General features: G+C 45.4%; 1 protein-coding gene and 1 pseudogene across 1 annotated transcript; both read right to left on the bottom strand.

The window, feature by feature from the left end:
• Positions 1–13,728: 13,728 nt before the first annotated feature.
• LOC121833122 (juvenile hormone acid O-methyltransferase-like) lies at positions 13,729–53,476 on the bottom strand. Its single transcript, XM_042286224.1, has 3 exons — positions 53,360–53,476; positions 17,074–17,661; positions 13,729–13,929 (listed from the first exon to the last, which is right to left on the bottom strand). Exons 1-3 carry the CDS (start codon positions 53,474–53,476, stop codon positions 13,729–13,731), a joined length of 906 nt encoding a protein of 301 aa, XP_042142158.1.
• Positions 53,477–53,809: 333 nt separating this feature from the next.
• Positions 53,810–55,412, bottom strand: LOC115308517 (annotated as a pseudogene).
• Between the last annotated feature and the right edge of the window lie 16,677 nt (positions 55,413–72,089).

Below are 72,089 nucleotides of genomic sequence, written 5' to 3'. Positions count from 1 at the left end.
ACAAATAGGGGCACTTACTGAAAATCAAAAGCGTACTGACCAGTTAGTTTGCGACCTGAACGCACGAGTGAGCGCTATTGAAGAACATTTGCCAATTCCCCTGAGTGACCAGTATACCGCCCAAAAAAACTGAGAACGAGCTGCAAGCAGCCCAAACAGAGCAAGCTCGCGCTTTTAACGGCGCGCTGTGTCGACAACGAGAACCGGTCACGCAGGTCCAACTTAGTCTTTTTTTGGATCTCAAGACAAAGCGAAGGAAACATGGTCTGAATCGGAGTCACACGTGGTCAACCTGTGCGCGAGTAAACTAAACATAGCAATCAACCCTGATAACATAGAAAGAGCACACCGTATCGGTCCTTTTAAAACTGGAAAAAAACAGACCAATCATTGCAAAAATTCTGCTTCTTTAGACAAAAAGATGCAATATTAACTGCAGGTATAAAACTTAAAGATACTGGATTTGTAGTCAGCGAGGATTTTCCTCGACCTGTGCAGTTGGCCCGTCATATGCTATTGGAATTTGCTAGAACACAAAACACTCGTTATGAACTGCGCGTAGACAAATTGTTCATTATTCAAAGGTGCTTTAGTTTTGATGATGTGTCAGACAGTGTTGTTGAAATAACGAGATAGCAACCCGGGAGCACCGCTGTCCGGTCACGACGTGCACGTCAAATTGAATCCAGTGCACATCCTTATCGCAAACATTCTATTGTCAAGCCTTCCAACAGACCCCTGTCCTTTCTTTATACCAATATAAGAAGTGTTATGTCAAAGCCAGATGAGATATGCAGCCTCATAGCATCTACTGATTCTGATATCATAGTTCTTACTGAAACATGGCTATCATCATCTATCACTGATGCCGACATTTTCCCCGACGTATCTGGTTATAATTTATCTCGACGGGATAGGACATGTGGCCGAGGGGGTGGGGTCCTGATCGCAATAAAAGATAGTTTTGTGTGCAAACTTGTGGATATTTCCTCGCCACTCGAAATGCTGTGGCTCTTGGGTGACACCCATACACATCAAAATGATGCAAAAGAAAGCCCGCCTATACAAATCGTTTCTCACATCGAGAGGTAACAACAAGCCTCTAACTTTTAAAAAATTTCGGAACGTCCTAACGTCTGAACTCCGGAAAGCGAAGACGTTGTACTATAAGCGCAAGTTCGAGGATGATACTAAAAAACGCCCTGATATTGTATGGAAAATGATTAACGAAGTCCTGAATCGTAGTAAGATTCCTCCTCGCATAGGCGAATTAAAAATTGATGGCCAATTGTTTGGTGTGCCTTTGGCGGAATATCTTAACACGGGTTTTCTAAATCTGCAACCCAAACCTTATAATGACGATGCCCTTTTAAAGCTCACGCGTAGTAGCCATACCTTTTTTCTAGCCCCAACTGACGACCAAGAGATATTTAACATTTTTCTAGGACTTAAGAACAGTAAAAGCACAGATGTTGATGAACTACACTTGAAACCTGTCAAATTCGTGATGGATATCATCGTACCCTGTTTAACACACATATATAATCTGTCCTTATCGTCAGGTAAATTTCCCACTAATATGAAATTGGCTAAAGTTTCAGTAATACATAAAGGTGGTGACTCAAACGTTGTCACCAACTACAGCCCTATATCGGTGCTACCTGTGTTTTCTAAGGCACTTGAGAAAATTATCTTTATGCGCCTCAATGACTTTTTTCTTAAACAGTCTGTATTAACAGAATTTCAATTTGGATTTAGGAAAGGTAAATCCACCGAGACAGCTTTACTTCTGCAAAAAGAAATTATAATACAAGGTATAGAAAAAAGGTTGCTTACATTAGGCGTGTTCATCGACTTTTCTAAAGCTATCGACGTGTTAAATCATAAAACATTAGTGGAAAAACTAGACTACTATGGTGTCCGTGGCGTACCCCATAAGCTAATTGAGTCATACTTAAAAGATCGTAAACAGTCTGTTGTCATTAATAATCATGCTTCCTCTTTTCAAGACGTTCCTTGTGGGGTACCTCAAGGAAGTATACTTGGGCCCTTTCAGTTTAATGTTTACATCAACGATATTGTAAACGTTGATAACCAAGCACAGTTCATCATTTATGCCGATGATACAAGCCTTTTCTTTCTGCAGATAGTGCCGACGAATTAATATGTTGCGCAAATTCTGTTCTTCAGAACTTCTTTTTGTGGTCAGAGGCTAACGCGCTCAGGATTAATGCGAAGAAATGCAAAGCAATCATTTTTAGATCCGTAAATAAGTCTATCCTTACTCATAGCCCAATTCTACTTGGCAATTCGGAAATAGAAATCGTTAACCAGCACAAAATATTAGGTGTATACTTTTCCGAAAATATGACCTGGGACGCTCATGTAAACTTTTTGATTTCGAAACTGTCTCGTATTGTCGGTGTATTTGCTCGTTGTCGTGGTATTTTGCCACTTCATGTTAAGTTAAAAATATCTGACGGATTTTTTCAGTCCCATTTGAATTACTGTCATCTCATCTGGGCTACTACAACTAAAACAAATATAAATAAATTATTTTTGCTCCAGAAAAAGGTCTTACGACACATTGCGGAAGTACATTATCTTGATCACACTGAACCTCTGTTTACTAAGCATAATATCCTTCCCATTAAGCATTTGTATGAATACCGCCTGATGTGTTCAATTCGTTTCGCACCGGCATCAGTTATTGAATTCTTATATTGTATTTCGCAATTAACTGAAAGCCTCAGCATCGTCAGCACACGTCGTACAGAGTTTTGGGCTATCCCTCGGTCACGTACTAACTATAACCTGCAATCCCTGCGGCATATTCTTCCATCTTTGTTAAATACATGTCTCACCAAGAACATAGATATATATTCGGCTAGCAAGAAAGACATCTTGTCGTATTTTCTTTAGTTGGTTTTTATTGTATTTTCATTTTTTGAATGAATTGTAGCATTTATTTTCATGTATCTATATGTGTGCGTGCTGTGTATTCATTCTTTGTTTTCTCTATTGAATGCTGCTGCCTGTAAACGGGGGAGCCTGAGCCCAGTCAAGCTGTTCTTGAACAGCTTTTTGCCTAGGCTCCCCTCCAGAATTTCTGGAGAATAAAAAGATTTGATTGATTCATTGATTGATTTATCTTTGCATGCTACATTTGTAATTGCTGTATGCTACCGACCACCTCACAAGGATCCAACTTTTCTTATTCATCTGAATGATGCACTCGGTGGCTTCTGCCTCAGACATCCCCTGTCCAGCATTCTGCTTTTTCGGTGATTTCAACTGCCGCTCAATAAACTGGTGGGCCCTAGCTGTTTCAACTCCCCTTGATGGCAGTAAAGCAACGGAATTAATTAATTTCTGCTTTAATTTTAATCTTTCGCAAGTTATAACTGAACCCACGCGATCAACGTCCCATTCTTCTAATATTCTGGACCTCATTTTTCGTTGAATGCCAGAAACTTTGAAATCAATCAACTACTTACGCAAAATAAGTGACCATAAAGTAATTCACTGTACTTTTTCTTTGCATGTTCAGTCTAAATCCAAGCGACTTAAAACCGTATCACTGTACGACAAAGGGGATTGCGAAAGTATGAATGCTGAACTAGAAAAATTTTTATTTTCCTTTCTGGTTGACTTTGATGTTCGCTCTCTTTCTGATAATTGGTTTCTTTTCAAACAAAAAATGCAAGAACTTGCTTCCATGTTCATTCCAACTGTGACTTTTTGTGAAACCTCGTCTGCTCCTTGGTTTAACTGTTCTATAAAACAATTAAATTAAAAAAAGAAGAGACTGTTTCGAACGGCTAAGTCCACTGGGTGCAGCTTAAGCTGGGACAAATTTTATTCCGTCGATAGGCAGTACAGAGTTGAAATTAAGAAGCAAAAACAATCATTTTATAACATCGACCTTGCGTGTATGCTCCCAAATGATCCTAAAAAGTTCTGGAAAGTTATTAATCCTAAATCTGATATTGCAATCGCACTTAAAATAACGGTGAAACAATGGTTCAGGATAACGAATGTGACGAATTACTGAATGATGCTTTTTTTTCCATATTTACGCAAGAAAATAGCGAAGCCTTTTTTTTTTTCTCCTCTTCCCGCTATTCCTACACCCATGTTTGGAGTTGTGTTTGAACCCGCAGGCATCGCTAAACTCATTGACAACCTTAAAATCTCTTCATCAGCAGGCATGAATAACGTAAATGCAAAAATTCTAAAAAACACGAAAGACTTAATGAGCGGGATATTAGCTAAACTATTTTCGCATCCTCTTTCAAGTAGTCTTCTGCCTCATGACTGGAAAGTGGCAAAGATTGTCCCGATTTTCGAAGACGGTTACAAATACTCCCCATTTAACTATCGACCCATCTCCCTAACAAGCGTGTCATGCAAACTAATGGAACATATCATCTACACTAACGTCATTCAATTTCTGTCAGACAACTGTTTCATCAACCCATCCCAGCACGGCTTTCGAAAAGATTTTTCATGTGAAACTCAACTTGCATTGTTTACTCATGACATACATGTTAACCTTAATTGATTCAAACATTCAGAATGACGCTATCTTGCTGGACTTTGCCAAAGCATTTGATAAGGTTCCTCATAGACGACTCATATACAAGCTTTCTAAACTCAACTTCCTCGATTCTGAACTGGATCATTAACTTTTTAACTAACAGACAGCAACTTGTTACCGCTAACCATTCATCATCTTCTTTTGCTCCAGTCATTTCCGGTGTTCCTCAAGGATCGGTCCTCGGACCCCTTCTATTTTTAATTTACATTAATGGCTTTGCCTATATCAATAACATCGCATGTTCGTCTTTTCGCTGGCGACTGTGTTATCTATCGCCAAGTGACTAACCCATCAGATCACCTACTCATCCAAGATGACCTCAACCGCATCCAAACATGGTGCAATACATGGCAGATGTGTCTCAACGTCCATAAGTGCAAGCTTGTGTCTTTTACACGTCGCTCTAAACCCTCTATCTTTTCCTACTCCCTTAACAGCGTTCCTTTGGAAAAAAACTCTTTCCTACAAGTATCTAGGAGTTCATCTTACATACGATTTTTCCTGGGCTACTCATATCAGTCACACCATATCCTCTGCTAATCGCTCTCTAGGTTTTCTAAGGCGCAACTTGAAACTGGCCCCTCCTCACATAAAACAACTTGCCTACTCATCCCTTATCCGCCCTAAACTGGAATACGCATCTGCTGTCTGGGATCCGCACCAAGTCTACCTCATAAATAACATCGAATCAGTTGAGCGTCGAGCATTACGTTTTATTTACTCCGATTATTCTTCTTTTACTAGCGTCACATCTCTTCGAACCCGTGCCAAACTCCCCCTCCTCTATGAACGCCGCCGTTTAGCTATGTTATCTCTTATTCACAAATTTTTTTACAGCCCGTGCCGCCGATTATTATACATCGTTCTTTCTGTACGCCCCAACCGTTGCACGGGTCACAATCTCGATATACAGCGACCAAAGGCAAGAACTACCACATTTCAGAACTCATTTTCTTTTACGTACAGCCTCTGATTGGAACGGGCTCTCCCAGAACATTGTAACTACTCATGACTCATTAGAATTTAAAGAATTTATACGTGCAATCGCGTTCTAAGTATTTTTGGTGTTTTTTTTGTTTTTTTTTGTTTGTTTGCATACTAATTTTCTTGGCGATTTTTGTTTTATTTTATATGCATAATTTGCTTTTGTAACATTTGTACCTTTTTGTTGATGTTTATTGTATGCCACCTCTTATGTAATACCCCCTACGGGGGTCCTTAAGGTATATAAATAGATAAATAAATAGACTAGCTTAGTTTCAGCGAATGCCAACAGTCCAGCGCTCCCCGGAGAAAGCCGCACTCTCGCGCGTTAAAGACAAGTGTGATTAGCACTGTACATTGTACGTACTTAAAGTACTACTCCAAGTAGGTTCAGGAAACGTGCAACTTAGTGTAAGCACATTCTCTGAGTATGTACTTGTACTTTACTTAAAGTATTTTTTCTGGTACTTTCTGAGGAAGGTACAATCCCGACCTAAAAGTACAGTCCCTAAGTACAGTGTTTTGTTAAATTTGTATCTCGAAATGGTGCTCTGTCAACTCCGAAGAAAAAACTGGGAGAGATATTCTACTCTTGCCAGAAACGTGAGCAGACGACGCGTCGCACCATTTGTTCTGGTAGCGGCTCTCCCGTAGCTTTTCGAACTCTCCCTACCTCTCGTTCGGTCAGCGCAAGCGAGGAGTTTTAAAATATTAAGAGAGCAAAATTAATCATAATGTAGCTCCTGAGACTGCGATGCGGAACAATTAAATTTTCAAGTCGAAGTAAAAAACAGCAGAAGAGAGCGTCACAATGTTTTGAGACATTTTCTTTTGTCTTTTTCTTCTATTTCAAAGTTCCTTGATTTTTTCGCACCAATTTCAGGTATCACATTATGATTAATTATCACCAGGCTCGCTTGCACACTTACTGTTTTTTTGCATCAAGGAGAGGACACTCCTTTATGAGAGGATTGCTTGCTGAAGCTACGGGGCTGACGTCATGCTCTGGCCTAGTACATTTAGCCCCATTGAGTGCAACAATCCAGTGCAAGGGGCGCTAAATTCCGAAAAGGGACTTCTGAATTCGGCTCCATTCCTGAAAATAACTACTGTGGCCACTTGACTTTATCAAATATTCACCGCTGCTCTTTAAAACAGGCTATGCACCCCTGATTACCCCTAGGCCCTGGGCGATGTATAGACGCTTTCAGCGAGTCAGTTACTCGAGCTGCCACCAGTCGGCGCGCCCTTCGCGCGCTTTCCGGGCCGCCATAGCCGACCTTCAGTTTCTCGCCGTTGCTCCGCGTTGTGTGCAGCACAGGCCACTACCGGAGCTTCGTTTTCGTGTTCTTTTACGTTGCGCGTTGAAATCGTTTATTTTCTTTAAGTCGTTTCGATATTTAGGACTTTCATTTAATCATTTGAAATTTATATTTCGACATAGCTCTTGTATTTTCTTAGTTATATAATGCAATCGGACAGCGAATGGGTCGACGAATCAAGATTATGAGGCTTCAATGACCATGTAAGTCCATCTATTCTTACGTTTTTCTCGCTAATAAAGGGCAGTCAACACTATTCCGGCATATGTAAATTGCAACTGACGCAGTAAGGCTATCACAGTCGTGCTTCTCGCTGCATGTGCGCGCTCGTTTCCGTAAAGCCGACCCGCATGTAAGCGATTTAGCGTGCGACGAGACGAGCGACGGAGATTTCTCATCGTCGCACGTCGCATCGCTCGGTTTTGGGATTTCTAGAAAACGTCCCTCACCGTCTTGGTCGCTTGCTCCGTCGCTTCCATGCGGTTTGCCTCGTCGTGCGGCTGACTGAGCGACAGCGAAGCGGGTCGCCGTCGCTCATCTGGTCGCTCGCCAAATCGCTTACATGCGGTTTATGCTCAATCAATTTCCATGCACACAACATTGCACCATTGGCGCCTCGATATTAAGTATAAACCGCATGCAAGCGATTCGGCGAGCAACGAGACAAGCGACGGTGGCCCCGAGCGACTGCCCGAGCTGTCGCTCGGGCAGTCGCGCGACGAGGCAAACCGCACGGAAGCGACAGGAGCAAGCGACCAAGACGGTGAGTGACGTTTTCGAGAAACCGAAAAAAACCGAGCGATGCAACAGGCGACAGTGAGAAATCTTCGTCGCTGACTCTCGTCGTAGTCAGCCGTCGCTCGTCTCGTCGCACGCAAAATCGCTTACATGCGCGTTCGCTTTACGGAAACGATCGCGCACATGCAGCGAGAAGCACGACTGGATAGCCTTACTGCGTTAGTTGAAATTGGCATATGTCGCAATGGTGTTGACTGCCCTTTATTAGCGAGAAAAACGTTAGAATGGGATGAACCTACATAATCTCTGAAGCCATAACCTTGTATCGTCGATCCATTCGCCGTCCGATTTAGTTTTATAAATAAGAAAATACAAGAGCTAATGTTGAAATATAGATATCAAATGATTAAATGAAAGTCCGAATTATCGAAAAGACCTAAAGAAAACACGATTTCTACGCCGACCATAGAAGAACGCGAAAACAAAGCTCCGGTAGTGGCCGGTGCAGCACACAACTCGGAGGAACGGCGAGAAACTGAAGGGCGGCTATGGCGGCAGGGCCACGTGACGTCAAGATGGCGGCGCCCATGAAATGTTGCCTGAAAGGGTCTATACCAGTCAAAAAAATCACAGTATAGGGGAACGAAACGGCATCATGAAAGATTGTGTTAATCTACTTGTACTTTATTTTGAAATTACATCGTATTTATAGTACGTTACTTCAGGTACGTTACGGCCAGTGTGCTTAATACTTCACTTGAAATACATCACGTCTTATTTACTTTGTACTTTACTTGAAGTACCTTTTAGGAGTAATTTACCCAACACTGGATGAGTGATATAAATCAGAAGTATAAAACAAAGTCTACAAGAAGTACGAGGAACGCGCAAGTAGACGTGGCATAGTAGCGCTGCCAATCAAACATACAATTTACGATCTTATACAGAAACATCAGTCCGCGGTTTTGATCACATTACGTGCCACTAAAGCGATACCAGACGTTTATACTGGTATTATTTTTTGGGGAACTTTTTCTTTAATATATTACGCACTTGAGCAAAAACGTGTAAAGCATTTAAAGCAGAATATTCATTTTAATACGCCTTTTTCTTCTACAATAGACATTTCGACGCTCTTTGTGGTAATTATTTTGCATTTCTTCAGACACCTTGATTTAACGACAATCTAGCAGCAGTCATCGAGAGTGATTGAGAGTGAAGGACGAAAAAAGATTGAGAATCGACTTCGGAGATTTTGGGCCAGGTGTTGAAGTCATGATGTTGATCAATCGTTTTTCTTGTGGACAATCTTCTTGGCATGAACAACAAACGTGTCCATATGATACTGTTGATCAGTGGGATCTTTTTCGGTCCAAAACGTGCTTAGAACTTCCTCCAGGTCATTCATAAATTGTAGTCGTCGGCCCTCAGATAAAAACGGCAACATGGGACTTACGGCGGATCTGATTCCTGTAAATAAAAGCATAATGGGGCGGTTATTTTAATTCATCTATTGAGGCAAACATCACGTAGTTAAAAAAAAAAGTTGAGTGAGAAAAAAAACGTAGTAGAAAATAGCTCTTTTGTTTTTCTCGTTTTATGTATCTTATTTATGTTTTAGCGTCAGGAGAACGTTAAACTATCGGTTGGCACCCATGTAAGCACTGATGGTGCTAATCACGGATGACGTGTACACTAATCCTCCCACCCCCTTAAGAAAACAAAAAACTACTGGAGTTATGATACCGAGTTATAGACGAAAGAAACGGTTGTCCTAAGGCCAGTGTACGGTAGCCTAGCTATATACAAGACCCTTTAGTAATGCGTTGTTTGTACCTAACCTTTTTGTTAACGAATAACAACGTACATTTGGTGACAGGCTGAGTTCAATGCAAACTCCTTGAACCACTGTTGACTGCAGCAAAGTGAACGCTGGAGAGACGGCGACCTCCACTATAGCAGAGATAACTCTGGCTGCAGTGGAGGCCACCTTCTCTGCTATAGTGGAAAGATGTTGGATAAGGTCCCACTCCCCTCTTAACTTCCCACCGACTATAATATGTAAGTATAGCCAAAGCAATCTCTGAAAGAGCGTGGTATGAGACAAAAATTATGAATGACGACACGTAGTAGAAGCATCTATTGCTTAATGAAAACGACATATTGAAATAACGATAATATAGTGCGTTACTTTCAAGATGATATAACGCTGTCCTTTTAAATCGCAGGAAGAAGTGACGTGTTCAGTTACGTTTTGTTTGAGTTGGCAGGAAATGTATTTAGCTACATTATTTCTGTAGCAGGTACATGCCTGCTACGTACATAGATATCAGGATATAGAGTTGCTAAACCCAGCTTTATATGTAGTTCCAAAGTACATATGAAGTGTGTATATGCCATGACATGAGTCATGAGCCTTCAGTGCTCTCAAAGCACGAACGCGAACGAGACGTCCTTTGCGCATTCCAAAACGTTATGCGTGTACATTCAGTGTACATATGATGAATAGTTTCAGCAGATTGTTTTATGAGGCCCCATCCTGATTTATGCGCGCGTTTCAAAGCATGCTTAAAGAGAAGCTCCGGGCAATTATTCCTAATTTAGGATTATAACAGTTTTCAGCTGAGTCAGTGTCTTTGAATTGCAAAGTATAATTGTTTTTCGATATTGCATGTGGTTTTAAAAATATCACGGCTGAAAATTCGGTTTCGTACGTCTACGCTGAACCGAACTATATCCTAGAGAAAGATGACAACAATGATGATCAGCTGTATGGAGGTTACCTGTCGTCACCATGGTTCTGCGATACGCTGTACAACGTGCGAAATCAGCCTCAGCACCACCCCGACGTGACGTCAAGGGGGTGCTGCGGTACGTGTCGCCCAGTGTTTTTTGACTAAAAGCTAGCCCGCTTGCCGCCGGCTGAAGAGTATAATGTCGCGTCTCTGAAATCGGTTTTAGCGTAGCATGGAGCTGAACATTGAGGGTATATTTTGGCCGCGATAATATACACGAACTGAACTCTGTGACGTCAAGCCGCGGTAGCGGCACGCCGGGCGCGCTTCCGGTCTGGGGCTGTGGATGGATGTCCCTATTTGAGACGTGTATTCTTGGGTTCTTTTGAAAGCAATCAGGCAAAAAATTGCCTTCTCGTCAAAACGCTGCGACTGGGGCCGTACCAAAAGTGTCGAAAAATGTTTGAAGGTCAGTTTTCACGTGCTCGGTTCGTCGAGAATCTGGATATGTGCCGTGGAAAGGGGAAAACAGACGCCGTCGGACAACGATTGTTTGGGCGGGAAGGACTTTGGGTTGAATTCGCGGATACTTACGGTCATCAGATGTTTTTGTTTTGTTCCAAAATGTACGCCAGAAAATCGCCAAGCTGTGCGGACCACCTGCGGACTATGTTCAGTGGGTCTTCAAGTTGAAACGGCCGCCTGTTCGTTGGAACAGTCGTCTGCTCTTTCAAACGTTTCTGCTTGTCGTCTCCTCTCTTAGACGACGCCGGCCAGTAGACCAAATGTTGGCCCGGTACTTGCAATAAGAAGTAAGTGCAGGCCTCAAAAGACTAAAGTTTGAAGGTTGGTAAGCAGGCTCGATGTAAACAGTAGATACAAGGGGATGTTGATCATTGTTACCAGTGGCCATCACCGACTTCTTATGCCTAATTCACTTGGTCCGATTCTGTTTTCGATTTTTAGTATCGACGTCAACCATCTCAGCAACGGTTCACGTGTTTGCAGCCCGAGCGGCGTCGCGACTGAAAATTGCGAGCGAAATGTCATCATGGGAATCAGGCTCTAGCGTCCACACCGCGGCGTCCACACGGAATGAATCACCGCATGTCACATTAGTCACGCGAAGTTCTGCGGTGTAACGAGAATTGGAAATTTCGCTGACGCCGCTCAAGTAGTCAGACATCGCCAGGAAGACGTAGAATCAACAATTCGAACACGTAAAAGGGCAGGGGGACTCACCGACGCCGACAACGTCGCATTTCAATGGTTTGTTTATGGGTGACGGTGAGCTCCCTGCCCACACCCCCATCGCGCATGTGCGGCGCCGGTGGCGTCCGGTAGGGGCGCCCCGGTTTCTTCGTAAACATGAGTTGGTGTATTTCGTGCCATTAGAAAGATACGAGTCATTTATTTCGGTTTCGGTTTCGACCAGAGTTGCCCTTTAAGGCGTCTTCATATATTTACAAGTTGAGAACGACTCACTGCTTTACCGGATCTATTACGTCTGCTTACAACGATATAAAAATACGGGTTTCTATCACTACCACGGATTGCTTATTGCTCAAATGGAACACCGAGCAACAACGCAATTACGCGACGCCGCAAACGCAAGTGTGTTATCCTGCCTTGATTAAGGTTTAGCCAAGATTTGCACAATATGTGTTCACTTAGAAATGACGCAATATTTGTTTGGTACGTGTTTCTACTGATCGAAGAAATATATCACAGATTTTAAGTCTAAACTGGCTTGAGCAAAACATATGGTAGGATCATCACGCATGTCAAAACATGAGGTGATATACTGTTTGCATAGAATTTTTTTAACTAATGCCATGCGGAAACATGACCGAATTGGGTCACTACACAAGGCTTGCACCGTGTAGTGATTATTGTGGTAGATTTTCCGCAAGCGCGTACATTCTGCAGCGTAGTTGTCTGTCCACCTAATTTTATAAGTTGTGATGACGTTGCGTGTGAAATAGTTAAATGAAATTTTTGTATATGAAGACGCTTCAGTTGCGACTTTATCTAACGTTCAGAGGCCGCGTTGTTCGACATATATATATATTTATTAAAAAACCTCTCGATCGAATTCTTGATTAGCGTTACAAACCTGCACCGACAATCATTGTTATGTGCAGCCGACACAAAACATTTAGTGCAGGTGATAGATGACCGAAACTGGAAAATCGCGACACGAGGCGCTGCATCGTGAGGAATGGCCTAATATATAAAGAGAGAGACAGTGGTTAGGCCGTTTTCACTTTATTTCTTTAAATTTATTTGGTGCTCGGCAGGCGTTTATCGTTTGCAAAGCGGTTGTTCGGTAGATAAATATTATCATTTGCGATACGTTTAAGTTCTGAGTCTTAAACCACCAATTCTTAATCAACAGTAAACAGGAAAAAAAAAAAAAAAAAAAAAAAACGTTTGAAATTTTTTGTACTGCCGAATTAGAGCGCAGCTCTTGAGGAGGAGGAGAGGGTATGCCACTCCTCTTTCTCCGTACCCTCCCCTCCTCCTCTCCTTCTTCCGTCCCTTTTAGCAGGAAAGTTTCGTTAAATTTCAGGCTAAATTAATCGTCAATTTCCCCGCTAAATTTAACGGCAAATTTATTAACATTTTTCCTCTATATTTAGCGGGGATATTTAACTTCTCATTTACACCAAACCCCAGTGATTGTCATTAGGGGAAACACGTGACGTTACGTGTGACATAATTATGGGAAACCTCCCATAAAGCCACGTGTGGTTACGGCAACGGCGACGGCGACGCCGCTCAAGCCGGGTTGCGGATTTCAGGGGTACTCCGTTTCACTTCAACTCCGCTGACAGCGGACACTCGGATCCGACAGACGAAATCAATCAGCGCCAAACTTGCATCGTCGAGGCGTTCGTTGACTAGGTGGTTTTGCTATGATCGGCTAACCGAATCAGGCAACAAAAAATACCCAGGGTTGCGGCTCATTCGATTCGCGCAATTGGTTTCGTTTGTGCTAGCGAACGCGTAGAGGTGACGAGCGACGTGATGACGCACTTTCGGGGACCGCTCGATTGGCTCAGTCGGATTGTAACTTTGGCTGCGCTTAGAAGGTAAAATTGTGCAAGTTGTAACCGATCCTCGCGCACCCTGTGTTGTGCGTTTCTTTATCCCGCCTAACTCGCCCACGTGTGTTTCTTTACCCCTGACCTCAGCCAATGACAGCACGAGGTTTGCTGTCTCGTTACTGCGCAGCACATACGTGTTTTCTATGTTTTCATCTTGATTGGCGTGCCACCCTTTACGTTCCAATGCTCCAGGGAGGCATTTTGAGAACACTTGGTCGCCGTATGAAATTCGGTAGCGTTTAGCAGATGGGTTTTGCAGGTACGAGAATCATCGCCAACTCACCCATCACGAGGTCCGAATCCTCAACGCTCTGAACTGCGGTCATCACCTCGCAAGTGAGTGGCTTCAAGTTGGCGCTCTTTAGGGTATCCAGCATGTAGGACACGAGAGTGGAGCGGTCCTCCATACTCTGACTCTTGGCAATAAAGCGTCTGGATAACTGCAATAAAGTCGTTGTATAGTTGTCAACCAGGGATGGGCAAAATACATGCAAATATGTATCGAAATACAAATACAAAATACTTCGTCAAAATTGTATTTAATTACAAATCTAATTACATTCCCAAAAAAGCATTTAAGTACTAGATACAAATACAACCAAATGTATTTGGTCTCTTCCAAACACTTTCCAAATACATTCCTCAAAATTTGCGTCAGCGACTTCAGGGCACCTACTACGGGTTTATGGGTATCTCATTTTAATTTTGCATCGCACACTCGGTAGCTAGTGTGCGAGGCTCTAGTAACGTAATAGAAATATAATCACAAAAAATGTATTCAGCTTGTACGTAATAGGTAAAATAAGTACAGAGCTTCAAGCAGCTTTTGTTGTCGATTACATTTTGGTATAGACCAACAAAAACCAAGACGATCAAGACGTGCAGCACTAGCTACAGAATCTTTTATTGTTGCAACTCGCACCAGTTGCGAAAATCTGCACGACGCGCGCATTTATAATGTTCCAGCAAAAAAATGTGGATGGAAATCAGGCTGGAAAGCATCACAAGTTGTCACAGGCACTTGTTTAGCCAGTCTGCCTGTGAACGTCGATTTCGTCACTATTCTTGCCCTGGTCAAGCACCGTAATCACGAAGTCACTACACGCGTGTGCTTGATTGAGAGACACTGCATTCGGTGCAGAACGTAGTTTTCTTCCTGCTCTGGACAGTGACAATAAATTTGAGGGATGTATTTTCGCCCACAAAATTGTATTTAACTACAATTGTATTTGAAAAACCCACGTTTTAGTATTTAAATACACAAGTCAAATACATTAGCCAATTTGTAATTAAATACAAATGCAAAATACACAAAGTATTTGAAATACTGCCCATCCATCTTGTCAACGAACAGGTTATCTTTAACGGAAAATGCGCAACGTAGCTGGCTCGTGCAGCTGATGGCTTCGTCCTCCTCTGACGGAGCAGCGTCCTACAAGCGCTGCGTCGGCATTTGGTTGGAAATACGTTTTTCACCGATTAGAGGGGCGGTGACACAGTATTTGTACTTTCGGCAAATATCGCTAAGAACTAATTATTGGCCTTCATAGCCCACGAAACATGAGTTATTTTTATTCCTTCTGCGATGGCAAACGTAGAAAGAGACATCAAAAAATGAAGGCGCAAAGTTCGTATACGCTCAACTCGCAGCCAGAACAAGCGGCTGCAAGTTAATACTTTAGACTCATGTTGTCGTTAAAAAAAAAAGAAACATTTTCAAACTTCGGCCTAAAAAAATGAAAGCCGTTTCAAAATCCCTGTAACGCCGAATTGGAGCGCAGCTCTTGAGAAGGAGTAGGGAAGGGTACTGGGGGGGGGGTCACGTAACCTGCGGGTAGTCACGTGACCCCGGGGGGTCACGTGACCTCGGGGGGGGGGGGGTCACGTGACCTTGGGGATCACGTGATCTCGGGGGGTCACGTGACCTCGGGGGGGGGGGGGGGGGGTCACGTGACCTCGGGCTTCACGTGACCCCCCCCGCCCCCCCCCCCCCCCTTGCACCGACGCCGACGCCGCTCAGGCTGGAAACGGGCCCCTAAGAGTTGCGCTCTAACGCATGCTTTTCGTATAAGGCTCGTCGAACTATGACGCGCTGGAGAAAACCAGCCTTCTCCGTTAAGTCGTTTTGTCCAACTCTTCTGTTCGCGTTCCGCCCATTGAGAAGCATGCAGGAAGCGCCTCAGCACGCACCTCGTATCGCTGAGCCGCAGTATTATTCCACAGAATAAAGGTCGTCTGCTTTCATAATTGTCAGCGTGGCAACGAACGCCGATCTGTCTAACGCCGTCTGCTAGCCAAAGTTTAGTTGTTTTGTAGTGAGCAGCCGCAGACTGTTGCCGTGGAGCAGCGTGAACGCAGGCGGGGGGAGCGGAGTTAACACACTTCCCAGTGATACATGTGCCACCCGATAAGGTCATTCGGCGTTCGTTACCATGGCAACAGCGATGAAAGCAGGCGGCCTTTATGCTGCGGAAAAAAAAATCGCGGCGCAGCGATACGGTTGCGTGCTGAAACGCTTCCCGCATGTTTTTGAATGGGCGGAATGGAAACAAAAAGTTCGTAATAAGGACTTAACGCAGAAGGCTGGTTTTTTCCAGCGTCTCATAATTTGACGAGCCGTACACGGAAAGCATGTTTCTTTGGCCATCCCACGCCGGCTTTTTTCTTTGTTGGTAACATGAATCTAAAGCATCAAATTGCCGTAGCGGCCACATGATTTGTCGTCACACTTCACATACACCATGCAAAAGACAAGGTGTTCGATTGCAGACATAATGACAGAAGTATCTGCTAACGCGCCTCAAGCAGGTTAAAAAAAATGTTTGCTTTAAACATTTGCATGTCTCAAAGATGTGGGCAGAAAGTCGTTTTGTGGCCAATATGACTTCCTTTTGTATGATGCATTCGCAGTCTAACCCCGTGGTGGAACCATTGCCAAAGTCTGCTCTGTGACTGACACACGCCTATAACCACAAACTACCCAGATATGTGAAGTCACGTGCCTACTAGCATAGTCAAGTGACTTCACATGGCGTTGTGACATCATGTTGTATGATGACGTCACTTGAGAGCAAGACGTCGCGTTACACCCTGGTGTCACGTGGCGCTGTGACGTCCATTATCGTCCTGACGTAACTTTGACACGTGACGTAACGTACCATATTGATGCTATGTGACTTTAGGAGGTCACGTGACATCATAACAAATCTTGTTATATGAACTCTTCGTGCAACGTAACACCATGTGATATCTTGACGTCACATGACCGTGATGTAAGGGCGTCACGCCCTAAATCGTCTAGAGCGGGGGAGGGGGGAGGGGGGGAGAGACGATAAGGCTGGTTCAAAACCCCGTTTTCTTACGTTCGGTTAGGTTACCCAAGCTTACGTCTGCTTATGCCAAAAGTCACCAGGGCACCTGTACTTCACGTCAAACGTGGCTTCCAGCTCAAGTAGATAGCATGGTACGCTGCATTCAATACACGAATGGTTCGGTGACTTAAACGTAGCGTAACAAAGCGGTGCTGTGCGAACCAGCGTTACCAGCTATTGCTGGAAAACACTAAACAATAGCTCCAAACCAACCTCGTCGTACGCCCTCCAGCGATCCAGCTGTACGATCCTCTTCCAGATCTTGCAAAGGGTCGTGCGTGCCGCAAACACGAGCACGCAGTCGCCATCGTCCTTCATGAGGCTCACGATATTCCTAAGCGTCGCAGCCTGGTCCTCTACCCAGTGCAGGGCGAAGAGCGAGTAGACCCTATCGAACTTGCCGTACTTGGCCTCTAGCCCCGACACATCGCCTCGGATGTCGTGCTCCTCGTACACGATCTGCGGATGGGCCGAGTGTTTCTTGGCGTACTCTGCAGTCTCATGGACCACTTCCGTGGCGACGATGCGACGACAGGGCTGGCAGCGGGGCAGAAGTTCCTGCCTGGTGAAGTCGCCCGTTCCGCATCCCACATCCAAGAACTGTTGGTTTACGTCGGACGTGGGACTGAAGGTCTGCTGCAAAAAGTCCAGGCACGTGATGTTCGTGTTCCGCTGAAACGCGTTGCTGCGGGCGTAGAGCTCCGGGATGGATGAAGGGATCAGCGTTTCGATTGGAGGACCGTTGGACGGATCGGACATTTCGGTTTTGAAGCAGAAACGTGTCGATGTATGGACTTTGTTCTGTAAAAATATCGATATAAAGTTGAATGAATCAAATTTAAAATAATGACGTATAAATATAGCGGTTTAGGAGCATATGACATATTGATCGTGTTGTCTTTTAAAATTCCCTTGTTATTTACTCTTCCGATAATCGGCCGTTCACTACATCATACCATTGCAAGTCAACACCGAATATATGCGATCCGTAGCTTTGAGTGCAAGCAATGAATATCACGTACGCTTGATCAATTATGAATGCTACATTTCGAATACTTTTATGGCTGAGGAGGAGCATATACATCTCCTTACCAACTTTCACAAGAAGCGTACTTTTTAGAATGCAGTCGTCGATTTCATTTCAAGGGCTCAATTTCATTGTCTTAGAGCAATGATTCCATTACGCCGTAAAAGTATGTCAGACATCTCATATCAACTGCTAATAAAACTTGTTACACTCTTTATTGATCAAGTGAACACCATTAATGCATCTTGTCTATTGTACGGCGTGCTTCACTGGGAAGATCGGAAACACGTACCGCAAGGATTAAACATATCGAAGCTGTATTTCAGCCAGCGGCTTCTACACTGCCATATCTAACTTATTTATTTCTCTTCCTTTCTTTCTCTCTGTCTCTCTCTCTCTATTTATCTTTATGTTTGAGATGGTCAGAAAGCGTTCGACTATTGACTTCAATGGTGATCCTACACTCTAAAACGTCTGGAGCGTCTGCTTTCACGCGAAGCACATCTGAGAGCCAATCCTTGCCACCTACGAAAGGAACTTTGCGAACGACGAAGTTCAAAATATGTTTAATGAGAAACAAATCTGCGCTGTGACACTGCGCTTGACGTTGTAATTGCTTGCGTCGAGCATATTTCAACACTACCAACTTTTTTAAGGTCTCAACGTATTTTGCGCTTCGTCACTCACAGAACTCCATCAGCAGGTTGCAGGGACTGGCTCGCCCAATTGCTTTGTGGTAAAGTGAACGCTCCATATATCTAAAGAGTAGTTGTTCCACATCATTGATCATAAAGTAGTGTGAATAAAAATATTCAGGAAGGTGTTCTGTGGCACATCCAATCACCCAGTTAACACAGAATATAATGATCTTCAAATAATCTTTAGTGTTAGAATATTTAATTTATCAAGCCTAAATTAATGAAGTTGTAGGCGTAGCAAAACGCGGACCAATCTAGCAGAAAAGGCTACATTTCGAAGTCAGTAATTTGCTCTGGATACATACCGATCTTGTGTCTCCTTTCCTTACGTTTTCTGTCCGATGATACAGAAACAGTGAGCTACACGGTGAAGTCCAACCCTTAAACGTTAGGTACGGGATGCAATTTTTTTCAGAAAGCCAATTTGCGTGTAAATTTCAGGACAACAGAAAAGGTCCACTGGTGGGAGAGGACATCAGCACCACAACTTATTGCTTCGGAATGTGAATATGAATGCGTTGTCAGAGTTAACAGGATGCTACAAATCGGTGCCTACCCCGGATTAGCAATTTCCTATACGACCACACATATCAAAAGTTAGGAAAACAAATTCGAACTGAAGCAAATTACTTGCGCATGTTAAACGGTTTTCAGTGTCTGCATCCTCGCGGCGATTACGCATTGTCTACATCCTCGCGGTGATTGCATAATTCACAAAAACGCTAGGCTCCATCAAATTCTTTTTTTTTTTTTTGCTTTTCTAATGATATCGGACAATAAAGAAACCCTCAGTCACTGATATTTACCAAAGTCTTACAGCGTTTATTTCTGTAATTTTATGTCACAATGTCACTCTTGCTCATTTCAAAATTTTAACGGCGAAGCAACACATACTTGCCGCAATAAACAGAAAGACGTAAAGTTTACTCAGAATTAGCATGAAAAGCCCCAGGAAATAAAAATATAGTATTGGAGTAGTAACAACTCTTCAACAATTTAATGTGACAGAGAGCTAGAGTTTTATTCGGGCAGATTGCTTCATCTCTGTACAGCAAAAATCACTTTTTTTATTTTTTTAATTGGGTATTTAGAAAACTTTAACGTATATCTTCATCGCCCCGACGTTTCGAAGCCGGCTTGGCTACTTGCTCACGGCTGACTGTTTGTGGGCCCAAATGTCACTATATATCGTTTTGATATTCTTCTTTCAGTCAGCATCGTTTACTATTGTCTTTGGTATTAAATTGGGACGCATCGCAGAACATGTATATAGCTGCTTAGTAGCGTTCCCGTGGATCGGTTCAGGTTGTTATCCGTATTATGTCTATGCAAATTTTTTAATAAGAGCCGTCTCTTATAGCGACATCTGGGCCAACATACAGTCGCACGCGAAGAAGAGACCGATCTGACTATTAAGCGACTGACACAATAAAGAAATTAGTTACATTTTTCTAAGTACCCCTTTTTTATTACTCCCCTCATCAGGCGGAGTTTCGGCAAAATGTTTCTATAAAAAAAATTTAGGTCAAGAATAACATCCATCTAGGATATTACATCAATCATTTACCATAGTTTGGTCAGAGTTCCGTCGTTAAAAATTGGGTCTTCCAGCTTACGCGTGTGTGTCATCGCATTGAGTATATGACTCTTTATTCTTAAAGGTATAGCTCCATTTCTAATGATATACTGCCGAAGGTGCGGCTGAGATCCGAGGGTGAGTCCTGTGTGCAAAGCATATAGGCAATGGTCCTAATAGCAACCTTTCGCACCTTTTATACAAACCTTTTGTGTTCACGGATGCGTGCCTCATTCCGTACAAAAACTCGAGAAATGACGCAGGCTTATAGATACTATAGTTCGTTTCAGCTTCGGTCCGAGCGCGGCCGATGTTATGAGCCGAAGGGCCAATCAAACAACGCAAAAAGTGCAGCGTCATGTTGTGCTTTCTATGCCTGATAGGTCTAGCCGGTGGAGGAGCACGCACAGAGACACGGCGAATATCGGCCGGTCCTATCAACTGCAGAGAGCACGGCGTGATGTTGTACCAGTTTCGCTGTTTGATTGGCCCTTCGGCTCATAACATCAGCCGTGCTCGGACCGAAGCTGAAACGAAGTATAGTCAAGGGGTTGTGTGCACCCTTATCCAACAGTAATTCAGTCAGGTAAGACGTGCGGCGCAAGCCTAGGCTGCCAAAAGCACGCTCACTGTCACTCATTACTTGCGATTTCTTGTTGGTCAAATTTTTATACACGTTTGGAATTGGCTCCCATGTTGGTACATTCTACAGGGGTACCCACAGGGCGCCACATTTGAGGGCGCCGTTTCGAGTGCATGTTCGGAACCATCTGACATCGATAGGCTGCTAAGACCGGCAATCTCGATGATGTGGAACGCACGTTGCAAAATACATGTGGAAGCTCGCCATCGGCACACGCACGGCGATTGCGCACACAGCAATGGCCACCTGCGAAAACCACCCATACTTCGTTTCTGCTTAGGGTGAGGCGCAGCCGACGCTAGGAGTTAAGGGTAGCAATCAAGCAGCGTCAACAGCGCGATTTACTTGGTCCTTTCCGCGTACGATTGGTTCAGCAATGACAGAACACGCACGGAAACATGTCGAAAACCATGATGGAGCGCTTTTTACGCTGTCCGATTGGTTAGATTATCTTGTAGCGTCGGCTACGTCTGCGCTTAAACTGAGACGAGGTACGTTGGGGTATATCAAGTCCGATTGCAGCAGACACTTCAATCTGATCGAGCCGATGAAGGAGCCCCGAAAATGCATCGTCAAGGCACTCGTTGTCTTTGTGGATTCGCTCTTCTCCGTCTAGACCAATCACCAAAAAAAAAAAAAAAAGCGCCGGATCCCAGAGCATTTACAAAGCGTTATTGGTTCATTTAGTAAAATCCAGCACACAAATGCGATGAGCGCAGACGTTGAACGTTTTTTGGATGCTTGATTATTTTTCTTCCAACGAATCGTAGGCTGGGATTACGTATCGTGCGCGACCAAAAGCATTGCCGTGGTCGCAATGCGTGTTTGGCAAAACGTTCGGTGCAATTTATTTTTCTAGATTTATATATTGTTTTCATCGACCGTAATCAGAGCTTTGTCGGGAAGCCAACTGTGGCAATGTTTGTTGAAAAGTGCGATGACACCGAACTTTTATCGTCATTTTCACACGTTCCATCAAACTTGTAGTTTGCAACTGATGATAAGTAGTGAAACTAATTTTGACGCACCTCGTCGCGGTTAGGAAAGTTTTGGTCGCTACGTCACGAACGAACTCTTAAGAGATCGGCACAGAAGCATCTCGGCGCTAATGGTCACGGCGGAGAGAAGACTACTTCGGTGTAGCGCAGATCGAAGATCGGTACAAAGTACACCGAAGAAGCGATCCTGCATAGCGGACGTAAAGCGACGGACATTCTATCGAGGGAAAATCACGAAACTGCAAGTTGTTCGACGTTGTTTGCCGCGCATGCTTAAAACTAGCTCCCATTCATCATGTTCCAAAAACAACTTGTTTGATTCCCTGGAATGCCCATTGAATGCGCCTACTCGTGCATTACTCTGAAACAAAATATTTGTTCTTGACTGCTAAAAAGGGGAGCTGTTCGAGCTGAGATGGCTCGGTGGCACCCTCGTATGGTTATTGCTCATGACGTAACGACCGGTATTTATCTCGCCGTGACGTCGGCAGTTGGACTCCTGGATAGTCGTCATCAGTTGCGAATTTTATGGTCGATACTATATGTAATACGCACGATAGAAGCTGGGAATCATCGGATCATTAAACCAACGTCTTCAACGTTGACAGTTTAATATTGCTCTTATTTACTAAGATGAAAGCTAAATCAGCCAAAATCATGTGGTCAAAGGCAAATGCGGGCTATAGCGACAATTTTGTCCTGCTTGCGTCCCCAATACATGCGCGCAACGTTTTTTGGAACTGTAGCCAAAGCTATGCCCGCTCGCTTGCACCCCTCGAGGGCTCATCAGACCAATAAATGCGAGGTCATCACATCTTCTAACACGCCGGAAACCTTTCACCCCGAGTATACTTCTGAGCATGCTGCGGAAAATGTTCGAAAATTTGCGTCCTCTGACTACCCATAAACCCTCTAGGCAATGAAATCTCATTTGACAGGTGCCGCAATCTTATGAGGAATGTTTGCAACTACGAGACGGCCGCGGACGCAATCAGTGGATCTGATCTCGACCGCGAATGTCCGCGCGTCTTTCCGAACTTTCGCGCAATCCTGGTGTTCAATGCGTCGGCTCCAAGGCCTTTCCAAAGTTTTCCCTTTCGAAAACCAGCCCCGACGACAAGCAGTAGGCCGGGGAGCCTGATATTCACTACCCTGGGGCAATGCAGTAGCGCAATAGCGCAACTCACAGAACGCGTGCAAAAGGTGCAAGTAAATCAAACGAACCTATATTTTGGTGTAGGGGCGCTAAGAAAGCATCTGAGAGCATTTAGCGGGTAAACATACAAATGTGGTGAGCGAGAAGCAGACCAACTTGCACGCCATATTCTATTTCAACTTACATGAATATACTGCCACTGATTGAGCCTGCGCTCGTGTTCCTATTGGTTGCCGGAGAGGCGTAGCCAAAGTTGGCTCATGGTGCACCCCAGGTGCACGCCCATGGTGGGAGAGAACTCCAGACGTCAGGAGTTTCGTTAAATGGGCACTGACACATCAAAATCATATTTTTTTGGATTATGTGAAATAATTGAAAACGATGCCTGGTCATTAATTTCAAAATTCGAAACATGGGAATTCAGTATTTCTAAAGCAAAAAAAAAAAACAATTTTCGAATACCGAATTTGACTGCACATGGAGCTCTCCACCCGGTACACGACGGGTGACATGCCCCAAATGTCCCCTAGACGCGACGGAAGCGGATGTGCGTCACCTTATATGGGCTTGTCTTGGCCTACAGACTGAGCGCACTCGCCTACTTATAGCTGCAGGTCTCCAACACGGTGCACCCACCAGCTACCATAAGTGGCTGCATGACAACCACTATCACAAGACATTGCTTCAATTCATCCATAACACAGGCCTTGTAGCATACATATAAGACATTTATGCCTAAAGGCAACCGCCTACGTAATAGATAAAAAAAAAAAGAATACCGAATTTGAAGTTCCCGCGCGATGCGCGCCAGTGGAGTGACGTCAAATATTGAGGGGTCCTGCGAGTCGAGTGTTTTTCGCGCCTCCGCTCTGAAACGTGTCTCCGCGACTCAAAGCGAGGAGGTGAGGAGCGGCAAAGAAGGGCGCCGGCGTACCGGGAGACCGGTACGCCGGCGCTCGGTTTCGAGGGGGTATAAAAATCCAGGAGGCGACACCACAACGGACTCCGATTTTTGGCATTTCAAAAAGAAGGGCCGTAGTGCATTCGCAATTGCATTAAAAAAAATCATTTTTTACGATTGCCGTTATTAAAACATTTGGCTGCCTTGGGCAGATTTTCAAAGGGACGGCTGTCTGCGCGTTGTTTGGAGACTACATGAACGACGGTGCAAAAGAAGCGGGATTTGAGGAGACAGCGAGCGGCAGTGCGTTCAGCGCGGGAAGAAGTCGGACGCCCGGACTGAGGCGTCGCTTCGTATCTTTCAACGCGTGTATGCTCGTGAATGACGGTGGTGCCGAGGAGTTTTGCCAACGCCATCCAAGCCACACGGATTCCCTCGCCTCTGCCGACTACGCGAGAGGCCGCTTTGCCCCAATCACTGGCGGGAACCAGGTTTGCTTCTTTCATCCGTGTAGTATTTTCTATTGTTTGTTCTGTTTTGGCGTTTCCAGTATTCTTGTGTAGAGAGATAAGCAGTCTAGTTTTAAAAATATTGTTTGTTTTGCACCGAGAACCCCTGTCTGTGCGTCCGGTGTACTTTGTCAGCGCCGAGGATATGTAGCATCTGAGCTCATGTCAGCAGGCCGCAAATACAAAAATAATAATTGGATGCCGAGTTGGCTTTTCTGAAAGCTTCTCTTGTTTATCCTGTGTATTAATTTAAACGGGTTAAACTGGTTGGGAAGTCCATCTGCATGACCAGTTTAACAAGCATGACCACCATGCAAACTGAGCATGCTGGGTCAATAACCCAGCTTGAAGCTGAGACCAGATCAACCATCATGACCAGCATCCCAAACTGGGCATGCTGGGGCAATAACCAAGCTTGAGGCTGGGACCAGATCAACCAGCATGACCAGTAAAACCAGATCAAGCAGCATGACCAGTATGTCCAGATCAACCACATTACCAGCATTCCAAACTGAGCATGCTTGGCCAATAACCCAGTTTGATGCTGGGACCAGCTTTAGCTGGATTTTTCAATATGAGTGTTATAAAAACGAAGCCTGCAAAGCTTCGAAATTTCATGATTCTTGACGTCAGAAACCAAAAGAAGCGAGGCGGTGAGGAGCGGGAGAGAACAACTCCAAAAATAAAAAGGCGCGCGCGCGCGTGAAAAGTTCTTTTTTTTTTTTTTTTTTTTTTGCGATGCGGTAATTTTTTTTTTTTTTTTTGCGTGTTCATGCCTACAGTTTAAATTGTTTTAGACAATAAAAAATACGACCTCTGGGGTGTCAGTGCCTTTTTAATATTTGCGGTGCAGGCTACTTATGATTCTCAAATGACACGTTTGATGGTGGCTAAAAAGTGCGGTGGAGCCTACCGTATTTATTGAATAGGTCAGAGCGGCAGGGAGGAGCATCACTTTCCCGCCTCTAGGGTAAGCTTTTTACCTTCGACAGGGCTTCAGCGTCCCGTGGACCTCGGGCGCGGGCGCGCAAACAATGCATGGTGGAAGGCACAGGGTGCGTACGTGCTAGAGAGGCCGTGCATTCAAACGATACGCTCTGTCGTTTCCACTCTCTCAGCGGTCATCATGCTTTGGTTAACAATATTGTACAACTTGAAGATTAAATAAACTTTTATCTGCGTTGGTCACCGGTTGGTTAGATTTACTTTTAGCCAATCAAGCAAGGAGTAGCGGAGTAATGTTTTGGTTGCGACAACGGTAGGATTGTCTCGAAGCACTCTGAGCGAGAGGTCGCGCTGTACAACCATCTTTTAAAAAGTTTTTGTTTCTTCTCTGCACTTAGAATTCTGAATTCTAAATCCTGCACAACCCGGGGATACTGGGTTCAATATTTTCCCCGGCTCGCTTTGATGTAATCGTACGAACGTGTGGTCATGTATCACCAACTTGCCGAACCGAACTGGAGCTGAACCAAAAGCCCGAACTGAACCGTTATGGGACTGAACCCGACATAAACTTCCACTGGAGCAAAAATGAAAGACGTTTCTTGGTGTTCTTGGTGCGATGGACAGTGAGACGACCATGCGGGACGGTAATGCCTTCGCATTCCTACACCGTAAGCAGTCTTAAGTATCTTCCTGTAATTTTTGTCTTAACCGATTTATCACCTGGGATGCCGGCGAATGTCCATCTGTCGTTTTTCAGTTAATGGCGAGTTTATACTCCAAGATTGAAGGGCGGATTCGAGCAGTAGGAAAGTAAATCTTGGCCCCGAACGGCAAAATTCACTCATCACTGACGGGAAATATGAATCGGCCCGGGACCCACATCCTGATTTTCTGCCAGCGACGAGTCCATTTCGCCAACCGGCTACAAAATTCACTTTTATGGCGCATTCACACTGGAAGCGGATCCGCGTTCGCGAAGCGGTCGCGGATGCGGTTCGCGAGCGACCCCGTTCAGACACACCAAGAGGCGGTTGGCGGTTTCTCGGCGATCACGCGTGATTTTTTGAGACTTGCGTTTGGCAACCCTGTTTTACAATCCAAAATCCACTTTAATTCAAGATCCAAAGCCAAAGTTTTGCTATTTTGCAAGGAGGTTAGAAGTACTAGGAGGGGGCACGTTGCAATATTGGTGAAGCCTAGTCATAAAAAGTTTAAACGATTTTGTGCCCAGCGTGACCGCAGATCTGTCTGGCGATTGGTGCGCGTGACAAGTCACGTGTGAGATGGATGGTTGATTGTAGAAGGACTCCTTTCAGGCTTGCGCGCGCTCCTTCTGGTAGGTTTTATCAGATCAAAGGCTAGACTGTGGTGTATTCTAGTACCCCATAGCAAGACGAAGGCTAGCTACGGTCACGTGATCTGGTCACGTTGGCATGGTAAGTTAGGAGAGTAAGGAGGAAAATGAGAAAGAGGCGAGGCGTCAAGGGAGCATGGCTTGTGGAGGCTACGCGGCCGACGTCATGCCCTCTCCTACCCTTCTATTCTCCATGCTATTTTGGCACTCGGAATATTTTTCTCCGGGATGTTCGCACGCATCACAAGTTCAGGCAGCGAAAAAATAAGCATGGACCCGCCAAACCCACCTGTGATTCCCTCGAGTTCGCCCACAAGCAAAGCCCAGCTAGGCGCGCCTTGCTGACTCAGAACCGGATGCCCCCGACCTTTTCTTCGAAGTGGACCCTTCCCGCATGAATAGCTGACCTTGTTTTCGGGATAGAGGGCCAGTTTTCCCCCTCGTTGTTGTTCACTCTTATCATTTTCGAAGTTGTGAGCGGTGGGGTGGACCGTGGTGCGGGGAAATGTGTTCGGTGCTAGCCGGTCGTGGCTTCGTTGGTGGCGGACTCTCCTCTCGTCACTCGCTCGTCGATCAAGTCTACTGTTTGTTTGACATTAAGCTCAAATAAACGCCGTATGGATTACCTAAGCACTGTCTGGTACGTACACTTTATTTCTTGAGTAGGTTCCATTTATTTATTTTATTAGTAGTAAACGTTACAGGTCGAGCTAGCGCAGGTACCCTGCCCCCTCCGCAATAGTGCGTTAGCTACGCAGTCAAGCTCACGACGTCTCTATCGGCCTTCGTGGTGATCATGCACGGAGTCGAAAGATTTGAATAGTTCACGCGACTATCTTAGTGGGTAGAAAAGCTGACATTTCGGTCGATCAGGGGCGGGTTCCGATGTTCTACAGGCAGAGATTAACAAGACAGCGAGCTTGGGCCTGTGGCACCCGGAATAATAAACTAACTCTTACCCGAACCAAATCACCGGTGCGAAGCTCGTTAAAATTACGAGTCAATTCTTTTCGCGGTGGATTCAAGTGACGGACGTGAGCATCAAGTTTCTCCGTTGATATGTCGAAAGCTAAGACTACAGCGCTAGGACTACAGCGCCACAGCGCCTTGGATGCCTCACCGCCTCACCAGCGACAGGTGCCATCTTGTTTTGAAAGTCACTGACGTCACGTCAGCGTCGCGTTGTGATTGGTTGCCACTTTGCGGTTCGTGAACGCGGTTGGGAGAAATCGGTCCCGAAGCGGTTGGCAAAAACGCGCTCCAACCGCTCGATCCTAGCCGCTTTGCGGTTGAGAACGCGCGGATCCGCTTCGCGAACGCGGATCCGCTTCCAGTGTGAACGCGCCATTAGGCTGCGCGGATCTGCCCGCAAAACCGCAAGTGCAAAAGAGCGATACAACCCGAAAGTCTACGGCATACCCATAACATTTGTCGTAAACATGCGGCGCGCAGGAAGACGCGCGGTAAGTTCAGGGCATACAAGTTTGGCAGCTTGAGTACTTGGTTATCGTTCCCATACTGATTACCTTAAGACTGAGTGGAATTGAACACAAGAAGAGAAATAGGCGAATACACAGACTAAAATATGTGGTCATGGAGTTCTGTGTGCCATTGATAGGATTGGCCGGCGGATGAACACGCACAAGAAAACATTGAAGGACATTCCTGTCTCGGCACTGCCTGATTTACACCATTGGTTTGCACAGTCGGCTGCGCTTTAATTAAAAAAACAAAAACAACAACAAAGGATTGCTCACAAAATTTACGTTAACTTACGTGGCACTGCAATTTTTTATCATTGAAGGTGTTATTTCTTTGAAATTGATTAACGTTTATGACGAAGCCGGACGTTTGTGTACAAATGAGACGTGATATTTTTCCGTATATTCACCAGATGTATGGAATTTAATTTCTACATATTTGCTTTATACGGCATACTCCAACCATGAATTTGTGGTCCATCGTCCAAATGTGGCGGTGCAACTAGTGGTGCGGAGTCAGGAAAATAAGTTACCTACTCTGTTAAGTGAAGAGGCTAGTGTTCTAGAGTTCGCTATAACTAGACAAAAGCGCCGAAAGCTACAAGGAGAAGACATCTGTGCCTTTTATACGGCCCTTGTGACTTTTATAATTACCGACAAGATGAGAACGACGGGGAGCGGAATAGCAGATTTAGTTCTCCCGCTTCCAGCACCAGGTACTTACATTCGACAACGTATCTGCGTCTCGCCAATCTCGAGCGCGCGTGCGCAGCCAAAGCACGGCAGAAAGCACGGAGCGCGTGCTGGAGACGGGGTGTTCATAAGACACGCCCTGCCCTTCTCACTCTGACGACAGAATAGACAACACGACGCTATCAAATCGGCTCGTGATGACTCGGAGCTACCCGCGCCCACTGCTGACGCAGACGTGACTTCCGGGAGGGAGTTCCGTCGTTCTGCATCGTGCTGGGGCATAGCCTCCTCTATACTCACAAAGCCTGGCAGTTCGACGACGGAGCCATAGAGTGCCCGGTCGCCGATTTGGAGCGCGGGAGGATGTGGTAGCACAGAGCATCAAAGACACATTTCTCGGGGAACCTGGATGTCATTGCACAAGTTTTGCAGCGGCGAGGACCCGAAACACACTTGTTCGCTCGGTAGAAGTGTGTTTCGGCGTCTCGCCACTGCGGGGTCACGCAGGGCCGTAACCAGGGGGGGGGGGGGGGGGGGGGTTAGGGGGTTCTGACCCCCCCCGAAATTTTTTTCTGGGTACGGCCCTGGTCGGTGCACTGTCAGCCAGCCGATTTTAATCTCCACCTCTGCGCACGCGCAGTGGCGCCGGTCGGCTACCGGCTACCAAACCGGGACCGGTTCTCCGGTTTGCTGTAACTCTCCATTATATGCCACCGATGCACTTGATTCATAGGCGAAAATAAGACAATAGACACTTTCAAAATGGCCGCCGTTGTCCCCAAACCCCCCCCCCCCCCCCCCCCCCCGAAATTTTTTTCTGGGTACGGCCCTGGCGGGGTGCCAGTCACATGGCTCTCGTCTCATCCGTTGTCCGCCGCTCTACCTCTTTCCATTTCGCGGCCGCTTCTCGCGGCAATCAGCCAGGCTTTGTCAGTATATAGGTGGCTATGGTTGGGCTAGACATCTGAGTTTTCTCAGAACTTAAATTTGACAGGTAATGGTACAGAGCAGAGTCAACGTTCTGAACTCTAATAGCCGCGTCCGACTAGAACGACACACAGCAACAAACGACACCGACACACGACATCGAGCGACAGACGACACCGAGAGACAGCCTGTTTGTCGGAGTCCGCCGTCCCACCTGGCGGACACGACGCAGGACACATGGACAAGGAAACTTGTTTCCTAGTGGGACTGAAGTTGTCAACAAAGTACTTAAAAGTACGCAAACAAACAGAGTCTGGCGACGCGGTTTTCGTGTTTTGCTCTATGGGCGTAAAACCCACAGACAAAGACGGTGACAACGTAGGCGATTGCTTTATTTCTTGATTAAAACTTCATCTTGTCTTCTTTTGCCGTTAGCGGCTTTCCGCAAACAGTCCTGACAATCGACACCGACATTTTTCCGGAGTGAATTCCCGAGTCATTGCTTTTTTGGTTAGTTCGAGGCATTCTTGGTGAGCGCGGCAAAATTTCACGCCGATTTTGAGGATGTTTATAACATCACATCCGAATTGATCAAGGGTAGGCGTTTCTTGGGGGTCAATATCGCATCCCGATTATCACAGAACCTGATGACAAGTCTTTCGTCTGCCGGAATGGCTTGCCGCTAAACGTCGTGTCCTACTTCGTGATGAGCGGTCTTACATTGGTCAGTCCTCGAACATGTGTGTATCCATCCTGATGCAGTGGCGTAGACCTCGGCGTCTAGAAGCACCAACTCGCGCACTAAGTTTTTGCGAGCAAAACCAGTCACAGCCAATCTCCTTTCGTAACACGACCCCCCGCAAGTAGCAGCTCTCGGGACCGCTACGAGCAGTCGAGGGACCGTAACAGCGGGACCAATCAGTGGCCGCCAAGGACTTCTCTGGGGGTCGAGCGGCGGAGCGAGCAACGGGAGGAACGGGGGGAAGGGTACACTGGTGGGAAGAGGCGCAACGGAGGTTGAAATCGAGCGAGTAGGATACTGAAAATAATCCCTGGAGAAGGGGAACAAGAGGGACAAAGGAAGAACACAAATCTCCAAACACAGCTAAGTGACTGGTGCGCGACCGAAAAAATCCGCCTGGTCCGGGCCTCGAACCCGGGACCTCTCCATTACATGTGGAGCGCTCTACCAACTGAGCTAACCAGGGATTAGACGTCAGTAGAGAAAACGGGTTTTATTAGCCGCCACCAGTCTAACACAGTCAAGGATGAAGCTTGCAATTTAAGGTTATGATTATAATGCAATTAAATGCAAAGGTGCAAGCGAGCTGGACAGTAATGATGAAATAATCCCTAGAGAAGTATAAGTTTGTCTCGCAGAGATGTTCCTTGGTGCGACTGCTTGCTGCGCTTCAAATACAACGACCGACAAGAACTCGTCCGTCGTCGATCGTTTTTCGGAGTTTGTCCCGAGTGTTGGTCGTCGCAGCGAGACAGCATCAGCGACACGGGACTTTGTGGTGTCGCCGGACAAAAATCGGTGTTTGTCGCTCTAGTGGGACGAGGCTATAATGAGAGGTGTACGTGGCATGTTTTTGAAGATGGGAAACGAGCCTCCAAATGGAACGTGCCAGATAACGCTTATATCTTAAAATATTATTCACTCAAATATATATCTCAAATTTAGGTATTGTCCCCTCACACACGGAACCCGACGTCGACCGCGGATGATAAAGTCATGCCGAAGGAATTAATTTATTATTTCAGGCGACATTTTTAGGACCTATTCTCAGTCACTACTGAAACACGCTCTATCTTATATTGCTCATAAATTTAACTAAGAAACAAAATTGATACAATCTTGAACTTTGTCCTTTACCTCAATCCTGTTCGCACTTTACGCGCTATAAATACACTAATATTTTACACGCTAGGCAATATTATATTATTATCCAGTAAGTAAAAATTGTCGACGAATCACCCGTTCGTTTGATGTTATCTAACATGTCATTAACCGATGGCCTTCTCAGCATTTAAAAATATTACAAGAATGTTGGTTTTTTAAAAAAATATTTCACACAAAAATTATTGATGTTCAAGGGATTTACCTTTAACTAAAAGTAAGGGTACAGCGATTATTTACTCAGCATAATTGCTGACCAACTAACGGTGTGGTTCTCGTAGTACGGGTGCTGAAGGCTATGAATCCTACTCTCTCTCTCGCTCACGCGTTTTTGCCGTAAAAGATGTCACGCTTTAATGAGAAATGTGGGTTGATATACTGAAAAAGAGTCGTAATCGCGGGAAAAAAGACGGGTTCTTTTTGCTTATTTTTTTCTATCCGTAGTTCGACAAAATAATGTGCAGCTTTCGGTTACCGCCCTCGACATCCGCCACGTGTTTTCATACGGTACCCCTATAAATCATATGTCGTCGTATCAGGTATTTACACAAAGGGGTAAGTTGAACAGCTGTTAGTTTAAACACGTGCCGTACCTAGCCGGGTGAACATCCTTTGTTTGAAATACCTCTTGCTTGTTAAGTTTGCACGTAGCGTGCCCGCTTCCATGACACAGCCGTTAGCTCCAGTATCATGTAGTCTGAGTTGTAGAATCAAAGGCTTTTGTTAGGAAAACTCGCAGTACATTTATTTATATAGTTATTTGAGTTTAATTTCGCGATTTTCCTCTAATACAAAGCCCTTTAGGCTAATACTCCCGAACTTCAGTAATAAAATGTGGAACATAAATTATTTGGAAATACAATAAGATTAAGCTTATGTAAAGTATTGGTTCGTTGTCTTCGGTCGAGAGAAAGGGGAGTAGAGAGTGAGATTATTATTAAATGAAGAAATGCTGATAAAAAAAATAAGATAATACATATTTTGGGAACAATGTATTATACAAAAATGCACAAACTCAAACAACTGAAACACTGATACAACACGAGTAAGAAAAAATTAGAAGGACTCGCACGGGAGGCGTGCTTAGGGAGGGTAGATATGTTTTGCTGGGTTTACATATTAAACATTTGAAAAAAAAATTCGGTAAAATCCTCAATACTCTAAAGCAGTGCGTGTTCCATATTTATTTAATCATCTAATTAATAGAGCGCATATGTAGTAGGAAAATTTGCGACAATTGTAGTAAGCACTACGATAAATTGTGTCGCCGGGAAAGAAAATGTGGCTTCTAACATGTGGTCCTTATGAAACAAAAGTACATTCATGTCTATCTAATATCAAGGTGGGTAATTAGACATGAATGTGCTTTTGTTTTATAAGGGTCACATATTAGAAGCCACACTTTCTTTTCCCCGCGACACAATTTATCCTTGCGCTTACTGCAATTGTCGTATATTTTCCTAATATATGCGCTCTATTAATTAGATGATTAATTAAATATGGAACATTAAATACAATATTAAATAAGGACCGGTAGCCGAGTAGGCTAGCGCACACCAGCTCGGAGCACGTGGAGCGAAAGCTCGCGCTGCAGAATTATGACCATCATACTGGCGTGCGGTCGTGTATCACTACTGCGCGCTACATGTTAAAGACCCCAGGCTTGCGGTTGTACCGCACTGGCTAAATTGCTCATCTGCAGCTGAGACGCCAGACGCCCAGCGAGGCAGACTAACTTTCGGCTTTATAAACATACACGCAACAATTTGCTTGTTTGTAATAAAGTATAATATATTATAAATAATGCCTTTAATCATGATTTATGCTGTCATTTAAATAAAGCTAATATACTGTGATGTTCAAATGTATAAAAGCGCTGGTAAGACGAAGTAAGACAAACACAAGGCGCAATCACAACTGTTGTTTCTTCGGAAAGAGCAGGCACATGTATAGGCCCAATGGGCCAGTCTAGTCATAATCTCGTCGGCGCAAATCATTTTCGATAGACTCAAACGTTTTGTTTTAAAGGGCGAATGACGCCGTCACTTACACAATATTTACCTTTATCCCAAATTTCGAATGCCTCGGGTATCTCTCTGCTTGTTTTGTCTTTATATTTGTCTTAGAAGACGTAGCCCAGCATTTTGCCTCCCCGTTGTTTTCTCCCCGGTTCATTCTGGTCCACGATGCCTCCCGCCGTCGTGAGCACAATGTAGCCAAACTTTCGAAAGGGCAGCAAGTTGCGCTTCCAAGTCTTCGTGTCCTTGAGCGGCACGTCAAAGCGGGGGCTGATGACGCCGCACTCGTTCAGCCGCCCATTGAGACACATGACAATTTTGCCCGACCGGTGGTGGTCCACAATCTCAAACTCTTTAATCTAGCCGCGCTCCATCACGAAGGTGGGGAATTCGATTGTTACTTCTGAGCAGGGTCGCAGCTCCACCTGTCACTTGCCCCGCTTCACGGCAACACCGGTAAACAGGAGCACCTACGGTGGTGAACGGCAGGACGGTCAGACGGGTTAGCACGTGTGGCTGCCGCGGGCTCGCGCGCACGGTCATTGTTACATCTGCCCGTCTCGCCAATATAACCCCCCCCCCCCCCCCCCGACAAACACACACACACACGAAAACGAAAATGGAATCTGACACGCAAAGCTTCAGGTACACTCAGCAAATGTAGTCTTGTGTTTTGTGCTGGAAGGCTGAGGTGGCTCGTGTCTGTTGATTCTAGGGCGGAGCTGAGCCACCTTATTGGAAGCCGAGAGCACAACGTAAACACTCCAGCGCTGGCCAACTTTCTTTAAATTTTATGACCCGGAGTTAAAGTATGGAATCACTGCCGGTCTCCCATTGGGCCTCTCACTTGCGAGTTTGCTTTTGCCTCTAACTTTTCTAACAGGCTTTTGGTGAGCTAGAATTAGACACATCCCTGAGTATCTTGCTTCTTTTAGTCCTTATATCTGTAGCGCAAAGCTATCTTTTTCAGAATGACGGAAAGGTTTCTTTAGGGAGGCCACCAAACACGCATTGGCATTGCCCATTTTAATCAGCTTTCAATGAGACGATCGAAAAGGCAGATGTTTTTTTTTACATCTCGGCTCATATACCCAACAGATGTGGACAGTCAATAATCAAAGTTTAATAGCAAAAAAGTGTACCTCCCTTCGGTAGGTGTCACAGAAGTCAACATCAAATCTCTCGCGCATGTACCGAAGACACGGAGCATTTCAGATACAACGTCTCCTAAAGGTTCTTGAGCTATTTTACTCAAAACAAAACAAAATAATCAACGAATTTAAATTTTTTGCACTCGCCTTCCAGTTTTCCCAAAATGGCGTTGTGGCAGTTACTTAAAAAAAAAATATTCGCGAAGAACTGACGTCCCCCAGGATCCAACACAAATACCCTGTTTCCGTGCAAACATGACCCCCTCAAACGAAAGTAAATTGTGCGTAAGATAAAATGAAAGACGTTTACAACACCCTGCAACCTCTAATTGGAGCGCAGCTCTTGAGGAAGAGGGAAGGGTACTGAGGGGAGGGTATACCCCTCCTCTCTCATCCTCACCTCCTCACCTCCCTGGTACTCCTCCTTCCTTTCTCCCCTCTTCCACCTCCTCGTCGTCATCCCCTCTTCCTCCCCACCTCCTCCCCTTCACCTCCTCCTCCCCTCCTCTTTTCTCCTCCCCCTCCTCCCCTCCCTCTCCTCTTCCTCCTCCCCATCGTCCTCCCCTCCCCCTCGTCCTCGCTGCCCCTCCTACCCGCGCGGTGCACTATGGGACATTTCCCATAATGCACCGCGCGCTTACGCCGACGCCGCTCAAGCCGGAAACGGACGCCAAAGAGCTGCGCCCTAAAAAGATAAAAGTTCCAAATAGCCTTCCGCACTAACGCCACATGGGGCTCGAAATGAAACTTGATAATTTTTATCGATACACTTCCTAGCCGCACTAAAAAACGTTTCATGCGGTATAGAATAAAACAGATCTTCTACGTCTAGATTGCACGCCTTTTTGGTATCCCGTTAAGTTCATTCCAGTTCACCGCAAAGATACTTGGCGCGTGACCTACCCGTAGTTAAGGTCCCGAACTCACTTGTTCCAAGTTCTTGAGAATTGCTTGTTGCGACTTCTTACTGAACATGCCCCGCGTAACCACCACAACACCATCTTCCTTATCGAAGGTGTGTAGCTTCAAGTCATTGTCCCTGAAGTAGTCGACGTTGCGGGCGGTCTTGATGCCCTTCTTGTACGGGCACGGCATACGCAGGATCACATCGACGCCGTCAGCAACACACCTTTCTTTTCTTTCCGGGGTCACTTCTCCGGCCAATCCCATTACGAAAGACCACTTGGTTACAGGCCGCAGTTCATAGCAGAGCTTCGGCCCCTTGCCTAAGGGTGCCTCAATGTCCGGTGGACGCAGTGTACTGCAGTGTTGCGGAATGGGCACCCCCATACCATTCCAATTCCATTCTGGGGAATTAGAGTTTTGGATAATTCAATTCCTTTCAGCTCCTTGGAGTGGGGACACTGGGCCCATTCCCACTCCTGGAATGGCTGAAACGTTCCATTCCATTCCGCTAATTTCTGAACGTAAAAAAATGGCACTTCACAGCTCCATTCTGTTGCCGGCATAAGAAGCATAAAGCTGACGTTATCAAACGCATAGACAATTGAAAAAAAAGCTAAATACCTAGAAAAATCACTGATTTTACTAAGCGGAACGCTGGTGGCACAAAGTGTTTGTATACATTGTACTGCAAACATAGAGAAAGCCCTTTGACATGTCGATGCTTGTTTAAGACATCGGGTTTTCGACCACGTGGCTCGCAACAAACAGCAAAACTTAAATCCACTATTTTTTTTTTTTTTAGAACTTTTTTTTTGCATTTGACTTTTAGGATATGCGCGGCCAGGGCGTGTTTCTTTCATATGATCATAAAAATATCCAGTTCATGCGTGGCGCAGAAATATGTTATATTACTGTATTCTTTAAATACCTGCCCAGCAATACGGCTAGTACGCTGCTGGAAGCGACTCCATGCACAGAGGCAAGAACATATCCTCTGACAACCTCTACGGCGCAGCACGAGGGACTGTATAGATCATGACACGAAACTGTCGTTCTGCAGGTCTAGTCCGTTTGGTCACGCGACAAGAGCGGTGACGATAGTCTACTTCATCTTACGATGGACCGCAACCGACAACACCAAAGCCATCGAAACCAATCCAGTGCCTTGTGAGCAGTGTGTCGAACCGAAAAAAAATACGGGTTCGGTTACGGTTCAGGTTCAGGTAAATTTATTTTGTTCCGGTTCAGTTCTGGTTCGATTAATTCAATCCGCGAACCGGTTCGCGAACCGGTTCGGGGCGCTGAACCGGTTCGCGACCCGGTTTGGAAATTATAAATGACAAATTGGAACATCAAAATAATTTACAAATAAAACATCTGAAATCAGCACATACGAAACGGGATACATCGTAGTGTAAGGCTCAGGGATTTCTACCAGGAATGGTTTCTTTATGTGCACTCAAAGGTTACCTCACCGACGTTTACGCATTCGGACTTCATCTAATTGGGTCCGACGCAGTAGCTGTAAAATCCGCGACCTCCTTACAAACCCACTTACAAGTACAACTCGCTAACTATCCCGCCACCTCGGCGTGTAAGCAATTGAAGGAACAGTGGGGAGAAAATACAGCTTTCTTTATCTGAACTAGCCCTCGGTAACTCAAATTAGACCCTTAAAGAAGTTTTCATTAAACAAGATACGGAATATGAAAAACACTTCACCGAACGCAACGCCAGAAGGACGTAATAAGATAAATATTAAAATAGAAGAGTTCGCTGTCTCACAAATATGTTAGCTTCTAAGTGCCTATACGACACCGGGTGTATCGTGGTGCTGGCTTTCGTCAGCGGCCGCCACTCGCAAAAGAAAACTAACTACACCGCACACTATATTACCTGGACGTCTAATGGGATGCGGGAGAAGGTAACCAGTTCTGTTCCAGTGACCACGTGGTTACCATGAGGTGCTGCTTTATGACGTAGGTTATTCTCTCTCAAAAAAAAAAAAGAACTTGCCACTGATTGATCTTTTATAAAAAATAAATACATAATTGTATTTAAGAGGCGTTAAAATTGGTATCATTGTTATTTTTATAAAGGCGAGCGACTAGGGTTTGTATCCCTGTTTTTTTTCCCCGCATTTATCGAGTTTCCGGTACGAAAAAATACGGCAAGTAAATCTTGACACTTCATAGCTCGATATACTCTGACCGGTGGTTGGGGCAGCGAAGAGCAGATATAATTCATTAATGCTCATTTGAAATGTAAATAAAATTTCTTTATCTCCCTCAAATATTATCAAACTCCACAGCCTTTTATTTTCTCATTCCGATGGGAGCAAGCTTCAAGAACTCGCGCGTTCTAGAAACGTGTTATGAAATGAGCACACAGCAGCATTTAGTATTTACGAGATTGTAGGAAAATAAAATCCCGTGACGCGATTTTTTTTTTTTTTTGCACAGCTTTCCATTTTTCTTTCTTCCGTGCAAGCCGCGACCAGCGCAATACTGGTTCCTATGTCGAGATTCATGGATGCAGCGTTTATATTCCTAAGACTGAGTGGAGAAGAAAAATATGTAAGCGAGGTGTGTGTCAGTTGACGGCACTTAAATAACAAAAGGCATTGATAGCACATTCATTGTCAACAGCGCGTGGCCGAACCGTTTTGACATGAGCCGGTAACCGTTATTTTTTCCGGTTCAGTTCCGGTTCGGGTTCATCACGATAACAATAGAACGGTTCGGGTTCGGGTTCAGTTCCGGAAGAAATACCGGTTCGGTTCCGGTTTTCGGTTCGGTTCGGTTCCGGTTCGACACCCTGCTTGTGAGTTCCGCGTGACCCTGGGGCGCAGCAACGCGCCGGGCATGTAATCCCGCTCGAGGTGCTGGATTTCCTGCGGTGACTCGTAGCGTCCGCAGCGGTCCATCGCAAGGTGAAACACAGTATGCAGAGTCTAAAGACCAAGAAAATAAGCGGGAATCCGCTACCTTGCTTGTAACCCTAACCCACAAGAATTTAAAACATATAACACAGAGAGCAAACATCGGAACAAAGACCAAGTAAAAGGCGAACTTACACGTAAAAATGCAGTATAAAAAAAGCAAGCGTCGGAGCAAAGCGCAAAAGGAAAAAAGAGAAGTAAACCTCGCTTCGTTGTAACGCCGAAGCGAACCCACATTTCGCACTTCAAATGAGTGCGCGCCAATGAACCTGGAAGGCCGCAGGGTTGGCCGCCTGCTAAATAACGCTCCTCGAACTATAAGAAAACAATAACTGAATCAATGCAGATTCTTGGGCTGGTTGATACTGGGAATTTGACGTCATGATGGCGCTTAAGACGAGGACAAAAGGGAGACAGACAACACCAAGCGCTACTTCAACTGTTTATTTTTGAACAATAGGGTGGGACATATATACACTCACACCGCTTCGGTGTTAGAGCCCGGGATTGGCTGAGGTGAAGCGGTGTGAGTTTATATATGTCCCCCCTATTGTTCAAAAATAAACAGTTGAAGTAGCGCTCCTTGTTGTCTGTCTCCCTTTTGTCCTCGTCTTAAGCGCCATCATGACGTCAAAAACAATAACTGATCATGTTTCGGCGGCGCGCGAGTCAACAGGTTGTCAGAGCTCTGCCAGTTATGAATCTTCCCCCTCCCAGATCTCAGTCTGTGCCCGCGTGTATTCCCCATGCCGTCGAAAAAAAAAGACAACAAGGACGATGAGGAACCGCATGGCGGTTTCTTTCTTAGCCGCTCCCTTCGTTTCTTTTGCTCGGTGCTTGGTTTCTTCTTTCGCTCGCTCTCGTGTAACGCCAGTGAAGCCCGCCGTCTGCGCGAAGGGCGCCACCGCCCCCCCCCCCCCCCCCTGCTCTTTGTTGTGACGCTAGTTTTTTGTATTGCATTTTTTGTGTATAAGTCTGTTAGAGCTCCAGGCAAGCTAGCTGTTTACCGCCCGCTGATTTTATATCTGAGCAACTGGCTCGCTGACTGGCTCGGTTTCGCTGACTGTAAACACTAAAAAATAAAATAATAAAAAAAAAACTGGGCCAATTTCATCCTGGGCAAACGTCATCTAATTCCATTCCCATTCCATTACCCTCAACGCTGCCGCCATTCCATTCTCATTTCATTGCGGGGTCGTGAAAATTCGTAATGATTCCGGAATCATTCCAACTCCGGGGTGGCAACTCCGCAACATAGATGTACTGTGCTGCAGTTCGAAGATGGTACTTGTATGCCCTCTCAGCTACCTCATCCGCTACGTTCCCGCAGTAGCATCGACTCTCAGGGTTCTTTACACCTGTCTACTTGCTTCCAGGCTTCGGATCGTAGAATTTGGAAGATTATTTGAGCGTGCCCCGTCGACGGTTGCATGCCGCGAAAGAGCGCCATGGCGTACACAGGATAGTATCCGCGTGGATAGGCGTACGTACACATCATAGAGCGGCAGCGGGAGATAGCGACAAGGTCATTTCGCCGCTCACTGGCGTAGGTGGTCCTTTTTACTGGTGTTGCATGATGTTAAGATTTTTGCTAGATATAAATACAAACCATGCTGAGAACTGCATGAGGCATTCGCAGTTCGGGACAAACGCAAAAATTGTGTAAATGAGGCATCAATCGCCCCTTCAAATAAAAGAGTTTGATTTTATCAAAAATGCTTTTCTCCAATGTGATGATGAGTAGGCTGGTTGATGGAGCCTATATATGTACATTTTCTTTCCGAATAAACTACAGTTGCGAGTGCGCCTTGTGTTTGTCTTACTTCGTCTTCGTCCTTGTTGTTCTTAGCGCTTTTATACCTTTGAAGGCCACGAACCAACTGACGCAAATAACCACCTTTTTAGTATGATGATTTAAAACAAAACTCTTAACGTTTGCCTATGATTTGATGCTTTTTTCTGTAAATTGGATTTGTGTTTCAAGAAAACGTATACGAGAAAGATATAACGCTGAACACGAGCAACAAGGATCGCTGTTTTGAGCGAATGGGAGATTTGAGCTTGATTTCTGCCTTCCACTTCGCTTGTCCGCTACGTAACATCCTATTGCCACAAAGCCAGAACGCAAAAGAAAAGAACGAAAACTACAAAAGTAACGTCTTATTGCAATTTGCAATGACGTTAGAACTTGGAAGAAAAATTACATATTTGTATAGCTAGGAAATAAATCAAGTATTTTGTGTTGTTTTACGATGTGATAATTAAAATTTTGTTTTGATAAACATAAATAAATATTTACAGTTATTGTTTCTCCCGCATTGTTATCATGAAAGGAAAAATTCAGTTAATCCCCTATGTTAAGATACGTCTAGTGTTAAAGAATTACTATACTTAGCAATAGTGAATTAGATAAAATAAATCCGATTTAAATCTTATAAACGTGATTTACTCATTTTATAATCATTATTGATTTTGTAAGTACGGATCCCGTTTATATGAATGCGCCACAATATAGACAACATTCGCGAGAACGAAATGAGTGAATACATAGATTTTTTCTCTTGCTATTATGGGCGACTCCCATCATAAACGTTTCTTTGAAAAAAAAACAAAAAAACAAACGAAGGTGTACATATTAGCAAGGCATCATTTAACTGCATACAAAACTTTAATAAAAAAAAAACGTACAATGTGCTTCGATTGTGCAGGACCCAATTAGAAAGAACCGAGTTAAGAAACTAGAAAATGTTAAAATAATGGTACTTTCGTTTATTTTTATTATGTATAGCAGACGCGATTCTGTTAAAACCATGCATGATCAACTGGATATTTAAAAAAAAACTTCCCACTTAGTACTTGTTTCGACTTTCCTTATGTAACACTACGTGTAGCGGAACTCCTGCTACGTTTTCTATACCCATTAAAAAAATTTAATTCTTTGTTGTTCTTTGAAAGTTGGGAAGATGTACATCATCCTCAGGTTCGTTGCTCACAGCGAAATTCTAACACTTTGATGCCTGAAACTGGGAACGCAACGATATAATCACTCCGAGATACCAGAGGGTCTGCAGGTACAACGAAACGGGCTGTGGATACTGCACCTACATAAGGCCCGAAAAAGCTACGACGCAGCGAGAGTCTGGGACGCTACCACGCAAGAAATCTCAATAATATAAAAATTCCCACAGTCGCTATGACGATACGAACCCGAGAGCCGCAAGAATGGAAAGTCTTAATAGGAAAAAAACAAAAAAAGTCCTAGGGTTCCCCCCCCCCAAAAAAAAAAACAACGTTATTTACGACATAGACTCAGCTATTCAGACCCTATTGAAAATCGCTCTGATGGGACTTCAGGATTTGTTTAAAGGGTGTGAAGGGGACTTCAGGAATTTCTGAGATGTTTGAAGGAGGCACCGATCTTTCCTGGTGGGTTGACTGGCCCCGTCAGAGGCTCTCCTGAAATGTCTAAAGTGCCCTTTACAATGCCTTGAAATGTCTTAAAGCCTGTTAAGAACTTTTCTAATGGGGTCGGGAAAACCTTCAGGCTTCTTGAGATGTCTGTGGGCAACGGCCTATGTGGAAAAACACATTTCGCAGAATTAATGAACATACCTGCTTATTGTACGCTACGGAGGAAAACAATAAGTACTTGGAGAATGCCGATCGTGTGTGTGTACGGTCAGATTTTTATTACTGCTCTTCTATCAAATACGAGTGGGCTCCTGGACGCGTCTGTTACTACCCGTTTGTTCGGTCGCCAAAGAGGCCACTGAGGGCGACCGCCCCATGTGGAGAATTAACGAGCCGCGGGCCGAGTGGTGTTGGCCGAGCGGCGTTTTGAGGCAAACGCAATCCTCTCCGCTCGAGGCGAAATCCGTGCAACCATGCATAAAAAAAAACAAGAAAAAAAGAAAAAAAAAAGCCGAGAGCAGTGCGCGCTTCCCAGGAACAGGGACGCACGCGGGAGCGACTCGTTCCGGGTACCGGTCCCTCCACGGGGGACTGTCCGCAAAAAGCAATCGCCTGTCTCCGCCCGGCGATGGGGAGAGGGTGCAGGGCTGCCAGGCCAGCGGTCCGGGGGGGGGGGGGAGGGTGGTGTGTGCGAGCGGGGGAGGCCATAGCCATTTTCTCTCTGCTTCGTGTGCGGTTCCGGTTATCCCACGAGCCGGGATGGTTGGAGCGGACCAATTTCCTCCAGGAAGGTGAGCATGCATGGTTTTGAGGGCTCGCCCCTTGGTCTGTTTTGATCGGTGCAGTTTCTTTCTTGGTACCGCAGGTGAACCATAGTTCGGCGCAGGCCGCCTTCAGCACCGCTCGAGCGCCATTGTGTTCAGCGCATTCAAGGTGATGGTGGCCGGTGTCGGCTTACTCACTGCAATGCCTGGCAGTCGGGGTCAGCGTCCCACCGCATGTGTTGCCTGCGCACCGAGATTATGGCACTGCGGGTGTTGAGACGGTGGATGACGGCCGCTGTCCGGACTTGTTCCTTGCGCCTCTTCGTCCGTCCGACTTCAGACCAGCGAGCGAAAAATACGCCGAAGACGCCGGCGCGATGTCATCATGGACGAAACCGTGACTGTGCTCGGGATTTTTCAACGGCGGCGGGTGCTGCTTACTAGTTCGTGGTTATCGCTAAACGTGCTTACTGAGACTGTGTATGTGTCCGTGAGGTGCACCTACTCGGTTTTATTAGCTGAACTACCGTACATCAGGAATATACCCAGCGGCATTGTGAGTACTTCGAAAGGTATTTTTCTTTGTGATAAAGAATTCAGTTGTCCCTGTTTAATATGATCTCTTTCGTCTACAGCTCCTTGCGCCGGGTTTGAACAAGCGTTGCTTTTTATCACCTTTTTGAGTTATTATATGCATGTAAAACTAAATATCGGCAATAAATGTTTAATGTTTTGACCTGCATTTTTGTCTATGGTTCAGTCATTTGGGCGTCTAAAGGGTTGATGGGCTAAAGGGTCTGACGGGTTGAAGGGCAATGGGGCTAAAAGGTTTTTCTATGGGGTATTCTTGAAGGGTTTTTGGTAGGGTATTTTTGAAGGGTTTTGAAGGCTTGTGAGGTCTCATAATCCTTCAACGCTGACGGGCCCTTTAGACATATTTTCAATAGGGGTACTACGGAGTCGAGTGAAAAATGAACCTACTGTCTGCTTGGTGTAGTGCCCTTCAGCTACACCGAAACGACGTGGAGGCTGAAATCAAACCGCTGGTACCCAAGAAAGACCTTGAACAGAGCTCCGTTCGCACGATTTCATGCAACGACCGGATCATTACGTACATAGCCAAGCTCAGTCAAGAAATGGAGGAAGTCCAAGAAACGAGGATTCAAGCCGATGTAATGCAGGTGCAGAACAAAAGCGACGGAAACGTTGCAACTCCGAAGGTGGAGCTTCGTATCCAAGACTTCAGTGATTTAAAGCTGCACCAACGGAGTAACGACCTCTCTGGGGAGAGTTCAAACATGCCATCTCTGAAAACGAAAGGCTGTCTAATGCTGAGAAGTTTTTATAGCTAATTTAAATGCTCACGGGAAACGGAGCAGCAGCGGTAGCCGGTGTTCAAGTGACGGGAGAAAAGTACGATGCTTTCGTTGAACTTCTGAGGGAGAGTTTCGTTCGATAAGATGTTCTGTCCCAGAAGCACCTCACCTAACTGCTCCCATTGCCAGCGATACGAAAGTGAAATCGGTGAGCGGCTTACAACGTCTCAATGACTTTAACCCAAGTTATCTGATGTCACGGAGCTCGTCGTCAAGAACGACAGTTACGAAGTCGCGCTACACTCTGTGCAGCTGAGAGTGCTGACAATATACTTTTTGGCCGAGTATCCCAACTGTCGACGTTTTTAAAAAAGTAAAATTACGGTCTAAAACAAAGGAACTTTTCAACGCTCCCTGAAGTTTGTGGTCGGTTTGGCTTGCTGCATACCCGGCCCGGATGAATAGCATGGAGCGAACGGTTTCAACAATAAGAAACTACCTTTAAATGGACATGGGCAAGACGACCAACATTGTTACCAGCGGCGCCTTAGTCTAAGCAGCGACTCCCCGCGCGCCACCTCTCATCCGCCTTATCTATGCGGCGCGTACGATGTGTGCGGGGCTGTCGTGACGCCGCCGCCAGGGAAAACTTCGTCACCTCTGCCCCGCAGTCGGGCAACTGGGCTGGGGAGCCGCCAGGGTGCCCACACTTCCCCTCCCCCGGCCCTCACCAGCACATGCAGAAGCAGACTAATGAAGGTGGTTCGCTTGGGTGGTGATCTCCGTCGGGCTCCAGCTTACAATAGGGCGCAGCCAACGCCTGTCGCCTGGCTGGCAGAAGAGGTCCAGTCGACCGCACAAGTGACGAGGAGTTCGACTCTTACTTAATAAGCGACGACGGCCTTCTGCTGCGCTACATTCCAGGCTGACGACGGTCCCGATGGCTCCGCGTTCCGGACCATGATACCCCGCAAGCTACGTAAGCTCTTCATCCAATACATCCATGACTCTGCCTTGGCAGGACACAGCAGTGAGAGCAAGACTTACGAAAAGTTATCCCAAATTGCTACCTGGCCAGGCATGAGGCAGGATGTGCTCCGATACGCACGTAGCTGCTCGGTGTGCCAGAAGGCAAAACCACGTGGTGGTCAGCCCCCCGATCTTATGCAACCAATCGTGAACCGGAGCCCTTGAGAGATTTGTTGCTGTGACGTCATGGGCCCCTTCCCACGTAGTCACCGTGGCAATCAGTACTTGTTCGACGTAACCGACCACTTCCCAATGTGGGTTGAGTTATTTTCTTTGCGGAAGCTAGATTTGCAAACAATCTGGGAGTCTCTACTCAAAGCATTTGCTAGGTTTGGCTTTCCAGCAGAACTTGTAAGCGATAATGCATGCTATCTAACAACTAAAGTGTTCGTGGACGCATGCCGAGTACTGAGAATTAAGCTCAAAAGAACTTCTTCAAACAAACATCACTTAAAAGATAAATCGGAACCTTAAGATGAGGCTAGTGGCCTGCACCGAGCGCCGGAAGGACTGAGACGCGAAACTGCCGGAGCTGGCATTGGCAACCCGTACGGCCACTAATCGGTCAAAGGGTCTCACTCCTGTCAATTTGAATTTCGATTCGATTTCACCACTCGGCTCCAAAATCCACTTTCAAGCTACGCGGATCCGTCCGCAAAACCGCAAGTGCAAAAAAGCCATACAACCGAAAAGTCTACGGCATATCCATTATTTGTAAAATACGGCGCGCAGGAAGACGAGCGGTAAATTCAGGGTATACAAGTTTGGCAGCTTGAGAACATGGCTATCTTTCCCATACTTGATTACCTTAAGACCGAATGGAGCTAAACAGAAGAACACAAAGAAGCGAATACTCATAGACTAAAACGTGAAGTCAAGGCACTCTCTGTGTCATTGATTGGATTTGCTAGCAGATCAACTCGCAAGGAAAAGCATCGAAGGCCGTTCTTCTTTCCGCATAGCTTGATCGCCCCCATTGGTTCGTAGAATTGGGTGCGCTTGGATTTCAAGTAAAACAAAGCATGGCTTACCGAATTCGAGTTAACTTACGTAATACTGCATTTTTTAAATTATTATTGAAGGTTTTCTTTCTTCGAAATTGGTTAACGTTTACGACCGCGTCGGACGCCTGTGCACAAATGAGACGCGATATTTAGCAGTATATTCACCAGATGTATGAAACTTAATTTATAAATATTCCTGTATACGGCATACTCCAACCGTGAATTCGTTGCCCATCGTCCAAATGTGACGCAGCAGCTAGTGGTGAGTAGTCAGAAAAATAAGTGACCTGCTCTGTTAACTGCAGAGCTTAGGGTTCTAGGGTCCGCCATAGCGAGAGCAAAGCGACGAAAGCCACGAGGATCAGACATTAGAGTGTGTCTGCGCCTTTTATACGGTCCTTGTGACTCTTATAGTCACCGACATGATGAGAACGACGGGGAGCGAAATACCAGATTTAGCTTTCCCGCTTACAGCGTATCTGCGTCTTGTGAATCTAGAACGCGCGTGCGCAGTCATAGCACGGCAGAAAGCACGGAGAGCGTGCTGGGGCGGGGTGTTCAAAAGACACGGCCTGTCCTTTTCACTCTGACAGAGAGAATAGACAACGCGACGCTATCAAATCGGCTCGTGATGACTCGGAACTACCAGCGCTAGCTGCTGAGGCTGACGTGACTCCCGGGAGGGAATTCCGTCGTTCTGTATTGTATTGGGGTAGAGCCTCCTCTATACTCACGAAGCCTGGCAGTTCGACGTCGGAGCCATAGAGTGCCCGGTCGCAAATTTGGAGCGCGAGCATCTGGTACCATAGAGCATCAAAGAGCCATTTCTAGGGTACCTGGGCGTCAGTGCGCAGCTTTTGCAGTGGCGAGAATTCCCGAAACACACTTGTTTGCTCGGTAGAGGTGTGTTTCTGCGTCTCGCCGCAGCGGGGAGCCAGTCACGTCGCTCTCGTCTAATCCGTTGTCTGCCGCTCCACGTTTTATATTTAGGAGGCCGCTTCTCGCGGCGATCAGCCAGGCTTTGTCAGTATATAAGAGGCTAGGGTTGGGCGAGGCGTCTCAGTTTTCTCAGCACTTAAATTTGAAAGGTAATAATACAGAGCAGAGTATATGGTCTCAACTCTAATGAGAGGTGTGGCATGTTTTTGAAGATGGGAAACGAGCCTCCAAATAGAATGAGCCAGATAACGCTTATATTTTAAAATATTATTCACTCAAATATATATCTCAAATTCGGGTATTGTCCCCTCACACACGAAAGCCGACATCGACCGCGGGGATAAAGTTGTGCCGAAGAAATTACTTTAATATTGCAGGCTCCATTCTTGAACCTATTATCAGTTACTGGTGAAACACGCTCTATCTTATATTGCTCATAAATTTAACAAAAGAACAAAATTGATACAATCTCGTACGGCACCTTTTAACTTAGTCATATGCGCACTTTACGTGCCATAAATACACTAATATTGGACGTGCTAGGCAATAAGAGGATAATATCCAGTAACTAAAAAATGTCGACGAGTCACCCGTACGTTCGATGTTATCTAACATGTCAATCACCGGTGACCTTCTGAGCATTTAAAAATATTACAAGAATGTTGCTTCTTTAATAAAATATTTCACACAAAAATGGCTGAAGTTCAAGGAATTCACATCCAACTAAAAGTAAGGGTACAGCCATTCTTTACTCGGGGTAATTGCGGGCTAACTAACAGTGTGGTTTTCAAGGGGCTGTAATTTGCCGTACCCTATCTTAGCATGTTTCCAAAGTCCTTCGAACCATTGGATAGCCCGGCGCTGAACGTATTCATATCCATCAGCACTCGTCGTACGGGTGCTGCAGGCCATGAATCCTACTCTCTGTCGCGCACATGTTTTAGCCGTAAAACGCGTCACGCTTTAATGAGAAATGTGGGTTTGATATACTCAAAAAATGAAAGCCGCTTACAACTCCCTGTAACGCCGAATTAGAGCGCAGCTCTTGAGGAGGAGGAGGGAAGGGCACTGGGGGGGGGGGGGGGGGGGGTTAAACTAACCAGGGGGGGGGGGGTCACGTGACCTTGGGGTCACGGGACCCCCAATGCCGATGATGTCATCACTGACGTCACTGATGACGTCATGAGTGACGATGACGATGCTGGTACCGATGACGTCATCAGTGATGATGACGATGACGATGTGGATGCCGGTGACGTCATCAGTGATGATGACGATGACGATGTGGATGCCGGTGACGTCATCAGTGATGACGATGACGATGTGGATGCCGGTGACGCCATCAGTGATGATGACGATGACGATGCGGATGCCGGTGACGTCATCAGTGATGATGACGATGACGATGTGGATGCCGGTGACGTCATCAGTGATGATGACGATGACGATGTGGATGCCGGTGACGTCATCAGTGATGATGACGATGACGATGTGGATGCCGGTGACGTCATCAGTGATGATGACGATGACGTCATCGGGGGTCACGCGACGTCGGCGGGGGTCACGTGACCTCGGGGTGTCACGTGACCTCGAGGAGGGGGTCACGTGACCTCAGGGGAGTCACGTGACTTCGGGGGGTCACGTGACCTCGGGGGGGTCACGTGCCCCCCACGAGGTCACGTGACCCCGGTGGGGGGCTCGCGCGGTGCATTATGGGACATTTCCCATGATGCACCGGGGTCACGTGACCTCGGGGGGAGTCACATGCCCCCCCACGAGGTCACGTGACCCCGGTGGGGGGCTCGCGCGGTGCATTATGGGACATTTTTCATGATGCACCGCGCGGTTTCGCCGACGGCGACGGCGACGGCGACGCCGACGCCGCTCAAGCCGGAAACGGGCCCCTAAGAGCTGCGCTCTAAAAGAGTCGAAATGAGCGGGAACTGAGACAAGTTATTTGTTCTACTTTTTATGTCCGTAGTTTCGAGAAAATAATTTGCAGCTTTCGGTCATTGCCCGAGACATCCGGCACGTGTTTTGATACAGTACCCCCCATAAATCCCATGTCGACGTATCCGGTTTTTAAACAAAAGGGTGAGTTGAGCAGTGCCATACGTAGGCGGGTGAACATCCTTTGTGTGGAATATGCCTAAACATCCGCCACGTGTTTTGATACAGTACCCCCCCGCAAATCCCATGTCGACGTATCAGGTGTTTAAACAAAAGGGTGAGTTGAGCAGTGACATACGTAGGCGGGTGAACATCCTTTGTGTGGAATATCTCTTGCTTGTTAAGTTTGCACGTAACGTGCCCTCTTCGATGACACATCCATTGGTTTGCTCCTGTATCATGTAGTCTGAGTTGTAGAATCAAAGAATTTTGTTCGGGAAACTCGTAGTTGAATTATTTATAGCTTTTTCGGTTTATATCTGCGATTTTCGTTCATTACGAAGCCCTTGTAGCCAATACTCACAAACTTCAGTAATAAAATTTGGAGCATAAATTGTTTGGAAATACGATAAGGTTAAGCATATGTAAAGTATTGGTTCGCTCTCTTGGGTCCGCAGAAAGGAGGGGAGAGAGCGAGATTAAGATTGAATGAAGGAACACTGAAAAATTAAGGTTATACAATTTTTGGGCACAAAGTTCTACACAAAAATGCACAAGCTCAAACAATTAAAACACTGATAAAACGCGAGTAAGAAAACATTAGACGTACTCGCGCGGGTGGAGGGCATGGGGAAGATAGATATAATTTGTTGGTGTTTACAGATTAAACATTTAAAAAAAATGTGGGTAAGATCCTCAATCCTCTTAAGCAGTGCGTGTTCCATATTTAATTAATCATCTAAATAATACAGCACACATATAGTAGAACAATATACAACTACAGATGTAAATGCACAACAATAAATTGTGTCGCCCGGTAAATAAATTGGCTGCTAACTTGTGATCTTTATAAAACAAAAGTAAATACATGTCTACCTAATACCAAGGTGGGAAATAAAATAAAATTATAATATAAATAATGATTTTAGCCATAATTTATGCCGTCATTTAAGTCAAACTAATTTTATTATGATGTTAAAAGTTTTAAAAGCGCCGAAAAAAACAAGGACGAAGACGAAGTAAGGCAAACACAAGGCGCCTTTGTAACTGTAGTTTATACGGAAAGAACACATACATATATCACGAAAATGGGCCAGTCTAGTCGTCATCACATTGGCGCTAATAATTTTTAATGAACTCATTTTTTTGTTTGAAAAGGCGATTGATGCCTTACTTATACAATATTTACCTTTATCCTGAATTTCAAATGTCTCCAGTAGTTATCTGCTTGTTTTGTTTTTGTATTTGTCTCAGAAGACGAAGCCCAGAGTTACAAAAAATCGTTGATGTAGACGATGTTCGGCCACTTGCAACAATGGGCCTGATGGCGAACACGTTGCGAAGTGAAGTTCAGTCAGGTGGTATTAGACTTTAACTTAGATATATTTATTTAACATAGTACGTTGACAGCGGTGGGCGCGACCCGACGTCGCCGCCCGGCACGTTCCGTCCTCCAAAACCCCAACAAGGAACCCAACTTCAACTCAGCTCGATCAGTGTCAAAAAGCCCCGTCTCATCCTTGGCCCATCCATTTTAGAGTCGGAGTGAGTTCCCTCTCCCAATCGTCCGAACCAATTGAACAGTTTCAAGTTTCAAGTTTCAAGTTTCAAGTTTATTTTCTCTTCAATGAAGAGTGGGAGGATGGGAAAAAAGCAGTAGGAACTGCTTGACAGAGTCCCTTCCTCCCCTTCGGCAGCAACAGCAGTCATCGCAGAGCAAACAATCTCACATACAAAATTAAACAAAACAGTAACGATACAAAAATAACTATAGGTACACTATTTTGACTAGTTAAAATATTACAATTCAACAAATCTGGAACGTAAGCACTTTTTGGAAATGACTTCAACTTCAACACCCAAAAGGGACATAGTATTTAAAACTTTAGGTAGCCTATACTGCAGCATCTGGTCACCATAATTGGTTCTTGAACGAGAGACTATCCAGGTGTCAGCGTGTCGAACAGCATATGAAATCTGCTTTGTTTGTAAGGAGGACAGGGAAAGGAAGATACTGTCTGGCTTATTTAATGCTGTTTTGTACATGAGAATAAGTTTATAGTCATAATAATTTGTTATTTTAATCAGGCCTAATCTTTTGAACATGGGTGTTGTGTGGCTACAGTAAGCCTCATTGCAGATCGCACGAATTGCTTTTTTTTGTAACAAATAAAGAATGTTAATATTCGAATAAGTAGAATTTCCCCATACCAAAAAGCAATAATTAAAACAAGAATAAAACAAAGAGTTGTAAATAAGAAGCAATACCGATGAAGGTAGTTTTTCCCTGCACTTATAAATGATACCCACTACTCTTGATAGCTTTTTTGCAGTAGACTGAATGGACTCATCCCATCGCAAATATTCGTTAAACAGTACCCCAAGCACCTTAACTGTCTTAACCATTTCGATAGTTTGTGCACCTAAGGTAAGGGCCTGCTGCTGACATATATTATTTATTCCTTTTGATCTAAAAATGACAGACTTTGTTTTTTTACTGTTTATAACTAGTGAGTTAGAAATAGTCCATTCATTCAGTTTATGAAGAAACCGATTACCAGCTTCTATCAATTCAGAAGTATTTCTGCCCGAGAAAAAAATGGAAGTATCATCCGCATAAATTATCATATGCACCTTAGAGTCAATATTTACTATATCGTTGATATATAAGTTAAAAAGAAGCGGCCCTAAAATACTTCCTTGCGGAACGCCATTTTTCATTTGTCTACTATTAGAGTGGTAGCCATCTATTACCACCATCTGAAACCGGGATTGCAAGTAACTTCTTATAATGTCAAGAGCTTTACCTCTAACGCCGTAAGCTAGCAGTTTTTGTAGTAAGGTTTCATGGTTAAGGCGGTCAAATGCCTTCGAAAACCCCACGCTATTTGCTTTCTGGTAGACGGTCGGTCCTGAAAGCACAAAAGATCAACAACATGCTGTCTCAAACGGATAACCAAAATAAAACACACAAAGACCCCACGTTTTCTTCGACAGACATTACAAGAAAGTGCTGTGATGATGGGCACACCCACGAAACCGGCCCGCTCACACAATGAAAGCAAGGCCGACATGTTCGGCACGGTTTACTACCCCAAAAGCGCCATCCGGCAGCCACCCACGGCAGTGCATCCCATTGTCCCAGCTCCCCAATTAGGCAGACGCCCGCTCGAGGCGCCCCTGAGGGCGACATCTCCCCCATTCCCGCGGTCAGCCCGCCGTCTCCCCCCCCCCCCCCCCCCCCCCCCCCCGTTTTGGCGATATTTCCGACGACACAGCTGCGCTTCGACACAAACTGACAAAAAAAAAAGAAGGAATAATATGCCTGTACCTAACTCCTCCCCACCAAGAATGTTGCGGAGAGACTCGATGTAGTAGTAACATTTTCCTCTAAACACTCAAACGAAAGCCAACAAATGCGATGCAAGGCACTCGATTTCGACTCTGAATACATAATACACTTAGAATACATTTGCACGAACTGCACAGATCACATTCTTCAGAATGACACACGTCAATAAAACTTAATAAAAAACGCCACGCAGAAGTCAGAATGTGCAAAACTCCCCCCAGTAAGCACACATGTGTCGAACCAAACCCTGTACATTCCAAGATCGTGCACATCATTCGGAGGTCATATGACTAAACATTTACGTCCTGCTTTGTTATTCGCGGTGAATATGGCTGATGCACAGCGTTCATGCCACCAAATATGCTTATCAATCCCACTAAAATTTACCCACTCAAGCGTTACAGATATACACACTTCACACCTTAGTCGTTCCTGTCCAGCCTCGACAAAGTGTCGGCACACTTATTCAGAGATCCCCGAATATGAATCATTTCAATGTCATATCTCTGCAATGTCAAAGACCAACGTGTCACCCAAGCACTGGAGGAAGCCGACCGGACCAGGTGGGATACGTCAAAGGATTGTGATCTGTGGCCGACCTTCGTTTTCGCTCCAAAAAGCCAGATATCAAGTTTTCGTTGTGCCCACACATGGCATATTCCTCCCTCTTAATTGCCGACCATTTCGCTTTCCTCTCACTGCGTTTCTTCCTCAGAAACACAATCTGTCTTTGCGTTCCGCCCACCTCTTGGGATAGGCACGCGCAAAACGCAAATTCCGAAACATCTGTCGTCACAACACACTCGCGACTAGGGTCGGGTGCCGTTAGCTCAGGCGGTACCACTAGTTCAGCCTTCGCCATACTAAAGGCTCCAAGGAACCACACTTGGAACTCTTCGGTGTGTAAGCTCTGTAAGGAAAGGACAGCTTACGAGTATCTGGGGATATAGTCACGGTAATGATTAAGCAGCCCTGTTTTGCTTCTTTGTTCTCTGTGGCTTTATATCAGCAATCGCCCGAAACCGCTCAGGGTCTGGCGGGCGAGTTCCCGACCCCACCACATGTCTGAGGCGCTTAACTCTAGATTGAGCGGACTTGCACCTCGCAGGATCGGCACTGAGCGCCACATTATTTATCATCAGAAGTACCCCACACAAATGGTTCACAGAATCTCCCGTTTCATCTTTAGGCGAGTTCATTGGCCTGCATCTGGCACTTTCTGTCGTCGAAATGTCTGCCCATCAGGTTCCCCCGCTGCTAATAAGTCAGGTTCAGGAACTGCTGCCGACATCTCTCCAAGGGAAAAGATTTCCGCTCCCGAAGAATTCTCCCGATTCGTTTCGACTGTGTGAAGCTCTTCTGAAGCCATAATGTCAGCTTCAGAAGGTGGTAACGTCTTTCCAACCCCTGATGTGTCCACATCAAAAACAGTTACAGGAGGCTCCCCGACATCGAAAACGCCCGTGTCTGACAGTTCTCCTACATCTAAGTTTCCAGATATAGAAGTCTTCCCAACTGCCGAGGTCTGCTGCAGAAATAGTTGCAAGAAACTCTCCTGGCGCTGAGATGGCTATGCCAAGAAGAGCACTTAGGAGCTCTCTCTCTCGGCTTTATTGTTTGCTTCGGAAGCAGTTATTACCTCGGCGTCTTTGGCACCCGAGACTTCTGTCTGAAGAACAGTTCCCGAAGAACCCTCGGCAATAATGCCGCTGCTTTCACAGACGCTGACTTGAGGCTCTTTGACCACCAAGGTTTCTTCGTTAGATACAGCACCAGGTAACTCCTTCGCAACTTTAGCAGTAGTCGCTCCTGTTCTAATGTTTGTAACCGTGGACGCTAAATCAACTTCCGGATTCTCAGCAGCAGAGGCCCCTCCAGCAGGAGTCTCGTCTTGCAGTTCTCCTACTTCTACGGCTCCAACGGCAGCCTCATCGACTCCCCCTGCTCGATTTCAGATTGGCACATACCATCGTTTTATAGAGCCTCAGACGTCAGTGAGTTATCCCTATGAACGTGTTTTACCATTGTGCCTATTTCTCTCACCTCATCCTTCATCACAAGCTTAACTCGCTTCAGCTCCTGGTATGCCTCCGTAATAAGCAACACATTAAGGGCACTCGACAGCTCCTTTGTCCCCGCACACAACGTCAACCCCTGCTGGCTGACACTGCCTGCTTCCTCCGATAGGCTAAGAGGACCATAAACTAAGTCTACAGATACCAGTTGTTCAAATGCTCCCTTTAACTTTATCTTTCCACAACTCTGTCCTAAGCACGACGCGGGCACGACGTCCGATCTCAATACTGTGATCTCCAATCCCGAATATAAGCATGCCGGAGGAGGCTGGTCCACTGCCAGTAACTTCACCCACTTAAGGGCTGCTCTAGCTTCCCTTACATGGTTCTCATGTATCTCCTCTGGCTCAACTTCCTGCTCCGGAAGCAACGCTGTACGTTATCTACCACTTTGCTCTGCTCGAGCCTTTTGCGGTCCTTCTGACTTTGAATCCTCTGCCGTCGCGCCTGCTGAAAGTGGCCCAGAACGCCACAGTTAAAACACCTCGGTTGGTTTATCCGCTCCTCATTACGTCCCGTGCTACGGGACGCTGCTCATCTAGTCTCCTTCGGTTTCTCGTACCTACCCCTGTTGGGTAGTTTTGCAAATGGCCCATCCTTGGCAGAAGCCCTCTTGCTCCGGCAGCTTTCCTCGAAATTTTCGGCAAGCCCCGCTATCTCTTTTGGCTTCAGCCAGCCATTCGTTTCATTTTGGAGCACATACGTTCTCACCTCATCGGGCATTACCTGTTTTACTCTGTCGGCTATTATTAGTTATTTCAGTTCATCGATCGTTTTAATCTCTCGACTACTTAAGTAGTATAACGAGAACGTCTCTAGCTTTGGTAAACTGAGCCCACGGCTCTCCCTCTTCCCTGTGTGCTGCAAAGTATAATCTCTGATATTCATTTGCTGTCATCTTAAGCGCTCTCAGAATTTTGGTCTTCAGTTCCACGTAGGGCATTATTTGTCTAGGCGACTAGCTCGCAGTGAACGTTCTCATCTTTTCGTTTAAGAAGGGCAGGATAACAGCGCTCTGCACCTCCTCGGAAATTTGGAGTGATGCCAAAGACGTATCGACGTTCTTAAACCAAGCGGGCACCCTATTCAAAAAGACATTTTACCGGAATTTCATTTCCAGTAAACTAATATTTTACTGGATTATGTGACTCTTTTAGCTTTCGGTAAAGCCAAAATTTACCGGAATTTCACCGGATTTTTTATCCGATTGTCACCGGACATTTTTATCGAATGTCATCAGTTTTTCAGCAAAATTTTATTTCCAGTCAAAAATAAATTTTACTTGATTATGGAACTTTTTTCCCTTCAAATAAATCCGCAATTCACCGGAACTTACAGTGTTTTTATTTTTCATTCAGCCGTTACCGGAAGGCACTTAGGAAGAAGCCTGTGACCCATGGGTGGTATATGTTTACCAGATGCTCGTCGATGCGGTAACAAATAATGTGGTTAGAGCTGATGGTTTCATGTATTTATTTAACAGGGTCGATAACAGTGAAACAATATGCACATTTGTAGACAAAAGCAATCAGACCAAATAGGAACAACCGAGTTCTTTATCGCAAAGATATCTTTCGAGGTACTCACAATGCCGCTGGGCAGTGGCGTATAAACTTGTTTTTGATTGGGCGGGCCAACCAAAACCGCCCCCCCCCCCCCCCCCCCCCCCGGTCGCATATTTTTACTAGTGATGGGCCGAACTATTGCCGAATCGAAAATTCGGAGCAACTTTTGCCGAACTTTTCTAAAGATTCGGCAATGATTCGGCAAAATAGCACTTTTACCAGATTTAAGATTGATATTCAGTTTTTTGCTGGCGAAAAAAGGTTAATGTTTTTTTTTCTTAACTATATTACAACATGTAGTGCCTATTGACACAGTTATGACTAAATACGGTGATATTCTACAAGATAGTGTTGATGTCGATTTTGTGTGTTTAATGGCAATTTTAGTGTTTGCTTGCAGAAAGTGGAGTGAGAACGAGGTTGGGTAGTAGCCGAGGCAGCCACGAATCACGCTACGAGAGTTTTGATTTTGAGGCTTCATCAGCGCACGCCTGCAAGTTTGATTGCATTGTTAAAATAATGGCAACCCCTGTTGAATAATTAGTGCAAAAGAAGAAGAAGATGTAACAAGAAGGTATATAAAGGACGACGAGAACGGAGGAATCGATGGTGACTCCGGCAGCAACTGGAACGAACATGTAAATATTGTACATAAACCCTTCCTTCTTAACGAACTCGCTACATTTAATCCTCTTAACGAAGAAACGTAACATAAATTTGGTTCCGAAACCCGGGAGTAGCTGAGTCAAGGAAAGGCAAAGAAAGGCTTGGAACATCCATCGTAAAACCCAACGATCACCCGAGTGGACTTACCTCAACGAAAATGGATCAACTGACGCCAGCCGCCATCGAACAACTTAAAAGAAGAAGAACCGTGATTCGATCGGCGACAACCAGGATCATTTCCGAAATCGTCACTCTTCTAGGCCTGGAACCAACGTCCATCGGGGAGCTGGAAGAAAGGCTTAACATCTTGATACTCAAAGAATCTGCGTTAAAAGAAATCGACGATCAGATTGAGAGAGCCATCATCGATGACACGCTGGAACAGGAGATGGTAAACGCAGAAGGTTACGCCGAAAGAATTAGCTCAACGAAAACAAAAGTCCTACGGAAACTAAAAGAGCATGAACGAATGACTAACATGACGTTGGACACCTCAATGCCAGGCGCAAGTTCAAGACCACCACGGCCCATCAGTCAAGAACACGCAACGGTCAAACTTCCAAAGCTGGAAATTGCAAAATTTACGGGTGACATACGGTCATGGCAAGGTTTCTGGGACCAGTTTGACGCTACAATCAACCAAAACGTCTCTCTGTCCGAAATTGACAAGTTTAAATACCTGAAAAGTTACCTTACAGCTAAAGCTGCTACAGCAATTGAGGGGTTACAACTGACAGGTGAAAACTACACCGTTGCACTGGACCTCCTGAAAACAAGATTCGGAAAAAAAGAGCTCATCGTAGAAGAACACATGTCACGGTTACTAGCAGTGAGAACAATCAGTAACTCTCACAACGTGGAGAAGCTCAGGTTGTTGTATGACGAAGTTGAGACAGGAGTCCGAAGCCTTGAGGCGCTTGGTGTCTCTTCAAACACCTACGGGACACTCCTACTAACAGTCCTGCGAAAGGCTGTGCCATCAGACCTCGAACTAGAATATCATCGAAAAACAACACCGGAAGTGACAAACGAAGGCAACGAACTAAAACAGTTTTTGAACTTCTTGAAAAGCGAAATCGAAAGTCGAGAGCGGACTCAGCATGGAAACCAAAGAGTCCAACCAACTTCCAGTATGGCCAGTTCTTCAACTGGGAGGAACGAACGACCTAAACGATATCCACCTTCGACAGCTATGTTCGCGACAGGAACGAACACCAACGAAAACCAGTGCCTGTTCTGCGGATCAGCTGACCATATAACTGCCAACTGTTCGGTGCACATGCCCCTGGACCGAAAAAAAGAAGTCCTGAAAGGGAACAATCGTTGCTTTCGATGCACTAAACCTAACCATTGTGCGAAGAATTGCAAAAGCGCAAGGTGGCTAAAGTGCGATAATTGTTCCAGAAGACATGCAACAACGATGTGCGACCCGAATTACAATGCATTGGAAAAGCAAACTCCGAACAAGCCCTTAATAAGAAGTAACAAAGCAGTCCCTACCGGAAATGTGCTCCAGTCCTCTCTAAAGGCAACTGATAAGGAAAACAGAGGGCCTTGCCAAGTGCTTCTACAAACAGCAAAAGCGTGGGCCGAAGGAGAAAGAGACCGTGCGTTCGTTCGGCTCCTGATTGACGGTGGAAGTCAACGCACTTTTGTTAGAAAGGACGTCGCGGAGAAACTTCACCTGAAGGTTCTCGGAGAGGAAGACTTGAACATATTTACCTTTGGAGAAGGCGCAGCAACTGCTCCAAGAACATGTCGAAGAGTTGAGCTATGGCTGCGCAATCAGTACAGCAGAAAAGACGTACGCATTGAAGCTTTGGAGGTCCCACAGATTTGTGCCGACATCATTGCCGCACCACCAGAGGTAGCGCTGAGCATACCTGAAGACATGCTCATTGCGGATAGCGCTTTCAGCAACAACGAATGTGAGAAAGGCATCAGCCTTCTAATCGGAGCTGACTATTACTGGGAAGTAGTAAGTGGAAGTGTAAAGCGCTTGGAAAAAGGGCTGATGGCCGTCGACACTATCTTTGGCTGGACTCTACAAGGTCCCGTGCCCTCAACTTCGTCTACTGCTATATACTCATCGATTACAGGAGTATTGAAAGTGACTACAGCTGACATAACTGACATATCTGCACAGCTGCGGTCATTCTGGGAACTGGAACACATTGGGATAACTGCAAAAGAGTCGCCGACCAAAGGAAATCTACTGTTCGAAGAATTTGAGAACAAAGTAAAATATAAAGAAGGACGTTATGAAGTTTCTCTGCCATGGAATGATCAAGTTGAAGAGCTGAACGACAACAAAGAGAATGCAAAAAGAAGACTTAGGTCGTTAACCGCACGCCTCATGAAAAACAGAGCGTTTATGATGGACTACGACACCACCATTCGGGAGTACTTTGTAAATGGCTTCGCAGAAAAGGTCGTAAATACAAAGGAAGCCGGCAATCCCGTATATTACATGCCACATCAAGCAGTTGTGCGACAAGACCGACAAACAACAAAGTTACGGGTTGTCTTTGACGCGTCTTCTAGCACCGCTGGGGAACTTTCTCTGAACGACGTCTTGTCCAGCGGAAAAAACTTAAACCCTGACTTGATCGATTTACTGATCGCGTTTCGTACACACAACATCGCAGTAACAGCTGACATCGAGAAGGCATTTTTGCAAGTCACCTTGGCGGAGCAAGACAGAGACGCATTACGTTTCTTGTGGTATGACAGTACACCCAAACAAGGACATCAACTACCACAAGTAGTAACGTGGAGAATGACCAGAGTTCCCTTTGGAGCAACATCAAGTCCGTTTCTCCTGGCGGCCACGGTGAGACACCATTTACACCTAATGGAAGAAGAATTTCCTCAAACCACGAAGATTTTAAAGGACCACCTGTATGTTGATGACCTAATAACGGGCGCGGAAAATTTGAAAGAAGCAGAAGTCCTCTGCAGAGAAGCAAGGGAGATAATGAAGAGGGCAGGAATGAAGCTTCGGAAGTGGAAGTCAAATAGTCCAATATTATTAGAGGAATTGACGAAAGAAAGTTCCGCCCAAGAGGAACTAATCGAACTGGTTGGTCCAACGAAAGTTTTAGGTGTTGGTTGGGAACCACGGACAGACATGATCAAAGTCGATCTCACTTCTCTCATCAACTTTCTGTGCTCAAGAGAGGACAGCAAACGCTTTGTGTTGCAAGCGTCATCTCGCATTTTCGATCCAATGGGACTACTGGCTCCTGCAATAATCACTGTAAAAATTTTATTTCAGCAGCTATGGGAGCGAGGAGTTGATTGGGATGAAACATTGCCTGCTGACCTTTACGAAGAGTGGGACGCATGGTGTAAAGACCTCACTGCACTAAAAAACATCGCGGTCCCAAGACTCATTGCTCTCGACTTCTCCAAGGACGAAACAGAAAAGGCGTTACATGTCTTCTGTGACGCAAGTACAAGAGCATATGGAGCTGTAGCATACCTGACATCGAAAGAACAAAATGGGAAGAGGGTGGCTCTAATAATGGCAAAATCGAGAGTGGCACCCCTCAAACGGTTGACTCTTCCGCGACTAGAGCTCATGGGGGCATTAATAGGCGCTCGACTGACGCAGTTCCTCAGGAGCAAGTTGAAGCTAGAAGGACTTCCAGTATATCTGTGGACGGACTCTACGATTGTCCTGTATTGGATTCGTGGTTCAACAACCCGGTGGAAGCTATTCGTAGCAAATCGAGTCACGGAAATCCAAGCTCTGACGGAACCAAGGAACTGGAGGCATTGCCCTGGTACAGAAAATCCAGCAGACCTCCTAACACGGGGACTTATGCCAAAGTCTCTAGTACAGAGCAAGACATGGTGGAATGGACCAATCTGGTTGCATCGCTCCGAAACATCATGGCCGAGTCAAATTCAGGGCAAACCAGAAGGCAATGAATACCTCGCGGAAGAAAAGAAAGAGACTATTATACAACTCACAGTACCTCAAGATAATCAACTGGTGAGCTTGGAAGACTACAGTTCATTTATCAAGTTGATTCGGGTGACGGCGTGGATAAAACGGTTTATAAACAACGTAAAACAACAAGGCCAACGAAGTGGTCTCCTAACGAGCGAGGAAATTATAGAAGCTGAAAAATTCTGGATAAAAGCAACACAGAATGAGACCTTTTCAATGGAAATCAAACTCTTGCGAGACCAACGACAAGTTCAGAAGACTTCAAAAATCAAGATGCTTAACCCAATTATAGACTGTGATGGGATCGTAAGAGTTGGTGGCCGATTGCAATTTAGCGACAACGAAGAAGAAGTGAAACATCCAATTATTTTACCTGCAGACCACCGATTCACCTTCCTTCTCATCGCTGAAGAACATCGTCGACTACTGCACGCCGGAGTTCAAGACACGTTGACGCAAATACGTGAAACCTATTGGGTTCTAAGGGGAAGGCAAGCCGTAAGAAAGGTCATACGTCGCTGTATAACTTGCCAAAGGCAAACTTGTGCACCAGCCTCCGAGCCTGTAGCTCCACTGCCGGCAGACCGAGTATTAAGGTGCGAACCGTTTGAAAAAACAGGGGTGGATTTTGCTGGGCCGCTTATCTGTCGACGTGACTGCGGAAGCTACAAGGTTTACATCGTCCTGTTTACCTGTGCCGTGACACGTGCTGTGCACCTCGAACTGGTGAGCGACCTAACGACAACAGCATTTTTATTGGCATTCACACGATTCGTGGCACGCAGAGGTATCCCGAAAACGATTTATTCCGACAATGCCTCAACGTTCAAAAGAGCAGCCAAAGACATCCAGAGATTGTTTGAATCGATAGAAGGGGAGGAAGTGCAAACGTACTTTGCAAACCATAGAATTAGATGGAAAACGATCGTAGCGAGAGCTGCCTGGTGGGGTGGGTTTTGGGAGAGACTAGTGAGGTCAGTCAAGGTTTCGCTGCGTAAGGTTCTAGGCCGCAGTAGTCTGAATTTCGAAGAACTGACAACTGTCCTCACGGAGGTAGAAGCCGTAGTCAACTCCCGTCCGGTGACTTTCATTTCCACCGATGCAAAAGAACGAGAGGCTCTCACTCCAGCACACATTCTGGTGGGACACAAATTGACCAGCCTTCCCTCCCATCAAATGCCAGAAGAAGATCAAGCAAGCCCCGAAAACTTGGCGCGAGGTTGGAAATATCGAAACACAGTTATGAATCAATTTTGGAGAAGATGGAGATCAGAATATTTGCTAGAACTGAGGTCAGCCCACATCGCTAAACCCAGCAATTCAAGCTGTATACAAACCGGTGACCTGGTCCTTCTCAAGGACAATAGACTACCGCGACACATGTGGAAACTCTGCAGGGTCAACGAGACATTCCCAGGAAGGGACGGCAAGGTGCGGTCTTGCAGAATAATTACACCCAGTGGTCGTGAACTTTGCCAGCCGATACAGTTATTATATCCCCTGGAACTGTAAGAATGAGCTTGTGCTCATTTTCGGGGGAGTTTGTTGAATAATTAGTGCAAAAGAAGAAGAAGATGTAACAAGAAGGTATATAGAGGACGACGAGAACGGAGGAATCGATGGTGACTCCGGCAGCAACTGGAACGAACATGTAAATATTGTACATAAACCCTTCCTTCTTAACGAACTCGCTACATTTAATCCTCTTAACGAAGAAACGTAACAACCCCTGCGTTCTTACTTTCTCTGGGAGTCATCGTTTTGTGCGCGAAAACGAATGCAATGGTTGCTTTGGCTTTCCCAGAAGAGATAACAATATTGTAAATATTCATGTTTTTCGATTTGAGTCACTGACGTCAGCCTAGCAGGAAAGTATGCGTTTCATATTTGCAACGTTACGTTATTAATCTTTAAATTCCAGTTTCTGGTGTTATGACACACACGAACTTTTAGGAAGTTGGAGAGGGTTGGGAGTGTCGGATGCGCAACGTCGAGCATGATAGTTCTGTGTTTAGTTTTATGCAGATACATGGGGAAATCGCAAAATAACGCGAACTAAAAAGCAATATTACTCTATTTTGGCACAAACTACGTGTGAGCTGAAAACAAGATTGTTATAATAATAATAACAATAATAATCAGAAATCATATTAATAATTTTATTTACACATACTATAAGGGGCCCATGTGGTGGTGTGCGGGGCTAGGTAGATAGGTGAAAACCTTTACGCAGAGCTCCTGCCAGACAAACTTGTACGTAGTTCAGCTACTTACTCAAGTTACTGTAGTTTAACTGCTTCTCTGGGTAGTTCAGTAACTTTCAATTACATTTCTTTCTGGGTTATTAGTAGTTTATCTACTTTTCCGAGTGACTTCTACCCAAATTACAAATTACGTTCGAATTCTGGTGTTGTTTTGCCTATCAACAGAGATAAGATGTTGCAAGGTGAGCTGAAATTCGCAGAGGGGGAGGCATGTGGCCTAGAAAAGGGGGGGGGGAGGAAGAAAGTAATTTGGATACTTGAAAACCCCCCAAAATTTTAACGAGCCCCCCACTGCAACAACACTGCTACGAGGCGTGAGGAGCAAACAGACACTACGCAAGAGAGGCCGCGTAACTGTCGGATTAGCGCCGAAGACTGGCGTTTTTTTGTGTCCTGAAGCTCAAAGAGACTTGACGCATTTGAAGAAAAGAGCTTGTCCCCGCTTCTCCCCAATGTAGGAATTCTTGCCCACTAGAGGAGGTATACGCACTACATCCTCGCTCAAAAGAGGTAACAAAATGCAGCATCAGACCTGAGGTTCATCTCGTGCTCCTGTATAGCTTGTGCTGTCTTTCGAGACGTCATCTGGTCATTTCTCTGAGTGAAGCGATGGCGGCTATAAGCCCGACACAAATAAGTGCTTTATAAGTTGATTGTGTTAAATGGCTCGGCAGCGAGAATAAAGCAATTTCTCTTCGGCGTATTAGTTGCCGCCATTCCCTCCTTCCCCCCCCCCCCCCCCCCAAAAAAAAAGAAAAAAAAAGAAAAAAAAAAAAAAACTGATGCATTTCCGAATTTGCCGTTCTTTCCGAAAAAAAACTGATGCACCTCCGATTTCCCCTAAAACAATGCATACCGGCCAATTAAAAAAAAAACAAAAAAAAAAAACATTTGATAGAAAACGAAAGGGGAATCTTTTGTTTACAAGTACTTCAACTTTACTTTAGAAGTACATTGTATTTATAGTACTTCACTTCAAGTACATTGCGTTCGGTGTACCTACTACTTGAAGTACATAACCTCTCATTTACTTTGTACTTCCAGGTGGTTTTTAGACGTAATTTACGCAAAACTGTAAGCAATGAAACGCTGTCTGCAAAATCAAGCTCAGGCAGTGCTAAACATCAATGGTAAAATGATACATCCGCAGTACATCCTAGACTAAAAAGGAGAACACAACAATTAGGCATGCAGAAGCAGAACCAGCTAATAAAGCTATTATGTGAAAACACAAGCCGCTTTATATTGGGCTAGCAGAATTTCGCTAACGCATCAAAACCTTTGTAAGTACTTCCTTGTTAGCATCGAAAAAATGAAAGTAACTTCAATATAATTTGCTATTCTTTTTACGGTAATTAGTAATTGACTCAATTACTTTCTATTTGAATAATTTCTACTCTACTTATATTACTTGTGAGGCTAATGCTCAGTTACTTAACTTAATTACTTTTTTTGAGGAGCTCGCAAATGTCTGCTGCCAGGCCGCCACCACATATGAAAAACCAAAACAGAGAAATAAATGTGCAGAATATACACACTACAAAAATTGCTTAAAAAGGAAAGAAAAGAGCGAGAAAAAAAAACATGTATCACATTATGACGTGGCTGCCAGCAGCCTCCCATACATTCTGGCAAACTCTCGTGAGTCTCTCCCGCTTGACGACAGTGGGCTGCGCACACTGATCGTAATTGTGCAGTTGTCAGTCAATGTTTTTACATCTTCATTGCATCAATGGAAAGGTCAAGTGAAAATCACACTATCCAGAATGCACCGCTTCATTTGTCACTTGCGCAGTGGACTGCGAAAATTACTGGTCTATTTTCTGTTCTTAAGGCAGAAAATATCGAAGAGAACCGCACTCGCAAAAGCTCACAAACGCAAAGTTACCGTGTCGCCTACTCCACACCTCGCCGCAACCGCTGGTTGTACTAAACTCTGCGATGGTAACCGCGCGACTGCGCGGCGTCCATTTGCGATCCATGGCCTTCTTTGCCGAACTTTCTGCCAAATCTTTGCCAAACTTTCTTTCAAAATTTCGGCATGTACGTAACTTTGCCGAATCTGAAGTTCGGCAGATTCGGTCCATCACTAACTTTTACTGCGTGTGTCTGTGTAGGCGTTGTAAAAGAGGGGGCGGGAGAGGGCCAAATGTGTATGCGCACCGGGCGCTTTGGTCACTGGCTCCTTTTACGGCGCCGGCGATAGACTCCCTAGCAACGACGCTCACGCCGTATTGACTGCTCGGCAACGCGCGGAAACTGAAATTTCGGATTCGGACGGCGCGTGTATCACTCGATGCGCGTTAACCCGCGCGTTAACCCACCCCCGCGACTGCGTTCTCGCCGGTTCGCGGCGACAGAGTGCGGCTGCTAATTACAAAAGGATTAAGCCACTCACCCACCCACCCTTCCCCCGTACACGCCGCATTGCGGCGTCCAGCCGGCAACCCAAGCCCCACTGTCCCCCATGCACTTCCGGAAATAGAGTCCCATACGATTCAGTTCAGCGATGTTTCGTCAACAACATTCTTTTTTTTTCAGTGTTAGTCGTAAAAATGCCTCGACAAAACAAAATGTTCGGGGAAAAATTACAAAAATTAAGCCCACACCATGGACAGAATCCGGTTTTGATAAGTATGAGCCAGACATCTTACCACAAAGTTATGCTTCCGCTCGGAAACTCGCATTGTAACCGCTGCCTATGTCGACGGCGGCAGCGCCTATCTCCACGAACCAGCCAATCCGGCTTGAGCATCGTTGCTGGGGTTTCTATCGCCTGCGTATTAAAAATATGCCCCCGCGGGTCGGGGGGCGGTGTCCTTGATATTCGTTGGCCGCCGCCGGACAGTGTTTGACCTGCCCAGTGGCGGCTGTTTCAGGGGGGGGGGGGGGGGGGTAATACACATGTGTTGCCCCCCCCCTCCCCCCCCCCCCCCGGTTGGTACGCCCATGCCGCTAGGTAGATTCTTAGATGTACGGTAGTTTAACTAATAAAACCCAGCAGGTGTATCACACAGACAGACACACATACTGTCAGTAGCACGCTTAGCGAAAACCACGAACACGCAAAACGAACATCCGCCGTCGTTGAGAAATCTTGGGCACAGCCGTTTTCATTCGCTGGATGCTTCTGAAGCCGGACGGAAAAAGAGGCGTAAGAAACAGATCATTGAAAAATATTTTCTTTTCATCTGCACACCCAGCTTCTCTGGAAGATACAGGTCACACACATGGAACGAGAAGCAGAGACTGAGCGTCCGTTCCTGGCCGGCCATTGCTCGTTGACGTATCGAAAACCGGTTTTCTTCAAAAAAGTCAGCAAAAAGACCCTCTCGCATTTTCCCCACGAACCCACCCTACTGAAAAAAACCATATCAATTTTCCATACGGGTCTTCATATAGCGTTATGGGATACGGGTCATACGGTTGGTACGGGTCATATGATTGGTACGGGTCATGTGGTTCGTACGGGTCATATGGGTGATACGGTTGGCACGGGTCATATGGTTGATACGGGTTGGTACGGTTTGTATGGTCCATATGGTTTGTACGGTCCATATGGTTTGTATGGTCTATGGTTGTTATGGATGATATTGTTCATGCAGTTTAAATCGTTGATATAATCTATAGGCCAATGCACTATTTACCAACAAGCCCTCACGAGGTGTGAACAAATTCAGTTTCTACACGAGGTGCAAGCACTGCGTGTGCGCAAGAACGACATTCACGTGACGTAAAGCGTCTGCACATGCGCCCTAACAGTAGCAGCGCCACCGTAGCAACGTGACGTCAGAGTCGCGTATTGGTGTATATCGATCGTATTAACCACATGGTTCACTCATCAGTGAAACATGAAGTTCAGCAGGGAAACACTTTCCTTTTAAAGCCTATGCAAGATAGCAGAAAGTGCATGCACAGAGAAATGCTCGAACTTCGAGAAATTGTGAACATGCATTCCACCCGCAGGCTCGTTTATTTGTCCTCCAGTCTCAGGCTTTGAAGTAGCTCGTGCATGCTAATGAGGCAATTCTTTGAGGCGAGCTGCATCTGCTTTCCCAGTTGGTCACAGGCCGACGCACCTCCGACGGGCATCTGAAAGTAATGTAAACAAAACCGAGAGTCACATTACATGTTCTCGTAAAATAGTTTGTACAATATCTATCTAGTCAGTAAACCCTTTTCAAAAGTCTATCAAGCAACAATGGCTGTCAGTACTGCTTGCTCACGAAGTGCGTGACTGGATCTGAGTTCTCGCTGAACGCTGACGCAGGGCTCGCTTTCAGTATATGCTCAGAGTATGAGAGCAAGCAATGGCGGACAGGCGTTCGCACTGACGTTGGAAAAGGGTCTATTGACTTAAATTTTATGACTGACCTAATATTTAAAATCATCTACCTTCTGCAAATTTCACATTTTGAAAACAATCACAAACATTTATCAAGGCAATACATCACCGCATGACGGAAAATACATAACATACAACTTTCGTCAACTTACATAGCATACAACTTTCGTCACCACGCGACGTCTCTGCAGTCTCCCGGGACGCGGACCTCCCACGTGGTCACACCCCGGTCCAAGCATCCCTGGCGTCCCGTTTCCCAGAAGAACGCAGGAACAGGCAGCTGTCCCGATCATACGCCTAGACCCAAACGTCTCCACTTGTCTCCATCGTTCGTTAGCACCCGGTCCGAAGGCCGAGGAAGCGGGCCTCCGTTTCTCAGCGGGGTGTCAGGGGGGTCAGCTCCCGCTGTGCCTTTGGCCCACTCGGCGTCGCTCGGAAGCTGCACCCCACCCACGCCGCGTCGGTCGGCATGTTCGGCGGCGCCAGAATGCCGAGCCCGAGACTCTGGTCAGTCGATGGGAGGTCGATTGCGCTGCCAGGAAGCCGAACCTGCTCTCTGGGTGGCCGATCATAACAGAATGCATCCACCAGGTGCACACTGAAAGTCGTTTATTTAGCTTTAAAATTAGTTTTCTTGTGCTTTTGAACGGAAGACTGGTGATTTTGAGGTTAGGGTGCAACATGCAACACATTAAAGCTAGAAAATGAGCGCTGAAATTTTGTTTCCCTACACCTTTAATGGAAGTGTCGCCACATAATCTTAGTATAGTATAATTAATAAATTATTCTATGCATGAACAGGAACTTTTAGTTAAGTAAATCATCCCTGCAGTCCATTAAGCACAAAATTTTAGTTTAGACTAGACAAATGTAAGCCAGAAACACTTAAATCCTGGAATTCATAAGGAAATAACTTTATTTGTGCTTACTGCAGACTTATTTTTCGCGGGCTCCATATTTCGCAATTAAGGTCGAAGCTGAAGCTTTGAAATAATTCGCGGGTTCTAATTTTCGCGATGCAGTGGGATCTCCATATAGATTCCAATGTGTTTACACTTTACCGGAATTGTTTACGGGACCTACTTTTTCAGCAATTGTAGGCGATTCGTAAAAACAATTCGACAGCAATCTCAACCAAGCGATTCGACAGCGACCTCAACCATGGGGTTGCTGTCACGTGCCTTGCTTCGACGCTCTTATTGGGTTGGGAAGGCCGCAGCCTCCACAGCTCGTCAAGTTATCGTGAAACACAGAGTATAGCTGCTGCACTTGGAGTAAGGGTAAAGGATCGCAAACTCAACATGCCCAGCACCTGGAAGAAGGCATAGGACATACACCTCGAGGTTAAAGGGATACTGAACTGAAATTTTGAACTCACAAAACAAGGCTGGACAGATAGGTGGGACGGTGCAAAACCCAAAAACATCACTCATACAGCGATATCTCTAACGGATCGCCATATTTTTAGAAAAGAAGTGCCCTGCCGAGGAGGCCGACGAGACAAGGCACGTCACGATTCTTATTCCCTCTCCTCCTCGCTACGTCCCGTGTCAAGCTGGTGAACCGAAGCGAGGAGGAGAGAAGCGAGGCCGCTTCCCCTCATTCTCAAATTCTCCCGGAGGACAGTGATGTCAAAGACCTCGCTTGATCGTGCCCTTCTTTTCCAAAAGTGCAGCGATCTGTTTGAGATATCGATGTACGAGTAATGTTTTGGAGTTCGTAGAGTCCTGTTCAACGCTTCTAGAGCCTTATTTCGCGAAATTCAAATTTCGGTTCAGTATCCCTTTAACAAGCCACACGCCAGATAAGGTGCTCCATCTGTGTTTAATGGTTCCAGAAATCTATGAATGCCCTTGCACCAGCGGTGTTGAATCGTTCATTATGAAAAGCAAACCAACAAAACTGCAAGATGTTTGGCAAAAATAGGTTACAACCTGTGCTTTTGATTTGGAACTTCAGAAAGATGAGCTCAATTCTCTGGAAATTAGAAACTATGTATATTCTGAAAGAATTACTGTTCTGCATTTCAAGGTTGTCTCGTTAAAATAAAGAAATAAATACCAGAAAAAAGTACTAACCTGATATGCACCTATGAAGTCTTGTTTTGGCTAGCAGTGACCGGCCCTGGTTAGCAATGACTCCATGTCCCCAGGATTGAAATGATGGTTAAGTAACGTCCACCCCTTATGCACTTTTTTGGTACAACTGGAAGAGACAAAACATCTTGTTAAAAATTACCAATCCTTTTCACGTGCGAATTTTGCAGTTCATGCTTCCTGAAAGTCATTTCCCACAATAGTGTTCAATTAGAACAATGAGAGCAAAGTTGTTTCAGTAAAGGGCCCTGAAAAGAAAAACAAATGTTTTTTTTTTTTAAACAGACTTGTTGGGACACACGTGTCAAATAATTAATTTTACGTGAAAAAAAAATTGGTCAGAGCAACATTGACGGCGCGAGACGCAATTTAGTCGGTGGTCACCTCCTTTCCACCTGTTTCCTCTGGGCACTTCGAGCAAGTAGAGGAGAAGGAGATCAGCTTCGCCTTCGTGTTGAGGTGGCGAGAGCGAAGGACCATTCCGGGACGCCACGGACTTTGCGCGCAGAATTTAAAATAAATCTCTTGCCATCAATATTGCTCTAAAAAATTTATTATTTTCGCATCAAATTTATTTTGGCACGAGTGTCCTTATCAGACTGTTCAAAAAACTTTTTTTTTTCCAGGGGCCCTTTAAGAGGTGTTTGCCTGATATGCATCAGTGGAATCAGGTATTGACTAGCATTGACTTATTGCCCCAGGACTGAAGTGCTGTTTCAGTAAAGTGCCGTTCACACTCTTGTGACCGAGTAAGACCGAGAGAGACCAGACCGGTTTTTAAGCCTTTTGCGAGTTCTTAGGACGGGATGCGACAGAACGCAGCTGGTCCTAAGAGATCGCAAGTGGCTTGAAAACCGGTCTCGTCTCTCACGGTCGTACTCGGTTGCAAGAGTGTGAACGGGCCTTAATGCTTCCTGCACAAAAAATTCAAATGTAAGAACACAAGCCCCAAAATGTTTGTGCCATTCTCCTCCCCCTACTTTTCTGTGCATTTATTTTTTTTATCCCTTGGCAAATCCTAAAGATTTCAAAATGCTTATCCTACATCCTTCCGTTAGACTGAGTGGGTAACCCGGAGAATTCATTGTTTGTGAGAACACTTTTCCATTCACCCCATGCTGTTCTTGAAAGCAGAAACTCCTCTCTTCACCACAGTCATTAAGCGCTTTTCATAGACCATGCACACAAGGTTGGCAATGCCAGCACAAGCTCATGTCTTCACTTTGAGCATGGATTAAGCATATATAACTAAATCTGAGACACCGAAAGAAGGAAAAAGGAGGACACAAAAAAGAGGACGACACACATAATGTCTCGAACACAGCTGCAGGTTCATACTAAAACCACAATATTTCATAGGGGTACACCGCAGTCAATGCCAAGAACCCTCACACTAAGTCACACCCCCAGATTGTCAGCAAGGGGGAAAAAAGAACTCCCCTCAACGTTCCCACACTTGCCAAAGTCAACCCACCGACTAAGAAGTAAAACAAAATGCAGCTGTGGTTGAGACGTGTTGTGTTCGATGTTCTCTTTTTCGCGTCCTTCTTCCGGTGTCTCAGGTTTAGTTATGTATGCAATTCACCACCCTTGCCTGTACTTTTACTCTTCTCTCAATTAAGCATACGCCTGCAATTCGTAATATCTGATCTATGGAAAGTCTCTGATCCACCAAGTCTTTTCCATCATGAGCAGGCATTATTTATAAAAACCTCCTTTCATTACATTGTTTCAGGGAACAATTGTTCTTTCTTAATTAGGATCAACTGATCATATTACGATAATTGCCAAATAATGGCAAATTCACATGATACATCGAATTGCAATTTTCATCCGTGCACCATTTGTGAAGTTACCATCATGTAGGCTATTCCTGAGATTTGTCCCTCGTCCGCGGACACCCATACTGAAAGGGCAGAGTGCCTTCTTAATCGCAGATTTTTGGCAAGTGAGTAACTCGAAAAGCGTTTTTATGGTAGAGTAGCAACAGCTCACGAATATTTTTGTTTTCAAATCAGTCAAACAAAGAGAGTGGATCATTGCTTTGTCGCACCACTCTTAAATCTCCACGCGCGAAAGAAGCTGCAAGAACTTTGCCCGGCTGACACGCCACAGGTCCTGGTACTCCTCCGGGTTGGTGTCAAGAAGCTTGTCAAAACTCGCCTAGCATGCTGCAATCTTTCCTGCAGATCCACCCAGTTTTCCATCCAGCAAGACCTTTCTTATGGCTTGTGCTGAAGAGTAATGCACAAGCGAGCAGTGTGTAAAGGTATTTCCAAATGCCTCTCCGCGACCCCAGGACTTCATCGCTATGATGCTGAAGCAGGATCATACTTGCGTCATGTCGTTAGTAAAGTAAGTGACATTTCGCTCTAAGCCTGCCACTATGTTTTAGCCCACTTGGTATGTAACAGCGGCACACAACAATTCCTTTTCATGATAGCACCGTGATCCTAGTCGCAAACATCACTTCTGCTCTTGGAAAACAGTGCCACACTGCGATGTA

Source organism: Ixodes scapularis, unplaced genomic scaffold, assembly GCF_016920785.2.
Source record: "Ixodes scapularis isolate PalLabHiFi unplaced genomic scaffold, ASM1692078v2 PGA_scaffold7__128_contigs__length_106722199, whole genome shotgun sequence".
NCBI classification, from domain to species: Eukaryota; Metazoa; Arthropoda; class Arachnida; order Ixodida; family Ixodidae; genus Ixodes; species Ixodes scapularis.
Note: the sequence above shows the minus strand (reverse complement) of the source record. Positions and strands in the feature narration are given on the sequence as shown.

Excerpts from the sequence above, each read along its gene's own strand:
- LOC121833122 (XM_042286224.1), bottom strand. The coding sequence starts at position 53,476 with ATGGCGAAGGCTGAACTAGTGGTACCGCCTGAGCTAACGGCACCCGAC. Across the intron at positions 17,662-53,359 it reads GCGCGTGCCTATCCCAAGAG|AACAAAGTCCATACATCGAC; the intron begins GTGGGCGGAACG and ends ATATTTTTACAG. Across the intron at positions 13,930-17,073 it reads GCTGGAGGGCGTACGACGAG|TTATCCAGACGCTTTATTGC; the intron begins GTTGGTTTGGAG and ends ACTTTATTGCAG.